Source organism: Bidens hawaiensis, unplaced genomic scaffold (assembly GCF_021521415.1).
Source record: "Bidens hawaiensis isolate Kalapana, Puna unplaced genomic scaffold, B.hawaiensis_p1.1 tig00033228_1, whole genome shotgun sequence".
Taxonomy (NCBI): domain Eukaryota; kingdom Viridiplantae; phylum Streptophyta; class Magnoliopsida; order Asterales; family Asteraceae; genus Bidens; species Bidens hawaiensis.
Genome location: NW_027495699.1, coordinates 15,343 through 87,431, shown reverse-complemented (window position 1 = coordinate 87,431; position 72,089 = coordinate 15,343). Strand labels below are relative to the sequence as shown.

The 72,089-nt window shown below is 36.4% G+C and overlaps 1 pseudogene; it reads right to left on the bottom strand.

Annotated features, from left to right (window-relative positions):
* Window positions 1-29,016: 29,016 nt before the first annotated feature.
* LOC143584685 (sodium/calcium exchanger NCL2-like) lies at window positions 29,017-61,865 on the bottom strand (annotated as a pseudogene).
* Window positions 61,866-72,089: the final 10,224 nt, after the last annotated feature.

Here is a 72,089-nt window from a genome sequence, read left to right as displayed (position 1 = left end):
AATCTTAGTTACAAACCTTGACTAAGTTCTATAACTAATCACACAATCATCTTCAAGACATCTTATCTTCTCTTCATATACTATATCACTTTCTTGATACCCATTAATTATGCTTTGTTTTCTAAAGCATTCACTCTCCAACTTGCCTACCTTCACATTCAATGCATCAATTGTTTCAAGTAAATCAGTTGTAGATAGTGAAGGTACCTGTGAAGAAGAAGATTCAGCCTCATTCTCAATCTTTGCCATCAATGCAACATTAGCCTTTGTGATGTCATATGTATGATCACTCCAATCAAAATTCCATTCTTGTTGTGCAGCAAGTGCTACATTCCCTTGGTTTCCGGGTTGATTTTGATTGTTTCTATTGGGGTTATTTGGAGAATTTTGAGGGTGTTGGTTCTTTGGTAGTTTTGGTTCTGAGGCACAACTTGTTGATTATTCATTTGTGGCTGTTGATAGTTGTTAAAATTGTTGGGGTTGTTGTTGTAGTTGTTGTTTCTTGGCTGGTTCTGCTGATATTGCAACTGATTTCTTGGCTGTTGGTTCTGGTACTAATTCACTAGGAAGTTTCTAGGCTGGTTGCATTCTCTAGCAAAGTGTCTTGGTTGTTGGCAATTGTAACAGATTGCCTTGGACTTATCAAAACCAATCTTTTCATTTGGACCAGACACTAGAGATCTTCCAGTCCTGTTAAACAGTCTCTTGGTTCTGAGTGCAAGCATTGCAGCCTCTCACTTCAAGTCCATGTCTTCAAGATCATCAGCATCTATTTGTTCCAAATCATCTTGAATGACACTTGTGTGGATCATATTTTTGGCTACAAATGCATTGTATGATTCTGTGAACATAGAGAATAATGCTTGATTTTCACTTCCATGACCACTTTTCCACCGGAATAAGGTAAATGTCCACTTGCCATGGAGGCAGAGTCATTGTCATCTATGATTTGAACATTGATCCTTGACTGGTTTCCTGGGTTACTTGTACTACCACCAACAAATGCTTTAGGTGTATCAACACCATGTTCAGTTGGTTCATCTATGATGGGAATCTGTTGTTGGTTTTTGGTGGACAAGCTTCCCATAGGTGCAATAAGAGCATTGGATACCTGAAAACTTGGCTTCTCTTCCTTTATCATTTCGTTCTCAATCATTTCTATCTCCACAGCTTGTAGAAAGCAAATTACATCATCCAACTTGAGTTGTTCAAAATTTGGTTTCTGAAGGATGAATTTGCTAGCTGTATACCACTCCTTTGGCATTGAAGTCAAAAATTTGGTGTTCAAATCAAAGTCTGTCATTACATAATCAGTGGTTCATAGGTCATTCACAATTGCTAGAAATCTATTAATAAATGATTTCAATCTTTCTCCATCCTTGTACTTGAATCTCTCAAGCTGTTGCTTGAGTCTTTGTTTCTTGATATTTTTCAGCTCAGAATCCCTTCAAACATCTCAAGTATTGCATCATACACAACCTTAGTTGTTGTGTGATGTGTAACCTTGGTTAAAATTTCCCAAGACAGTCCCAGCTTGATCATAGCTAGAGCTCTGTCATCCACCTTTCTCATCCTCTCACCAACGCCTTGGTTAGGATTTGCACCTTCGGCTACATATGGTCCTCTTTTTATGGAGTTCCACATATCAACATCATTATAACACACAACTGCTTCAAACAATACCTTCCACTTGGTGAAATTTTTCTGTCCGTACAGTCTAGGAATTTTGTTCGTGGAAACCTCTTGCTCTTCAAAACCAGACATTTTAGGTAATTTTTGAAGATGATTTTAAACAGATATAGATAATAGGTGAAAACAGAGTAAGAATCGAATTTTGAAAACAATCAGATCTAAGAATCAAATCTTCAGATCTGATGTATTTGGTTCGATTGGAGCAAGATTAAGTAATAAAGATGCAAACTTTAATTAAAATAAGTAAAAGAAGACACAGGAAATTTGCAGATCTGAAAGAAAAATGAAGAACAGAGGTGCTGACGTCACTATTCAATGAAACAGTTCTCTGCTTACGTCATTCTTCATCTTAAATAAATCAGCAAATAGCAACAAATTTTTCACCCAAACAGCAACGAACAAGCTCTGATACCACTTGTCGGTCCCGTAATTGATCGCTCACACTCACAATAATGTCATAACCCACACAATAAATGTGTCGACAAGAAGGTTAATGATGGTTGCTATTTTGGGTAACAACAACTGTTTGTTAACGGCAGAATCATAAACAAACAGAATTGTTGCTTAAAGACTAATAAATGTAACAAACAAAAAAAATAACTCAAAAGATTTCCATTTATAAAAAGGTTTTTTACAAATGTAAATAGATTAGGGTTTCTTGTAAGGAATGTTTATCTATACTAATCCTAGGACAGCTGTCACACTCAATATCATAAATATTCGATTAGGTCTGAAAAGTGTAAAAGTGGCGAATCCGTCCGTGGTAGGCGTGCCCTAAATTATTCTATTTATAGGCCTACCACCACCTGACAGCAATCATTCCTTCTAGAAACCCTAATGATTGGTACATAATGATATTACATAATCAAAAACATTCAAGTGTAAAAACAGGTCTTCGGGCACACTTTGTGCCATTCGTCTTCTACGAGCAGACCTAGTAACCTTGAAGTATGCCGGTGAACAGTTCTCCAGGTAGACTTTACTTAGAGTATTTTCCTAAGAAAATACTCACCTAGCAGACTTCAATCTTCTTGACCATAGCGAACTTTTCTCGATATGGTCCTACGAGCAAACTGTTCTTCATGAATCCCTTCAACTCTTTGTTAGATAATAACTTATTAAGCAAACCAAAGTGTGCTGGTAACACTGTTTGAACTGTGCTGGTAGCACTGTAGCTTGCTCAGAGTTGAACCTTGCTGGAGAAAGTACTTAGAATATTTCTTGATCACTTTCAACAAGCATGTTTGGACTAATGTTTATTAATTAACCTTGCTAGATCTTCCAAATACTTGGCTTCAAAAGCTTGGTTTAGTCAAGGGTTTGCTAGTATGCAAACTGTGCTCGACTTGAAGAACACCTTTGCTAGACAAAGTGAACCCTGCTCGGATCATCACTTTACAAGACTTCAAGAAGATAAACTTGCCCGATAGGCAAAATACCTTGCTAGGACAAGTAAAATCCTGCTCAGATGTCCAAGTGTGCTCGGGTTCCATACTTAGCCGTTTCAAGGAGTGTTGAAAAGATTTCAATCTCCCTTAATCATCCTTAAGTCATTTCAAGTCAAATTCTTGACTCAACATAAATAATAATAACAATAGGCCACCCCCTTTTGGTGAAAGGGAAAATGGCCCTATAGGCCGCGTATAATGCTATGCACGACCTATATGGCCCCCTATAACCTCACCTTCACTGAAAGGGGTCTCATTTACACACAAACAAACACACACCCATCACCGTCCATTAATTCTTTTTTGTATTTTTAATTTTTATTATTTATATAATTATTAATTAATAATAATTATTATTTAACAATAATAATAATTATAAATATTTAATTATTATTATTATTAGTATTATTATTATTATAATTATTTCATTCTAATATTTATTATAATTTATTTATTAAATACGGAGGACAGGGTGGAGATGAAGATCGACATGCGCCCATTACGTCCATGTGTCTTTAGTCGAGCGTGCCCAGATAGCAGCGGTGCCCCTTACCACCGCCGCCTAATTTTGACAATGAGGCGAGGGGTCAGGTGTTAGATGTGGACGAGGAGACGACGTGGACGACGCCGGTCGGGATTGGCGGTCAGATGCAGGGCCGACGACCATGTCGATGTTCATGATGCGATGTTTACGTCCCCCGACATCGACGACACCCGTTTTTATAGTTTTTATATTTTGTACAAACTCGATGATTTGCATATAATAATTTTTTGGTTTGGTGTATATACGTGTTTATTGTTTTGGTGTATACGTGTTTATTGTTTTGTTTTGAAAAAAATGTTGTTATAATAATAATAATAATAATAATAATAATAAATAGAAATAATAATAATTAAATAATAATAATAATAATAATGATAATAAATAATAACAATTAATAATAATAATATTAATGAGATGTCAGATGCAGGGCCGACGACCACGTCGATGGTCATGATGCGATGTTTACGTCCCCCGACATCGACGACACCCGTTTTTATAGTTTTTATATTTTGTACAAACTCGATGATTTGCATATAATAATTTTTTGGTTGGTGTATATACGTGTTTATTGTTTTGTTTTGAAAAAAATGTTGTTATAAAAACACATAATAATAATAATAAATAGAAATAATAATAATAATTAAATAAGAATAATAATAATGATAATAAATAATAACAATTAATAATAATAATATTAATAAATAGGAAGGCTATACGTACCTTGTGCTTGTTTCCATACCCCCCCCCCCCCCCCTCCCTAGAAAACCGACTTTCATATTACCCCTCCAAATCATATGATTAACTTATTTAGCACAACATAAACTTTTCACTGTTAATATAAAACAATGTGATGTATTAATATACTTAGCACAAATTAAAATAACCAACTCTTCTACCTGTAATATTTTAATATATATAAACACTATAACTCTACATATACTAACAGAATGCTCCGACCTGCAATATTTTAATATATATAAGCACTATAACTCTACATAAACTAACAGAATGTAATATTGTATACATATATAGACACACTATAATTCTATCATATACTAACAGAATGCAATATTCTATATATATATATATATAGAGAGAGAGAGAGAGAAAAAAGTGTGTTATAAAAGAAATCAATGTGACAATCAACCTTTCATGGTCCAGTTATAACAACTCTAGACATCTGTAACCAAATTTGAAGAACGACTAACATGTTGAGTATACTCGTTCAGACGTGACATATGCATCGTTTGCCATCCAATTGCATAATTGTTTTTATAGTGAGTCCATAGTGGTGCAATATTCGGCATTGGATATTCTCCTTCTAATTTCACCATTACTAATGGTTACCGTGTATATGTGCAATATTAATTGTCTAATGGTTCGATAAGTCTTCAGGGCCAACCCAAAGCGGGAAGCATGTATACGAAACATTTTTGCTTAAGTAATTAACGCTTTCACCAAACATGTTTGCAATCAAGATACCTATATAAGCCATAACCATCTAGTTTATAAACGACGCCTCACCCCTTCCTACGAAATTCAAGGTCCTATAAATATCATCAAAGTCCTTGTCAAATACAATGCGATATGCAACTTCTAGATGACATAACTCGCCTAGCAATTGATTTCAAATGTAGGGCCACCGTTCCTCATCATGTTCAAGGGCAACAATTATAGCTCTAAATCCACAATGTCCATTACCTTTTACATCTTGTATGTGTGTGATGTAAGTATGAAAGATATCTGGTATTTCTTTCACTAAAGTTAGAATCGACCATGTACGAACTATGTATCGGTGGTGATGGTTTTAATCCCATAAAATTATATTAAAAAGCATTTGACGTGGTTGGTCGTTTATGAGAAACTTGCGTTATTAGATCAGCTTGATGTACCAACTCGGACTTTCCAAATTAATATTTTATATCCATTACCTGGCCCGTTTTATGTTCGAGAAATTTTATCAGTAAAATTACCGCGTTTATCGAGTAACTATTATTTTATTTTAATTATTTATTATGATTATTTATTATATACAAAATAACTTTGATTTATGTTCATTTATAACTCTAAATTAAGTTTTAATCTACTTTTTTTCCATATTAAAACTGCAGGGACTACAATGTAAAATCAAAAGTTTATTATATTATTATTATCGAACCCCTTAACCCAAATACCCAACCCATGACCCGTTTACATAGCTTGCATCACAATGTTTGTTATAATTTAGGAAATCGAATCTCGTATATTGTTTACCATGCCTTATTCGGCTTCACCGACTCTTTTGATTAGGAAATTAGATCACCTATGATACGTATTGCTAGTTTAAACAAACCATCTTTAACCCGTTTATTGATATACCTTAAAACGACAATAATAATCCAATTAAGCCTGCAGATACAACCCCTTACCCAGCGCCAACATTAACCCTATACTGAATTATATTAATCACGTCGTTTTGATGTTGTTTTTAATCATCCTTCGCCGGCCACTGTATCAACATGTTATTCATTGTATAATTGTTATGTAAGGTGATCAAATATATGGTTTGGTTCGTATTGAGGTCGGGATCATTAACCCTATACTTAATTAATCAATCAACAAGCAATTAAATAGATTGATGATTCTAGGGTTCTAAGGCTATAATAGATCTTGTTTGTCTAGTTATGTAATTTTTGTTCTAAGCTGTTACCAACTGATCAGCTAGATCGGTCTGTTGGTTGTGTTGTGTTAACAGTTGGGTGCTGGAGGTCGCGGGTTTGAACCCCCTCCAGACCCGTTTCACCCTTTTATTATTTTTTTTGGTAATTGTTTAAATATTATAATTAATTATTTAAGCCACTAATTAATGTAAAACTTATAATAAATTCATATTTTATTAAAAACCGATATTTAAACTAGCCTTTTTCCAAACTTTGGTTAAAATCATATATATGTGTCTATTTATATATGTACACACACACACACACAAACACACACACACACACACACATATATATATATATATATTCATGTATATATGTTTTAGTTATTAAAAATTGATACAAGTTTTAACTTAAAAAATGGGTTTTTAATATATATATATTTAGAATATCACGTTATTTAACATATAGTATAAATTCAAGTGTTTTATATAAAGATTATAATTTATATAAGTATTATTATTTATTTTTATTCTTTAATATTTATAATATTTATTTAAAAAAATCTTTATTAATAATAAAAATATATATAAATACATTTAACATATTTTTTTTATTGAAATCTCTTTATATAAATATTTATTTAAGTACTTTTAAGTATTTTGTACGATTAAATTATATTTATTACGATAAAACTTGGATAAGCAATTGATATTAAATTAATGAAATAAATAGTTTTGTAAGAGTTCAACCAATCATCACCGAATTCACGATCCTCTATCTAGTTTTAGATTCGTCGTTGAAACTTTAATTATTCTCGCAACTATTCTTTATTAGGCTTTTCTCGTCGGTATATTCCGAAGAGCGTGATTCTTGCTTGCTACCGTATTCATTATCTCTTGGTTATTTACTAAGGTGAGTAATCACTCCCCGTTTTTACTTATTTTAAATCCTTTTGGGAACATATGCGTATTACAGTATTTATCTATTATCTAGTATTCAAAACCGCAAATGTTTAATCCTCGTGTGTATATTAGTTTATGCTTAACTAACTATTTGCTTACTTGTATATCATCATAGTATGATCTTATGACTATTTTCGGCAACCGATGTCCATTTTTATAGCAACGGTTTAGTCCTTGCTTGGCAACCAATGCCCATTTATTTGGAATTGGTTGAGCCCTTTCTTTATGGTTTGATTGATTGTGCATGTGCAATGGCTTAACTGTTTATTCTCACGGGAACAATTTGCATCGTTCTTTATATATTATGTATTGTTATTGTAGTGTCTTAAACTGGTGTTTTACTCACTCAACATGTGTTGTTGACAAACCTTTATATTTTATACGCATATGCAGGTTATTGTTTGAACTAGCTGCAAGATTTGGTGAATACTTAGTGAAGAATTTAAGTTAGAAAACTTTTAATCAAAATCATTTGTGATATAAATTTTATTGTTGTATGATTATGAATTTTGTACTTTGTAGTTGAATTATATGAATCATTTAATCGACTTGAATAGATATTGTCACTTTTAAATATTGCATGATAGTACCTTGAGAGCTGTGAGCAATTAGCTCACGCCCCGATATTTACGCCTTAGGTTGGGGTATGGCACATGACTTTTTGGTTATCGTTTATTTAAGGTTGGACGCCCATGAGAGTTTTTTCTAAGCAACGGGTTCTTCAACTACAAGATTGGCTTGACTTTTTTTTGTCGTTTTGGTCGCCCTCAAGTTCTTTTCTGAACAACAGATTATTCAACTAAATGCTCTTTTTGAACATCGAGTTCTTCAACTAAAGGCTCGGCTTGACTTTTTTCTTGTTGTTTATACAAGGTTGGCCGCCCACGAGCATTTTTATGAATAGCGGGTTCCTCAACCAAAGGTATACTTGGATTGATCATGTCTTTTAGCTTTCCTTTCAAAATTTCTTTCCAGGCTGGGACTGATTGTAAAAGGGTTTTTCAAATTGTTTCATTTCAACGTCACAAGTGATATCGTCAGTTTTCTCATGTGTTAACGATGACGTATTATAACATCCTGCTTTTGATAACATTAAATAAAAGAAATTCCGTTTACTTACAGGCGTGTTTATATTTAGTCAAGATTAAATAAAATATTAGAGTGTGGGCTTGGACCTTAAAAGATGGAATAAGATATGGTGATGGGCCTTAGGTCTATGGGTTTAAGGGTATATAAACCCCTTAAACCTTCATAAAACCCTAAACTCTCATTATTATCATCTAGCCTCTATAACACACACAAACACCTCTTTTATCTCGGACCAAGATCCAGAGGAAAAGATCCGAGCATGTGGGTGTTAGAGCGTTGTTACGAGCAAGACATACACCGAGCTTAGATCGTGTTTGTGAAACCGATTCGTTTAAGGTACGTTCTATAACGAAAACTTGTTCGGCTCGTTTAATATTCCTAGATCTATATATAAATGGTAAAAAGCGAATCAAACGCAACAATTCTAGTTAAACATCGTTAACATTTGGTGGGTTAACTAATCACATGTTAAGCCGTGTGTATATATCGATCAAACGTACCATTTAAACACGATGTTTGGATGTTTGGATGATTAGGGTTTGTTGGCGCTGGGTATACGAGCCCAATGATACCAAATTGTGTTGTTTCATCGTGATTTGAAGGATACTTGCAGATCTGGTGTGTGGTTGACCATTTGTGTTCTTGAAGATTTTGACTTTGACAATTGAGTCAATGAATGGATAATTACTGATGTTCATTCGCTATCTGAAGCGAATCATTGGTCATACGTTAAACAGTCATAACGAATAAGATACATTCATGTGATTTTGTAACGAATGAACCTCTCATTCATCTCATTGAAGTCACGAATGGTCTATTCATTTGTTACTCATTCGTTCGTCATGATAAGACAACGAATCAAGTCATTCGTTATAAGATACACTTGTATGCTCCTATAACGAGTGAGTGATGTGGGCCTAAGTATTGAAGACCGGGCTATTATATATTTGGAGGCCCAAGATCGCGCTATAAAAGGTGGCCCACAAAAACGGGCATAACTTGGCCACGAAACTCCGTTTCAGGCCTATTACCAGTCAAATCGTAGCTTGTGACGAGTAGACCATTGTGCCAAATGCCTACGATGGTTTGGCCCCTGCCTGAAGCCCAAAAATGACTCCTAAATAAAGTTATGGGCCTTTTATTGTTTTTTCAGCACTTTTTATGTTTTTGTTTTTGGGTTTGTGTTTGGCCCATGGCCCGTTTTAGGCCCATTTCATATTTGAACTCTTATTTATATGTTGGCTATGTAATATGAAGAATTAGACTTCAATTTTAATAATTATCAATTTTCTCTTCATTTTCCTTGAAACCTTTTGGTGGGATTTTTAGGGTTTTGAAAGTTCATCATGGGTATTCGTTGAATCAACGTCATCGATCTTCATTCTCGTTTTACCGCTGTATCAGTTGGTATCAGAGCCGAATTCCTGGCTCGAAAATGCCTCCAAGGAGACAACAGAGACCGCTCGATGAGGTTTACGAATGAGAGTTGGAACAACGATTTATGGCGCGGGTGGAGCAATGATTGGATCAAGTGGTTGATCAACTCATTGATCGAATGGCTGACTTGATGAATCGTAAAAGGCCGGCCCCAGAAAACAGGGAGTTTGATAATCCGTTTTTTGGTAATGACGGTTCGTTTTCCGAAGAAGGTTACGAGAGAGCACCAAGACAAGAACGTGGAGATGGAAACCGACATTTGGATGCTAGGATCCGTACTGATATTCCAGAATTTGATGGGACTAGTTTGGATCCGGAAGGGTTCATCGATTGGTTGGTTATTATAGAAGAGGTGTTTTAGTTGCGAGAGGTCCCTGAAAATAAGCGGGTCTCTTTGATCGCTACCAGGCTACGTGGGAGGGCGGCGTCAGCATGGTGGCAACAGTTGAAGATGACATGAAATAGACTCGGGAAGTCACGGATCGTGACATAGGCCAAGATGAGAAAGTGTTTGCGGGATACTTTCTTACCTCACAACTTTCAAAGGTTGATGTATCAACGTTTGCAGAATCTGAAACATGGATCCAGATCGGTTGAGGAATATATGACCACGTTTTATCATTTGGTTGCTCGTAATGATATTCCAGAAACCAATGAACAACTCATTTCTTGGTATATTGGGGGTTTAAGGGTTCAGATTTTGGACTCTGTAAATCTTTTTGATCCGTTAACGGTCTCTGAGGTATTCCGAAGGGCGTTGGCTTTTGAAAAACAAAACCGTCGGGTTTGCGGTTCTTATTCACCGCCCCTGCTGGAGGAAATTCGGGGTCGGGTAGTGCAGGACCTCGTTTCGTGCCAAGTCAGCAGAGGTCGAGGGCCAAAAACACTAGGTCGACTTCTAAGGGGGCTAGTAGTAGCGGGGTGAAGTGTTTTAAATATGGTGAGACAGGTCATCCGCAAGTTGACTGTAAACAAGCGGGTAAGAGGCATTTGTTTATTGAATCTGATGATGAACAATATGAAGAATATGAAAAGGCCCCAGAGTATGATGAAGAACCCGAGTATAAGGAGGAGTATGTGACCGGTTATGTGGGGGTGAACTTGGTGGTTAGGCGTTCTTACTATACACTATAGGCTGATGGAGACGTATGGCTTAAGCATAACATATTCCACTCCACATGTACCATTCTGGGGATGGTTTGCACGTTTGTTATTGATTCTGGAAGTTGTGACAATCTGATTTCTGAGGAGACAGCCCAAAAGTTGGCCTTGAAGACAGAGGGTCACAACAAGCCTTATAAGCTTCAATGGCTTAAAAAGGGGGGAGAGATAACGGTCTCAAAAAGGCCCTTGTTTCTTTTTCTACCGGGACCACATATAAAGATGATGTTGTGTGTGATGTGGTTCCTATGGATGCGTGTCACTTGTTGTTAGGTAGACCTTGGGAGTATGATCGAAGTATAGAACATGACGGACGGTCAAATTCTTATAGCTTCATCTTTGGTGGGGGTAAAGATAACGCTTGTTCCTAGGAAGCCCAAGCAGCTAGCCACAAAGCAGTCGGGTAACCTGTTGACCATTAGTCAGTTTGAAAATGAGTTGGTAGAGGCAGACAATGTGTTTGTTTTGATAGGGAAAACGGTGTCCGAGGAAGTTTAGATTCCTGAGGCTATGATTCCTTTACTTGAGGAATTTTCTGATGTTTTCCATGATGACTTGCCGAATGGGCTGCCACCTTTCCGTGACATCCAACATCATATTGATTTGGAGCCTGGTTCACAATTTCTTAATAGGGCACATTACATGATGAGCCCGAGGGAGCACGGAGAGTAGCGTAGACAGGTTGAGGAGTTGATCTCTAAGGGTCATGTTCGTGAAAGTATGAGCCCTTGTGCGGTTCCTGCTTTGTTAACTCCAAAGAAGGATGGCACCTAGCAGATGTGTGTTGATAGTCGGGCCATCAACAAGATTACTGTGAGGTACAGGTTTCCTATTCATCGACTTGATGGTTTGCTTGACCAGATTAGTGGTGCCACTATTTTCAAAAAGTTGGATTTGAAGAGTGGTTATTACCAGATTCGTCTTAGACCTGGGGATGAGTGGAAAACAGCCTTCAAGACTTGTGAAGGATTGTATGAGTGGTTGGTGATGCCTTTTGGTTTATCAAACGTGCCTAGTACTTTTATGCGTGTGATGAATCAGTTGCTCAGGCCTTTTATTGGGAAGTTTGTTGTGGTATATTTTGATGATATTATTATTTATAGTGCTTCTTTCAGTGAGCATGTCGTGCTTGTCAAGAAGGTTTTCTATGCAGCAACAAAGAAATGTGTGTTCATGACCCCTAAAGTTTTGTTCTTAGGGTATGTTATTTCAGGTGATGGGATACAGTTGGATGAATCTAAAGTTGCAGCTGTTCAAAATTGGCCTACTTCTACCACCATTACTGAAGTCCGCAGTTTTCACGGGCTTGCTTCTTTTTATAGGCGATTCATTCCACACTTCAGTTCCATTATGGCCCCTATGACAGATTGCCTGAAGGGAAAGACGTTTGAATGGACGGAGGGAGCAGAGTTAGCTTTTCAGGTTATCAAGGAAAAGCTCACTACCGCACCAATTCTGGTATTGCCTAACTTTTCACAAGTTTTTGAACTTCATACTGATGCCTCGAAGGTTGGGATTGGCGGGGTCCTCAGTCAAGGGGGTCGACCAATTTCTTATTTTAGTGAGAAGTTAACAGGGGCCAAGTTGAGATATAGTACTTATGACCTGGAGTTTTATGCAGTGGTCCAAGCTATAAAGCATTGGCGTCAATATTTGTTTCATAAAAAGTTTGTTTTATTCACTGATCATGATTCTCTAAGGCGTATTCGCACGCAAGACAAGATATCTCATAAGCACGGGCGTTGGTTAGCTTTTCTTGAAAAGTTTACTTTTGTGGTCAAACACAAGACAGGTGTTTCAAACCGTGTTGATGATGCCTTGAGCAGGATGGGAAATCTGTTTGTTTCCGTGAGAATCAATGTGCTGGGGTTGGATGTTATTCGTGAGCAGTTAACCACTAACCCGTATTTTTCAGTTGTGTTGCAGGATGTTCAAGCGGGTCAGAAGTCAGATTTTCTTTTGTATGACGGGTTTTTGTTCAAAGGGAATCAGCTATATATTCCTAACTCCAGTCTTCTGTTGAAAATTATTCAGGAGTTACATGGGGAGGGTCATGTTGGTCGTGACCGTACATTACATTTGGTGCAGTCTTCCTACTTCTGGCCTACTATGAGGAAAAAGGTAGATCGTTATGTTAAAAGGTGTCGAATTTGCCAAGTCTCAATGGGCACGGCTACTAATGCGGGTCTTTATATGCTTTTGTCGGTCCCTTCACAGCCTTGGAATGATATTAGTATGGATTTTGTGTTGGGGTTGCCACGGACTCAGAGGGGACACGATTCGATCTTTGTTGTGGTTGATCAGTTTTCTAAGATGGTGCACTTTATTCATTGCAAGAAGACGACAGATGCAGTAAACGTGGCTCAGTTATTCTTTTGGGATGTCTATCATTTGCATGGTTTACCATCTTCTATTGTTTCTGATAGGGACACTCGTTTCTTGAGTCATTTTTGGTGCAGCCTGTGGAAGATGGTGAACACTCAGCTTAACTTCAGTACTGCCTACCACCCTCAAACGGATGGGCAAACGGAGGTTGTTAATCGGTCCCTTGGTAATCTTCTACGATGTCTTGTGGGTGATCATGTGAAGTCTTGGGATCAAAAGATATGTCAAGCTGAGTTTGCTCATAATCATGCTGTCAATCGAAGTACCGGGTTTAGTCCTTTTCAAGTGGTTTATTCTGCTCAACCACGGGGACCCCTTGATCTGATGTCACTTCCTGTTCCTGGTTCTGTACCCAAGAAGGTGAAAGATTTTGTTAAAGGGCTACACGAAATTCATAAAGATGTTCATGACAACCTGGTTCGAGCCAATTCAAAGTATAAGCAGGCTGCGGATCAAAAGAGAAAACATGTTGAATTTGAAGAAGGTGATTTTGTTTGGGCTGTTTTGACAAAAGATCATTTTTCTATAGGGGAATATAACAAATTATCAGCTAAGAAGATTGGACCCGTGGAAATTGTGGAAAAGATAATCTCAAATGCTTATCATCTAAAGTTGCCGAGTCACGTTCGTTGTTCTGATATGTTTAAGTGAAGCATTTATTACCTTATTACGGGGACACTTTTGATGATAAAGATACTACGGATTCGAGGTCGAATTTTTCTATCCAGGGGGGAATGATGTGGGCCCAAGCATTGAAGACCGGGCTATTATGTATTTGGAGGCCCAAGATCGCGCTATAAAAGGTGGCCCACGATAACGGGCATAACTTCGCCCATGGAGCTTCGTTTCAGGCCTATTACCAGTCAAATCGAAGCTTGAGACGAGGAGCCTAATGTGGCAAACGCTTATGGCGGTCTGGCCCATGTCTGAAGCCCAAAAACGACTCTTAAATAAAGTTATGGGACTTTTATTGTTTTTTCAGCACTTTTTATGTTTTTATTTTTGGGTTTGTGTTTGGCCCATGGCCCGTTTTAGGCCCATTTCATATTATAACTCTTATTTTTATGTTGGTGATGTAATATGAAGAATCAGACTTCAATTTTAATAATTATCAATTTTCTCTTCATTTTCCCTAAAACCATTGGGTGGGATTTTTAGGGTTTTGGAAGTTCATCACGGGTATTCGTTGAATCAACGTGATCTATCTTCATTCTCGTTTTACCGCTTCATCAATGAGCCTCTCATTCGTCTTATAGAAAGCACGAATGGCCTTAGTCATTCGTTACTCATTCATTCGTCTCAAATCAAACCATTCATTATAATGAATGGAACCATTCGTCGTAACGAATGGGATAGCGCATGAAACTTAACCAGAATGAAATTTTCATAACAAATCAAACCATTCGTTATAATGAATAAAGTTATTCTTCATAACAAATGAGATAGCGAATAGAATAATCATGTTAGTGCATGGTTTTGCATCTTGAATCTTTGTAATTATCGTTAACGTATTTGTTTTATGTTTAATGTAATAAACAATTAAGTTATTCTCTAGTTTGTTAGATGTAATGTCTAGTTTGCTAAGGTTGTTTAGCGAACTAAGACTTAAGTTTATTCCCTCCTGATTCGTTAGGGAATGTTAACGAATCAGGGGGTGATTCGTCAAGTTATTTAAGTTATTTATGTATGTAATGAAGTAGTGTCTTGTTCGCTAGGGAATGTTAGCGAACCAGACCTATCTTCTATATATAGTAAACTATGTTCACGTTTAATTTAAGTTTTGGGAGATAATTAACGAAACTCTGTCCAAACTCTCTCTCTCTCTCTCTCTCTCTCTCGATCTTCATCTTAATATTATACAACTACTAATATAAATATATTCTGATAATACACATACACATATAACACTTCATCAAACCTAATTATGAGCTAGATCCATATTAAGGTATTAATCGTATTAACACAGATCCGAGATCTGTTATAGTTATAGGATTGATTTTCGGGTTCCAACAAATCATTTAAGGATTCTAATGAAATTTGTATTAAGGACTGTGAATAAAAATAAAATTTTTCCAAGCTGGCCTACCAGCTCGACCCCAGCCAGGGGTTATGCCCCTTAAACCCTGCTGCCAGGGGCGCTGCCCCCGGACACTCGTTTGTTAAGGGTTATATTAAACTAGAAGTACGATATGGGTAGTGATAGTTAATTGATACGTGTAATTGTTATACAGTTAGCCGCGCCCAGTTAAATATATGAGTTACCATTAACTCGGAAAGGAACCGAGCTCAGGTGAGTTTCTAGCCCCATTTCCTTGATATGTTTTTGGGGCTGTATGCATACTCGATGTGATTAGTTTATACACTTACCTAAAGTGGTAAGTGTATACTATGTGAATGTTTATGAATGATGTATGTATGATATATGAATGATGTAGAAAAAATGAAGAGTATGTAAGAAAGTATATAAGTATAAAAGAAAAGGAAGGTATGTATGAATTGATGGTAAGAGGGTGGCAGACCCTAATAATATATGTGAAGGAGGGTGGCAGACCTTAATAATATCTATGAAGGAGGGTGGCAGACCCTAATAATATCTCTGAAGGAGGGTGGCAGACCCAAATAATATTTGTGAGGTTATAGGGCTAAAGGCTCTTAAAGGGTGGCAGACCCTTATAATATCTGTGAGGTTATAGGGAAAAAGACTCTTTAAAACGTATAAGTATAAATGTAAAGCAAGATAAATTATGAAAGTATGAAAGAAAGATATAATGTAAGTAAGAATGACGGTATATACTTATGTATATACGAAAGAAAGAATGAGCAGGTTAAGTAAGTAATATGTATCTTCGGATACGTATAAATAAGTATGTGAATGTATTCTATGTAACCTGTTTTAACTAGAACTCACTCAGTGTAGCTGACTTTTATTATGAACGCGGGTGAATAGATGGAAGCAATTGGCTTGAGAAGCAAACACATGGCATGAAATGAAGGGACTAGTATCCAGAGAAGATTTGTCATGATGTTTAAATAAACTATGTTATGTTTTTTTTAAAGACAAGTTCGAATGTTTTGTAACGAATGATTAAAGTTTTATTATTTCGCGGAATTTTTAATTAACTCTGATATTTATAACTGTGTTTATGAGTAAATCCAATGCCATAGTAGGGCACCGGGACCGGGGCCTTACAAGTCGGTATTAGAGCATAAGTTCGAGAGAAATAAGCATTTTACATGCTTAGACTCGAACAGAGAATGGGACCTAAGTAAGAAAAGGAAGAAGATGCCAGTTCAAGAAAGCAATGTGTAACTCAAGCAAGCTAAGTAAGGGTAAGGTACATGATTAATTTCATGTGTAATGTAAGAATGTGTAAGGAAGTTAGCTTAATGCTAGAGATAGGATTTATTGATTGTTTGTGAATTGTTTGAATGATTGATTAATTGTTTAAAAGTAGAACCTAGCACAAGTGGACTCACAAAGGGAAGTGTATAGGACACGGAAAGTAACGTGATCGGCTAATCATATCTGGCCACTTTTATTACATGTTAGCCTTACTATCCTTGTACTAGATAGTTCCTTGAGTGACGACGTTTGTGTTTCCTTATAGAATGTGAATGGCTGGGGTAAGAAAGGTTGTTGGTCAAGGAGGTCGTACGGGACATCGTGGTAGGCCACGTATTACTGGGGACCTTCTGTAGAACCAGTTACTAACACAAGAGAGGAGACGAGTGGCGAAACCAAGCAACAATGAAAGGTATCAACTGGATCTTGTTGTTCAAGACGCCATTGCTCAAGCTGTAGGTGCTGCAGTAAAGGAATTACATCCTGGAAAGTCTGCTGAAAGCCATGCAAGAACCGGTGAGAGGGCAGGGGAATATGGTAAGAAAGTTGATGATGAGGAAGGTGACTCGAGTGAAGATCTATATGTGAAAGTCGATGAAAGGAAGAGAGGTTGAGGTGGGTGTAACTACAAGTCGTTCAAAGGTTGCGACCCGCCAGAGCTGACTGGTTTAGGAGTGCCGTCTCGACCAGACACTAGGTTATGCTACTCATTCGTTTGGTGATGAGGATATGTACTGGTAGGAAATGGTGGAACAAAGAAAAACCCGAGAAGAGATTAAAGCTATGAGGTGGGATGACATGAAGAAATTGGTGATGAAGCGATTTTGTGCTGATGTTGAGGTTGAGAGGGCTGAGATGAAGTTTTTGAATTTGAAGGCGGGTAAGATGACATACCGCGAGTACACTACCGAATTCAACCGCATGTCAAGGTAGGTGCCCGAAATGTTGAAAACAGAGGTCAAGCGAATCAAGTGTTACATAAGAGGACCACCACAGAATGTCCGCACCTTAGTCAAGACTAGTAAACCTGCTACCTTTGACTCTACTGTTGAACTCCCATAGTTGGTTTATGACGATCTAGCTGTGGATGATGCGGTGGTAGAAGAGAAGAAAGATAATAAATGGGTTCCTTCAATTAAAAGACCCGGTACTCAGTTGTGGAATCCTAAGGATAAGAAGCAGAGAGTGTGGGAAAAGAAGTCATGTAAGACTTGTGGTAAGATGCATGCGGGTGAGTGCAAGTGGGGTACTGGTTTTGATGTGTGCCATAAGTGTGGGAAATACATGGTAGAGAGTGCAGGCTAGGGTCAAATGCTTGTTACAAATGTGGGAAGGTGGGGCATTACGCTCATGAATGCAATGCCGAGCCCACGTGTTACAAGTGTGGTAAGAAAAAGGATTATATGGCAAGGGAATGTACCGAAGTGGGAGGAAGTGCGAAGAAGGATGCTGACCAGCCTAGGCCAAGGACTAGGGCTATATGCTGACTCAGGAGCTAGCCAAGAAGATTACAGATGTTGTGACATGTATGTTTCTAATTAACGGTATTTTCGCTTCGGTATTGTTCGATTCAGGTGCAAATAGAAGTTTTGTTGCTACGGCATCTAGTAAGTTAGCAAAAATGAAATGTTTTCATATGCCTGAAACATTTACAGTAGAAACTGCAAGTGAGACCTCGATTAGAATAATGAGATTGATTAAGGATTGTAAGATAGAGTTAGAGGGACGTGAGTTCCCTGTTACCCTATATGTTATAACCTTAGGAGGGTTCGATGTGGTTTTGGGAATGGATTGGCTATCAAAGTTTGAGGCTCAGATATTGTGTAAGAGTAGGTTGTTAAGGTTAAAGTCCTTGTATGGTGGTACAGTGATGGTTTATGGTGATAAAGAAAGTTCAGGGATTAATGTCATTTCAATGATAAAATCCGAAGGTTTGTTAAGGTGAGGGTGCGGGGCCTACCTGGCGTATGTTGTCAAAGCTACGGCCAAGACGATAGAAGTAAAAGATGTTCCTGTTAACGCGACTACCCATAAGTGTTCCCTGAGGACCTTTCTGGGGTTGCTACTGGAGCGAGAAGTAGAATTCCAGATAGACTTAATACCAGGAGCACAGCCTGTCGCGAAAGCACCTTACCGCCTGGCGCCATCTGAGATAAAAGAATTGATGTCCCAACTACAAGAACTCCTCGATAATGGTTTTATAAGAATGAGTGTTCCCCGTAGGGTGCACTGGTTTTGTTTGTTAAGAAGAAGGATGAAAGTATGAGAATGTGTATAGACTATCGTGAGTTGAACAAGCTTACGATGAAGAACAGATATCCGTTGCCACAAATTGATGATTTGTTTGATCAACTACAAGGTTCGAGTTGGTTCTCACAAATAGACCTCAGATCAGGTTATCATCAGCTGAAGGTGAAAGAGATAGACATCCCTAAGATAGGGTTTCAGACGCGGTATGGACACTACGAATTCCTCATGATGTCTTTCGGTCTAACGAATGCTCCCGTAACATTTATGGATATTATGAATAGGGTATGTCGGCCGATGTTAGATAAGTCAGTCATCGTTTTCATTGACAATATATTGATTTATTCTAAGAGCAAGTCTAACCATGTTGAGCATCTAATAAAAGTATTGGAGATTTTGAAGGAAGAGAAACTGTGTGCTAAGTTTTCTAAGTGCGCGTTGTGATTGCATGAGGTAAAGTTTCTAGGTCACCTAATCAACCCTGAAGGGATTACCGTTGATCGATCCAAGATTGAGGCAATAATGTATTGGAAGACTCCGCAGAACCCGACTGATATACGCAACTTCTTAGGGTTGTCTGGCTATTATAGGAGATTCATTGAAGGCTTCTCTAAGATAGCCATAACGTTGACCGGAATGACCTGGAAGTCTGTATAATTCAATTGGGGTAAGTTTCAGGAGGAAGCTTTTGAGGAATTGAAGAAAAGACTTACAGAAGCTCCAATCCTTTCTCTACATGATGGTGACGAGGATTTGGTTGTTTTAACTGACACCTTGCATCCTGAGTTAGGTTGCGTGTTAATGCAATGAGGAAAAGAGATATCTTATGCGTCCAGACAGTAGAAGGTTCATGAGAGTACCTACGCGACGCATGACTTAGAGCTAGCAGCAGTAGTGGATGCTCTTAAGATATGGAGACATTACCTATATGGTACTAAGTGTACTATTTAAACTGATCATAAGAGTTTGAAGTACTTCTTCGAGCAGAAGGAGTTGAACATGAGACATAGGAGATGGTTGGATTTGATAAAGGATTATGACTGTGCTATCAAATATTATCCTGGTAAGGCTAATGTGGTTGCCGACGCACTAAGCCATAAGAATGAAGAAGTCATTGCAACAGTGAAGTCGTATAAGTTGATCAATAACTCATATCTCTTTGAAGATATCATCAAAGTACAGTATGAGGTGCTTATAAATGAAGGGCTAGTGAAGAAGAAAAGAACCTTCGAACAGCAAGACTAGCTGATGGAAAACAGTCATGGTATGAAGACTAGGTTTGACCGCATGTGGATTCCGCGCCATGGGGATCTTAGAGGACGAATCCTAGATGAAGCTCATAAGTTAAGATACTAGATTCATCCAGGATCCAACAAGATGTATCAAGTCCTAAAGAGAGACTATCAGTGGCCAGGTATGAAGAATAATGTAGTAGATTATGTTAGTAAATGCTTAATTTGTTTGCAAGTCAAAGCTGAACACCAGAAACCTTATTGGAAGATGCAACCTTTGGAGATACCTAAATGGAAATGGGAACAGATTACCATGGATTTCATAACTAAACTACCGCGTATAGCTAAACATCATGATACCATTTGGGTGATAGTGGACCGCTTGACTCAAAGTGCTCACTTTCTGCCTATACAAGAGACTATCTCGTCCGAAACGTTAGAAAATGTGTTCATAAAAGATGTTGTGGCTAAACATGGAGTGTCGATATCGATTATGTCTGATAGAGATACTCGCTTTACTTCAAGATTCTGGAAGAAGTTCCATGAAGCTATGGGAACAAGATTGAACATCAGTACAACGTATCGTCCTCAAACAAATGGCCAGTCTAAAAGGACTATTCAAACCCTTGAGAATATTCTACATGCTTGTGTTTTAGACTTTGAGGGAAGTTGGGATGACCATCTTCATCTTGCATAATTCTCTTATAAGAACAGCTACCATTCAAGTATTGGTATGCTGCCGTTCGAGATGTTGTATGGTAGATGTTTTAGAACTCCTGTATGTTGGGGAGAGATTGGTCAGAAAGAAATTGGAAGCTTGAAAGTTGTGCAAGAAACCTATTTGAAGTTCGATCAGATCAAGGCAAGAATTAAAGCTGCCCAAGATCATTAGAAGTCCTATGCTGATAAGCGGCGACGACTGATTGAGTTTGACGTTGGTGACAATGTGATGCTCAAGGTCTAGCCTTGGAAGGGAATTATTCATTTCATAAAGAGAGGAAAGTTAAGTCAGAGGCATATTGGACTGTTAAGAATCATAAATCGCGTGGGCGAAGTAGCTTACAAGCTAGATTTACCCGAGAATTTAGAATGAATCCAATCTACCTTTCATGTTTCTCATTTGATAAAATGTCTAGCTGATAACACATCACATATGCCATTAGTATACATTGAGGTGGATGAACAGTTAAACTATATCGAGAAGCCTTTCGAGATCATTGACCGCGAGGAAAAACAACTCCGTCATAAAGCTATCGCTTTGGTGAAGGTGATATGGAAGCATCGTAAAGGATCAGCCTGTCGAGATCATTACTTGGGAAGTTGAAGAAGAGATGCGAAAGTTTTACCCAAATTTGTTTAAGTAATACTTAGGTTTCGTCCCCGAAACCTCTTTAAGGAGGGAAGACTTGTAACATCTTGCTTTTGATAATATTAAATAAACGAAATTCTGTTTACTTACAGGTGTGTTTATATTTAGTCAAGATTAACTAAAATATTAGAGTGTTGGCTTGGACCTTAAAAGATGGAATAAGAGATGGTGATGGGCCTTAGGTCCGTGGGCATAAGTGTATATAAACCCCTTAAAGATTCATAAAACCCTAAACTCTCTTTCTTATCATCTAGCCTCTATAACACACTCAAAAACACACACAAACACCTCCTTTATCTCGGACCAAGATCCGGAGGAAAAGACCCGAGCGTGTGGATGTTAGAGCGTCGTTACGAGAAAGACACACACCAAGCTTAGATCATGTTTGTGAAACCGATTCGTTTAAGATACGTTCTATAACGAAAACTTGTTCGGCTCGTTTAGTATTCCTAGATTTATATTTAAATGGTAAAAAACGAATCAAACGCAACGATTCTCGATAAAATTCGTTAACATCTGGTGGGTTAATTAATCACATGTTAAGCAGTATGTATATATCGATCAAACACACCATTTAAACACGATGTTTGGATGTTTGGATGTTAAGGTTTGTTGGTGCTGGGTATACGAGCCCAATGATACCAAATTCGTGTTGTTTCATCGTGATTTGAAGGATAATTGCAGATCTGGTGTGTGGTTGACCATTTATGTTCTTGAAGATTTTGACTTTGACAATTGAGTCAGAGAATGGATAATTACTGATGTTCATTCGCTATGTGAAGCAAATCATTGGTCATTCATTAAACAGTCATAATGAATAAGATACATCCACGTGATTTTGTAACGAATGAACCTCTTATTCGTCTCATTGAAGTCACGAATGGTCTATTCATTCGTTACTCATCCATTCGTCATGATAAGACAACGAATCAAGTCATTCATTATAAGATACACTTGTATGCTCTTCTAACGAATGGGCCTCTCATTCAACTTATAGAAATCATGAATGGCCTTAGTCATTCGTTACTCATTCATTCATCTCAGATCAAACCATTCGTATAATGAATGGAACCATTCTTCGTAACGAAAGGGATACCGCATGATACTTAACCAAAATGAAGTTTTTATAACGAATCAAACCATTCGTTATAACGAATGAAGTCATTCGGCATAACGAATGAGATAGCGAATAGAATAATCATTTAAGGATTCTAATGAAATTTGTGTTAAGGACTGTTAATAAAAATAAAATTTTTCCAAGCTGACCTGGCAGCTCGACCACAACCAGGGGCTCTGCCCCTTGGACCCTGCTGCCAGGGGCGCTGCCCTCGGACCCTCGTTTGTTGAGGGTTATATTAAGATTGAATTGCGATATGGGTAGTGATAGTTAATTGATACGTGTAATTGTTATATAGTTAGTCGCGCCTAGTTAAAGAGATGAGTTACCATTAACTCGAAAAGGAATGGAGCTTAGGTGAATTTCTCGCCCCATTTCCTTGTTATGTTTCGGGGATGTGTGCATACCTAATGTGATTAGTTAATACACTTACCTTAAGTGGTAAGTGTATGCTATGTAAATGTTTAAGAATGATGTATGTATGATACATGAATGTCTATGAATGATGTATGTATGATATATGAATGATGTAGAACAAATTAAGAGTATGTATGAAAGTATATAAATATAAAAGAAAATTTAGGCATGTATGAATTGACGGTAAGAGGGTGGCAGACCCTAATAATATCTGTGAAGGAGGGTTGCAGAATCTAATAATATATGTGAAGCAGGGTGGCAGACCCTAATAATATATGTGATGTTATAGGGCGAAAGGCTCTTTAAAACACATAAGTATGTATGTAATGTAATATAAATGAAGGTATATACTTATGAATGTACAAAAGAAAGTATGTAGTATATGAATGTATTGTATGTTGTCTAATTAACTAGAACTCACTCAGCGTTGCTGACTTTTAGTATGCACGTAGGTGAATTGGCTAAGATAGCTCGCTTGAATGAAGACACATGGCATTGGACTGAAGATACTAGCATCTTGAGAAGAATGTTGTGATGTTTTAAGATGACTTTTTAAATTATGTTTCAAGACAAGAGTTTAGTAGCTTAGACTATTTGAATGATTTGTAATATATGGTTGATGTTTTTATATTCCTCGAAAAGTTTTTATTCACTCTGATATTTAGAACTGTGTTTATTAGTAAATCCAATGCCAAAGTAGGGCACCGGGACTGGGGTTGTTTTTATTAATTCTGATATATTGGGATTTAGTTTTGATTAATCTTTTGATTGGCTGAATCTTTATGTTTATTTGAATTGGTTAAGTAGTTGTTTTTTATGGGATTTACATTAATTATCAATTGACTGGTTTGTGTTCATCAACATTTAGGATTAAGTTCTTATAGCCATTAAACTGTTTACCATTGATCATTGATTTATGTGGAGTTTTATACTAATGAAATGGTAATTAGGTAGACTAAGTCAGTTGTGTCAATTCGTCGGATTAGGTTTTGTGAATCACCACAATCAAACTGCCATGTCTAGTAATCATCTATCAATTTAAACAAACGAATTATGTCAATGTGATTATCCATTTGATAGGAGTTATGATTGTTTAGCTCATTGCAATACCTGAACATGAAGTGTGGTCACCCTTTCTCATATTGAGTTTGCAAATTACATTGAATCATTTTCTGAAAGTATTTTCATTAGTAAATCTTTTGAATTGCTTGACATCATCTTTCTACATTAGAATATTTAATTAGTAAAACATGCACGTGAATTGCACAATTTTACTGAGTTTTTTTTGTGCAGACGACCTTACTTAACCGTACCAGTTATAGGTTTTTAAGTTTTTTAAATACTTGTTTTTGATTAAAGCACAACATCTACACCAACACCCGATGTTTTGATCTAATAAACGTGTGCATTAGAAGTTAATCTCATGTTCATTATCTACATCTTCTTAAACTATTGTTCTTGAATCATCATGATGCTTGGATTCCGCACAAATATCGTGTTAGGGTTGATATCATATTGTTCAGATCCATAAATTTTGGGACTTACAATTGGCTTGTACTCACCCTATATATACATGTGCTATATGGTGATATAGGCTTCTTATTGTGTTTTCGGCTTGTGTATCTGACGAAAAAATAAATATATTGTATGCATTGAAGCCTATTGTATTCATTGATTATATTCTTGCTCATCTAATCTTTTGGTTCTTGAATCACCACAACGAATGGTCTCCGCCTACTTGTTGTGCTTCTGGATTTCGTATTGTCAGATCCAAAGTTGGGACTTACACAGACATTGCTCGAAGAAACCTCGATCTTATTACTGTCGTAGTCTCATCGACTTTCTCTGCAAGTAACCAAAAACTTGTTACTGTTGTATTAAACCTCATGGCGAATTTAATGATTCCTTATCTTTCATATGAATCACCTTGAAATCAGTTCTTAGGGCATTCACCTCCGCTTTTTTAACCAGTTCCATACCAACGCACATCGTTCATAGTATCTCCCATACATCCTTTGTTGGATCTTCTCCACTACTGTATGCAATATTCCTCTTGAACTGCTTGATAGATAATAACTAATGCCATATGATCTAACCTCTCTTCGACCTCAAAGTCTTGCACCACCGACACACTCCTTGCGCCTCTAATTTTACCCGCATATTCTATTTTCTCGACCTTCAAAACAAGCAATCCAGAAAACCAACAAGTGGTATCAAAGCGACTACGTTGACACCACGTTAATGCCCAAGTATAAGCCAAAACCAGTGATGATAGCTAGATTCGGCCTCTTTTGGGACCACACATGTATGGTGACTCTACCATTTTTACCGATTCCTTAACCTTTTCGATTTACATGTGTGGTCCCAGAAGAGGCCGATCTGCTAGGATTAAACACACACACGAACTGAACACAAACACGAAAGCAATAACAAACACGAGGATTTAACGTGGTTCGGTCTAAACTGACCTACGTCCACGGGTGGCAACTAGGTATTTCTTTTATTGAGTGACAAATTGTTACAAGTACATAGCGTATTTAAATTGAGACTAGTCTAGGGTTTGTAAATTATTGAACAAGAAATCCAAACCGTGCCCGGCTTCGGTCTGGCTACTCTACACCAGTCTGCCCTTTGGACTTCAAATAATAAACCGGGCCAACAAAGCCTACGAACCCAACAATCTCCCACTCGGAGGCCTTGAGTATTCTCTTCTGCAGTCCTGATCATACTTCTGTAATCTAAACATTTAACTTCTAGTTGCTACCGCCTTCTCATCAATTAACCTGAAGGCCTGTTGAAGCTCCCCGGAACTCCAACACGTCAGTCACTGCTAAAACTGCCCCTGACCCGTTCTCTGTCCCTACCGGCTCCCACTGAAACGAATTTCCGGATGCTGAGATACCCCAAGAACAAACACTCTCCATATTCAGCAAGTAATTCACTGGAGAGACTTTTACAGCTGGAATACTGGTTTTCTTAATCCACTGTCGACCTGGAACTGTAACTGGAACACAACCTGTGCTCCCAGTGTCACGATGTCCTTTGACTGATTTAACCTTCCTAGCTCGTTCATCCTGAATCTTCACTTTGGCTCTGGGTTTGTTACTTGTAAAACGAACCTTCTTCTGCCCACGAGATTCTGCGAACCGGACTTTGTTTTTCACCAAAACTGGATCTACTCATTTCGGTGATATATCGACCATATACAACGAACCCATTTTCTTGCCACGAGCAACCACGAGATTCCCTTTAACTACTTTCCACTGCCCATTCCCGAACTTAACATCGTGCCCCTGGTCATCCAACTGCCCAACTGAAATCAAACGTTTCTTCAAACTTGGAATAACCCTCACGTCTTTCAAAGTCCAAGAAGTACCGGCTGAAGTCATCAAATCAACATCTCCCATACCCGTAACCTCTAAAATATCATATTTCGCTAGTCGAACCTTTCCGAAATCCCCAAACTTTAGATTCTTCATCGTTTCACTACAGTGAGTGGCATGAAACGATGTACGAGAATCCATTACCCAAGAATCAACGTTACTCTCAACACTAAGAACTAAAAACTCATCACTGCTAACTCCGTCATCTATGTCGTGTTCTGTAACGTTCACCTCTTTCTTACCATTCAGACACTGATTCCTGAAGTGTCCCTTCTCTTTACAACCCCAACATTCAATATATTTACGAGTCCTACACTGACTCCTCTTCCTGCTCCCACTGCCTCGTTGTTTTCCCCTACCTATACCTTCTGTGACTAATATATCACTTGATGATTCACCTGAATTTCTGCGTCTTGAATCTTCTCCAAGAATTAAATCCCGAATCCCATCAAAAGTAATTTTTGTAGACGAACTACAAACTGCAGTCACTGTTTGCGACCAACTGTCGGGCAAAGAGGATAACAATAAAAGACCTTGAACTTCATCATCAAACTTAAAGCCGACTGACACTAAGCGGGGAATGTTCGAATTAAGATTATTGATATGCATTGTAACTGACCCACCCTCTTTCATTCTTGTTGTCACTAGCTCTCTGATAAGATAGACCTTATTTGTTGCCAAAGGCTTCTCATACATGTTGGATAGTGCATCCATCATACCACAGGCTGTGGTTTCTTTCATGATGTTAAATGCCACATCTTCCGACAACGACAATGTAATACAATCCCTTGCTTTCTTGTCTAATTTCTTCCACTCTGCTTCTAACAACTTTTCTGGTCATCTTCAAGCACTACATCCAAGTCTTTCTGACAAAGTAGCGCTTCAATCTGCATCTTCCACCAACCAAATTTATGTGCATCAAAATTTTGTATTGAAACATTTCCGTCTTCTGCCATACTAATGACTAAACGAAACCTGGATAAAAACATATACAAACACGACAATGGCACGGGCCCGAACTTAACAGCTGTTCTACTAAACTCTGTTAAACAATCAACCTATTTAAACGCAACGGAAATACACTGTAAATCATAAACTGAAACAATAAAACTTGACAAACGCGGTTGGCACTGGTTTTAGGTTTCTTTAACGCTTTTTCTAACTTGCCAACGGTTTTTTCAACTAAAATAGGATCTTGATTTCGGCCCACACAAATAACCAACCGAATAAAACTTGCATCCAAACTAACCCACACAAACTGGGTTGCTACCCTTTGTAATTCAGCCTAAAAAAAAATAACCCACACAAAAAAAAAATTGACTTGATCTGCCAAAATATGGGCTACTGCCCTATACTCCTTTTTGACAAAAAAGGATATTATTATGCCTAACTCTAAAGTCAAGCTCACGTGCTGCTCCTACTTTCTTGAAAATTTCCAACTATAGCAAAAAAAAGAGAAATGGCAATCGAATGGTGCTGACAAATAAGATTATTGGAGATGACGGTCAAACGGTGGTGATGCGGTGCTTGACTGAACCCTATTCGTGACCGGTCGGGCTGGGTTTATCGGCGGCGAAACAACTGCGGTGTATACCCTAACGAAAATCGGAAAACCGTAGCGGCGACGGAAACCTAGCGCAGTAGGGTGGCGGCGGCAGAAGGTTTGGCGGCGACTCGGTAGGATCCCGTGTTCTTCGTGTGTTTCCAAACCTAAGCTTTGATACCACTTGTTAGGATTAAACAAACACACGAACCGAACACAAACACGAAAGCAATAACGTACACGAGGATTTAACTTGGTTCGGTCTAAACTGACCTACGCCCACGGACGGCAACTAGGTATTTCTTTTATTGAGTGACAAATTATTACAAGTACATAGCGTGTTTAAATAGAGACTAGTCTAGGGTTTATAAATTATTGAACAAGAAATCCAAACCGGGCCGGGCTTCGGTCTGGCTACCTACACCAGTCTGCCCTTTGGACTTCAAATAATAAACCGGGCCAACAAGGCCTACGAACCCAACAGAATCTAGCTATCATCACTGGTCTTGGCATATACTTGGGCATAAACGCGGTGACAACGTAGTCGCTTTTATACCACTTGTTGGTTTTCTAGATTGCTTGTTTTGTACACTGAAGAAGCAACATTCTTCCCAAGAAGGAAGAAGGTCAAGTTGAAGCAAGAAGCTGAAGGAATAAGGACTAAGCAAGTAGGAAACACAATTACTTTGCTAAATTAAACTTCTAAAAACATAGAAACACATAACTGAAAAGGAGTAATTACTCGGCTACATTTTGTGAATTAAAACTAGTTATAAATAACATTACAAGTTGTGGCATTCTACATTTAATTAGAAATTGCAAAGTAAATTAATGATAATTTTACTCTTCTAACAAATTTCCAGTAGAAGCCTCCACAGAGCCATAACTACTTGAATTAAGTTCAACACACCTTGATCACATCAACTCTATTCCAGCTACTCTTTTTTTCAATGGGCACATAATAAACGTACTTTAATGATTTGAACTGCCAATTCAACTCCAAATTCATTGACAATAGTAAACAACAACAGCAGATAATGGATAGAGAGAGACAGCGATGAGCAAAGTCCTATAGGAAAACTCAGATTCAAAACTTGCGAGAAGTCCCATTATTATGCAACGATGCCCATTACAAGAATCTATATTGAAAAGTGCCATGTCAACCCATGGAAATATATCATTGCAATAAGAATAGAAAACCCCATAATGTTGTTCAGGAAAATCTTCTGGTATATCTGCATTTCAAGAAAATTAAGTGTGTAACGCAAGAACAGGTCTGGTAACGTATTAAAATGAATTACAATTGAGATAGCAAGAAAGACATTTTTCTCTCTTCTGTTTCGTTACATATAGTTATTGCCGTAATTGTGATCAAGGAAACAACATTAATGAAGTAATAAAATGAATATATGATATAATGTTTTAGGGTATCTAATGTATGCAGTTCATCCAAAGTTCTCATATTTGACATATTTTGTTGAAATTAAACTAAACTAATTATTTATATTTAGTACGTATGAGGGTATGTGCAAAGTATATTTAGTGTCAAGCTTGTAACATTTGATTAGGAAAGGTTTTTTTGTAGCTAATCAAAGTTTGATCGGTATTCTGACATCCCAACTTCGTGTTCTTTGGGAAGGCATCGGTTGGAAACCTATATACACAAATGTATGAATACGGATCAATGTAATAAAAATTTCTTGATCAAAATACTAGTGTTGCAAATCAGGTCCAAAAACATAAATACTGAACTTTGATTTCAACCAATATCAACTCTTTATGTTTATTTTAATTCTTGACACACTTATAATGACGCCTAACCATCTATTTATACTAAGACAAATCATACTAATCATGCTCAATCTAAACATAGACCTAACGTATTCAAACTCAAACTCCTAGTATCTAGTAATTCAAACAACTATATAATCATGCATTTAAATCAGACTATTAAACATATAAACATGCTAATAAATTAAACCTATCCCTCGACTCTTTTAAGGTTCACCCCTTTGACATTCATACATTGACTAAATAGCGTTAACTTCCTCATATTCCCCTTATTCCTAATTAGATCATGATCTTGCTCTCTTCCTTGATTTTTAATCATTCTTTCTTCTTGCTTTCTTGTTCTTTCTCTAACTCGAAAATGAGTTTCTTACTTTTGCTTATATTCTTGTGAATTCGTTCTTGCTCCAGCAGTAATGCTAATTGGATTTCTTGCTCTTGCTGCTACCAGAGAATCAGATTGCGTGCTTCCTAGGCGCTCTTGGCCAACTTGATATCCATTTTTTTCCGCTTAACTTGCTGAAAGTTCTCTTGAACAACTTGCTAATCAATTTATGGTCTACTTGCTAACTAGCTTTCTTGCTCCAGACATAGTTGCTAACCATCTTTTCTTGCTACAAATATACTTACTTATCAGACTTACCTACTTGCTCATCAAATTTTTCTTGCTACGGGTGGAATCAAACTTACTTTAAAAACATGGATTCCAAGAGAAGTCGTATTCTACTTGCTTTCTTGAATTTTTTGTGGTTCTCCACCCCCCCCCCCCCCCAAAAAAAAGCTAACATAGTTGCTCCCCTTTCTACCAAAACAACTCTCAAAACTTTGTTCTCAACCAAGATCGATTCTTTCTATTTACTATAAATCTTGACATTTACAATGAACCTAACAATCTATTTATAAATCATACTAATCATACTTAAAACTAAACACATTTCAAATTTAAACTCCTAATCTTTAGTAATTCAAACAATTAAATAAACATGCAATAAATCAAACTATTATATATAAAAAACATACTAATAAATTATACATATCTCTGGACTCTTTTACAGTTAATCCCCTTTGACTTTTACACATTGACTAATTAGGATTAACTTCCAATAACTTTGTGTGTTATCGCTCTTATTCTTTTCGATTCCAAAAATACTCTTTCATTAACAACAAATTTGAGTGGATTGAGATAAAATACAACCAAAATCAACACATTCACTGAGAAATGTGGGTTAAAAGTGCCACTTATAGATGAGATCATAATCAAGGATGGGACAAACCTCAGAGAAAATGAAAGATGTTATGTGATGTCTCTTCTGATTTGCCGCTTTGACGGCTTCAATTCCTGTTGTAGCATTCGTTGCCAGCGGTAGAAAGATGAACGACCCATAAATGGGCTTTATCTTCACAGATTCAGCAAATTGTTCAACATTATCCACCAATGGTTTACCTAAGGCAGCCAGCATAATGACTCCACTAATCAGTGGTATTGTTACCTTAAGCATTTCCATCATATTGCTTACATGTGACCGCTTTTGTAAGTTACGTATGGTGAGTAGTTTTCCCACTCCGTGTCTGAATTCGTCTTTATCTATATGTCCATTTCGATCAATGTCTAAATAAATCATTATGATTTCATATATCTCGTCATCTACCAATATCTTCTTACTAATGATTCAGTAATGAAGCTTTTCAGTTCGTATATTGTAATAACTTGATCATTGTTGGCATCTATGCCTTCAAAGACTCTGAAAAAATTAACACGGAGTTAGACCCTACATCATACTACCGATAGATATTCATAGCAAATATATGTGAGTTGGTTGAAACAAGACGTTTATTAGTACGGCCTGTTGGGTTGATCAATTACCTGTATTTGAGTTCGGTCAAGTTTTTTTATCTTAAATTTGAGTACATAACTGCTATATAAATTAGCAATTAAAATTAATACGAAATTGTATTATATTTCTATGATGTCTTACAGTTTTGTGATGGATATTTTATGATGGATTTTGCTGGATTTTGGTGCCAGATTTTTGTTTTGAATGTTTTGTGCTTAAGATTTTGTGTTAGATTTTGAGAACAGTTTGGGTTTTAAAACACTTTTTATTTGATCCTCTTTACACTTTTTGGTAGATTTTACAAACCTTTATTAACTAATTCATACGGTATAAACTTGACCCATTTTAGATAAAACCCAACCAAAATCGACCTAATCAAAAGTAGACGAGTCTCAATTTGTGATGTTCTTTGCATACAAAAACAGGTTTGCCTTACGTACCTATCTATGGCATATTCATTTGGCGTCCCATCTTCTTTAAGCAATTTCTGAGTTGAAACATCTTCCATGATTAGACACATTTGATCCATCAGTTTGTTCTTATCTTCTAGCAAGAGTTCCATGACCTGAAATATACAAGAAAAAAGTGTCATTACAGGTACTTCATGCCAGAAATCAAAATTCATGTACATTAATTTATTAAACAAACTGATACTAGTTTATTGTGTGACACTGACATGAATGTATTCCCCCTTGGTTTTATCTAACGAATTTGGATCATCCATCGACTTTCTCGTGTCTTCAAGCCATTTTTTGAACAATTTATAGAATTCTTTCTTGCTCATTGTTTCTTCGTTAATGCATTGATTATTCATACTATTCTTCATTTCTTTCTGTCTACTCATCAGATGTTTTTCCCTGTGCAGCATAAGTGCTTGCACCTCATAAAACGGTACACGCATTTCCAATTTCTCTACAACTTGTGCATACTCCAGTCTCCTTCTACATATCCGTGAATCAAAACTCTGCAAAAAAAAATAAAAAAATAAAGAATAATCCCAAAAAGGTTAAATGAAGAATCATGTAGTATATATTCACAATCGAAATGCTTTTAGCAACTCTTACTGTAAATGAAAAATAATATATACCTGATAGTAGAAGTATGAGATCAAGCAAATTAAGGAGACAAAAAGTGACACAAGTGGGAGGATCTTGTATGCTTGACTAGAATATGATAAACCAAACAAAGTTGGAAATTGGATGGTTACAAATGGTATAAGTGAAAAGAGCATAACTTTGGCATGAAAACTTGTTTCTGAATCTGTACGAACACCACAACCTGTAAAAATATACATATGTTTGAATTTTATTGTAGAGATAATAGCTCACATTTGTTGACTCTCTCCCCACATGCAAGACACATTTCAATTTTTCATCATTTTAATTCATCCATAAATTTTTCGTACTACAATTTTTTATTTTTCAACATAATTACAAATGTTTTTTTATCTTTAATATGAGTGTCCTATTGTCATAAAAATATTTAAAAAATTAGTTGTTTTATATATTGTGTTATTGGTTGGTGATTGTATTTTCTATACATTGTGTTATAAGTTCTAATCATTGTGTCTTTCGGTTGGTACTCGTATTAAACATAAAATTAAAAAAAAATACGTCAATGTGTCTTTTGTTCGTCATTGTGCTTTTATGCTCATCATTTTTTCTTTTGTTCGTCATTGCGTCTTTTACTCATCATTATGTTTTAAAAGTTGTGTATTACGTTCATATTCTTTTGTTATCGACGTGTAGATTCACTTAATTTGAGGAAAAGAGTATTACAGTCAAGTCATTGTCTAATATGTATTTACCATTATGTTTCACGTTTTAGGTTATTGTGTAAATTTTTTTGATCGTCATTGTGTATTATATATTAGATAAATTTTTTGTTATTTTATCATTAAATTTAAATATTATGATTAAATTACAGTGTTATTTCACTGTTACGATGTTCAATATTCATCATTTTTGAATAAAAAATAAAAAAGCGACGGTAACATAAAGAGACAATGATAAGAAGAAATAACGACAAACAAAACAAAAATGACAAGCAGAAAGACACAATGACGTAATGTTTGTTCAATATTTATAAAGAGTTAACTGTCATTTTTGTACATGTGGTTTGTCCAATTATGCAACTTTAGTATCATTTTTGAATTTATTGCAAATGGCTACTTCATTTTTCTATAACTTGCAATTTTAGTACTTTTTTCTAACTCAGTCTATTTTGTCCGTTAAGTCAGGGTAGTTCAGTATTTTCTTAAGTCTTTTCTTTACTTTATTTTTTTTTCTCTTCTTTGAAATAAAAGAGGGGAGGGGTATTTAAAAAAGGAAATTTATCCACCTCACTTTTTTTAAATCAAACATACATCCAAGCATCAATTATGCATACACTCTTTTACTCTCCAGTCTTCTCTACCAACAAGTTAGCCGCCACCACTATGAAATTCCGACAACAACACTTCCGGCGACCATTGTACAGGGTCGATTGAACCCTACCTGAAGGGGCAACAATGGTACTAATACTAATGAATTGAGGAAACAACCGTAGACCGCCGACACTGCCACCGCATCTCACACCGCTCGAGTACTCGACCACCATTTGACAACCAAACAGATCTAAATTGCTAGAAACCCAATAGATTTTCCAGCAACTCGTCAACTGATGCAGCATACGATGAGAATCCGAAGGCTAATCACATTGATTCTTGGAATATCCGTGAAGATCCTTCCCCAAACCCCCAAATTCGACCCAAAAGTCAAGAACTTGAAAAGCCAAGAGTTTTTTATTAAATCTAATCAATGATCAGTCATATTACATTCATAGCATATTAATAGAGAAGACAAATTAGGTTTGGGCCGAAACAAACAACCAAAGGCCCAACAACAGCCCAAAACAAAACACAAAAAGTGGATGAAAAACACAAAAGTGGCCCAAAAAGTGTATTCTAGAAGCCTTATTTTGGAAAATAAACGGGATAACCCGCCTATGGCTGGTTACCACAACGTGGCCCATGTTCCAACGGTCGTTTTGATTGGTAGCACGCCTGAAACGGAGGCTTGTAGCCCAAGTTAAGCCCATTTTCGTGCAGCCTCTTTTGAAGCGCGATCTTGGGCCTCCAGAAACATAATGGCCCGTTCTTCTACACTTGGGCCCACATCAGATCTAAATTGCTAGAAACCCATTTAATAACCACACAGATCTAAATTGCTAGAAACCCAATCGATTTTCTGGCAACTCGTCAACCTTCACGATGGTGGCTATTATATATGAGGAACTAGCGATAGGGCAGCGTCCGATGGTTTTTCGTGTTGGCGGTGGTGGTTTTCTATAGTGTTTGGGTGGTTTCAAACATAGCGGTGGCGGTCTTTGGTGGTGGGGGTGGTTTTTGATAGGCTGAGGTCTTTAATGGTGGCAACGTGGTCTTCAATTATTGCAATATTGGTTTTCAAACCTCAATGGTTAGATGTAGGATTTGAATAAAAAAAATATTTATTCCTTTATTTTTGTTTGGTGCCACGTAGGGGAAGGCCTATAAAATAAAATAAAATAATTAAGAAAATAACAAAGTTAGTAGTGATTTGCAATAATTTAAAAGCGATACAAAAGTTGTGTAATTAGACAAACCATAGTTACTAAAATGACACGGGCCTCTTTTATAAAATAAAGTCAGACTCATATTAAACATAAAAAAATGTTTGTCATGATGGTAAACTTTTTTTAATGTCATATGAAAAAGTTATTGACTTTTTAAAATGACAGGGGATAATTGACATGTGCATTGCATGTGAAACGAGAAAATATGAGTTATTCCATTCCCACTTTGGTCCCCACTTGACTCATGACAATCAATTATAGTTTCTCACACTGCTCTTTTTATGAGCATCTGTAAGATAAGTCGTATCGTTATTTAAATATTGTTAAATTGTACTGTACTAAGTAATGAAATATTAGTGATATAGTTTATGATGAATATAGAAATGTAAAGGAAAGGATAATTGTTTGTTATTTATCTTGAAGTTTTACATGCATATGTATATATACTACTACGTGAGGATATGAAAGACTAGAGAACAAATTACAATTAAAATTACAATTAATAGCTCATAATAATTACAATTAAAGTGGTGAGGTGAAGAGCATTTGATGGTAAATTCAAGTATTAACATGTCCTCGCAAGGTGAACAGTCGGAGAAACATGAAGCTTGGAACGGATGACCTCCAATTGGGGGCAAGCAACCCCTTTGTGAGGACATCATTTAGTTGTCTTGATGTGTGAACATAGCGCACTTGGAAGGTTTGTGCAAGGTTCATGTCACGAATAAAATGTAAATCTACCTCAATATGTTTTGTTCTATGATGAAGCACGGGATTAGCAGCTAGGAATGTAGCACGAAGATTATCACACCATATCACAGGTAAGATATCGAAGAATATTGAGGACCGTGTAATGGTTAAACTGTGAGTGATTGTTACTTTAAGATATCGAAAAATACTTTTGACGACAGTCCAATGGCGATTATAGGTTGTTGAAGAAATTGAGAGACTTTGCTAACAGAGTAAGAAATTTGCGGGCGAGTCATACCGAGATACTGGAGTGTTCCTACAGTACTACAATATAGCCAAGGATCAGACAAGGGAACACATGTGTTACGAGAGAGTATATAAACCAACACTTACTAGTGTGGGTAATGGTTTGCAGTGACTTAGACCAGTTCATATGAGAATGTTCTGAAGATACCAGCTTTAGGATACGTGAAGAGTATTTTCGGTAAAGGTGGCTTGTATACCTAGGAAACTGTTAACTTTTCTAGATCTTTTAGTGCAAAGCGAGAGTGTAGACGGCTGATTAGAGTATTAATAAAACCGTTTTGATTTCCAGTAAAGATAACATCATCAACATACACTAGAACATAGCAGAAAATAGAGTTGAGATTGTAAACAAATAAGGCGGAGTTAGACAAGTATTATCTGAAGTCAAATTCCCGAAGAGTTGATGACAGTTTGGAAAACCATGAATGCGGTGCCTGCTTAAGACTATAAATTGCATTTTTGTGAAGACACACATTATGAGGACGAATGGCATCAGTGAAACTAGGGGGTTGAGACATGTAGACGGTCTCAGACAGATCCCATTAAGGAAGGCATTATTAACATCAACTTGTCGAATATCCCATTCACGAGAGAACGCAACAGACAAAATTAATCTAATGGTAGTGGGTTTTACCACAAGACTAAATGTTTCATTATAATATATTCCTTCAGTATGATGAAATCCCTTAGCAACTAAGCACGCCTTGTAGCGATTAACATAACTATCAGAGTTATATATAAGACGGTAAACCCATTTAAAACCAACAACATTGCTCCCAGGGGGAGCCGAGAACTAAATCCCATGTGTGATTGTAATGGAAAGCTTGAATTTTTGAATACATAGCATCGCGCCAAGGTTGATTTTCATTTTCTTGTGTAAAGGTGGATGGTTCACTGATTGTAGACGAGGAGGCGGGAAAAAGCACATGATCAGGGAAGGTCCTGGTCCAACGAGTGTTAAATGTGTGTGTGATCATAATATGTTTATTTGTTGAAGACGGTGGTGGCGAAGGGGATGGTGGGTGCGGTAGTTGACGGTGTAGAGGATGTGGAAGATAATGGTTGTGACAAGGTGAACGTGGAAGGATGAAAGTACAGAAGTGTTTATAGGTGAGGTATAGTGGTGGTGGCAGAAGGGGGGGTATGTGGGGTGGGTATAGTGAAGGTTGTTTCATGGAAAACAACATGCCGGGAATTATATGTGCGACCAGATGTGGGATCATGACATAAATAACCAAAATGGTCAGAAGCATATCCGAGAAAGATGCAAGGAATGACTTGGGTGAAAGTTTGTCTTGATAAATATCACCAAGAAAGGGATAATAAAGACAACCAAATGTTGGTAGATGCGTGTAATTGGGATTGGTTTGAAACAAAAGTTCATAAGGAGAAAGATACTCAAAAGTTGGGGACGGTAGGTGATTGATTAGAAATGTTGATGTGGCAAAGGTATCATAGCATTAAGTCTTGGGTAGATTAAATGAATAAGAAGAACCCGAGCAGTTTCAGAAAGATGTCGGTTCTTTCGTTCGATAACTTCATTTTGTTGGGGTGTGTAAGGGCATGAACCAAGGTATTAAATTCCACAACTAGAGAGAAAGGTTGCCATGGAACCATGCATAAATTCAGGAGCATCATCACACTGAAATGCTGATTAGTTTTTGAAAACAGATTTTTGACTAAATTTTGAAGTGTCGAAAGGTGTCAATGGCTTGGGAGCGGTAGGTTAGGAGCATCATCACACTGAAGATGCTGACTAGTTTTTGAAAACAGATTTTTGACTAAATTTTGAAGTGTCGAAAGGTGTCAATGGCTTGGGAGCGGTAGGTTAGGGGATACATCCATGTAAATAGACTATAGTCATCGATAAAGATAATGAAGTAACGATAATTAGATCGTGATGTAATTGGGGAGGTCCCCAAATATCACAATGAATAATATTTAATGGTTGAGTACTTTCATTTTAGTGATAGTTTAAAAGGTAATCTGGTTGATTTAGACATATTGCAAGTCACACAGCTTTTATTACATTCTAAGAACAAGTAACAAAAGGAAAAGAAATACGACTAAAAACATTATTAGAAGGATGCCCTAATCAATTGTGCCAAAACATGTGACTCTTGGAAATCTGAGCAACGAAAGAGTAGAGCTAGAATGGTTGGAGGTGGTGGATGAGCGTCCCCTGCAAAGTATGTAAGATAAAACAAAATGTGAGAAATTAACGGAAATCGGGTTATCACGAACTAATTGTGTGATAGATAATAAATTTTTATAGAGATTAGGAAGGATTAAAACATTTTTTAAGAAAAGTTTATGATTGGAAAGGGTAAGTGTGGTATGTCCAATATGAGTTATTTTTAATGCCATACCATTAACCACTATTACTTCTTCGGAACCAAGATACGGAGTAACATGATCAACCATGTTAACATTAGTTTCCACATGGGTGGTAACCCCCGAATAGGAAATCCAACTATCCACTTCATCACATATTTCAGAAAAGGTTGGCATGATAGTAGTAACCAAAAAGGAGGTAGGAACAGTGGATAGCGACAACCGTTGGTTACCATCGGTTGGAGGTAGGAAGTTAGTTATTATCATGGGTGGAATTGGATGTTTTGTGTTCAAATAGATCAAAATGTGATAGGTCTTGAAAAAAGTAGGAAAAGGTTCGGATGAGATAGTATATTGGCATGATAATTATTTGTGAGTGAGTTGGTGGGCTGAAGGTTGGTGTTACTCAGGCCAGGGGAGCCCCATATGTTGATGTGTATAGAAGTTAGAAAAGGAGTTAGCACGAGGATCCATATGCATACGGTCAACATGGGGGCTAGGCTTTGGGTTGGAGTTGGAGGTAGGTGAATGGTGACCATAGGATGAATCAACCCGAATTTCATGCCGAAATTGGGTGGGGGAAACGATTGTATGGTGTCATGAAGATTGGTGTGATATGCTGGAAACAGTGGTGGAGACCGGCGAGAACTAGAGGGGCAAGCGCGAACCCTATAGGTGGTCAGTCCACCACGTCGATTGTCTGTATAACGGCTGAAAGTATGGTTGTTGTTGCGGGAACCAGTGGAGGAATCAGATTGGGTGTAACAATAGTGACAAGTAGGTGCTTCATGACTTGTCTTCTTGAACATTTGACATAGATTTCGGAGTTGAAGATTTGAGGGTGAGTGATTGTTATTGGTGGGTGAATTGTTATTATTATTGGAAGCCGCCATGGCGACAAGAGGTATGCGATTTTATTGTTGTTGATGGAGATGTTCCTCGTACACAAATAATTTGGATCGTAACTAGTCAAATGAGGGTGGAGTTTCAGACTTCTCAATATTAAGGACAAAGACATCAAAGGAAGGTGAATTGAGACCAAGGAGAACTTGTGACACGAGATCTTCATTGGTGACTGGGTCACCAACGGATTACAACTAGTCAGCCAATTTTTTGGCTGCATCAGAGTAGGTTGTGATGTTTTGATTATTCTGTTTAAGAAGTTGAAACTGAGTTTTGTATTGAGATTTCTTGGCAAACACCTGATCGAAAAAAAAGGCTTCTATAACGGACCAAAGTTCAGAGGTAGTGGCGGTACCCACGGTGAGATGTTCAATGGAGGGATAAGAGTGGTATTAATACAACCACAAACATATCCATCGTTGCTATCCCACTCGGTGTGGTCATCGGTGGAGACCGAGGGTCCGGGTGAGATGTGCTCGAGGAGACCCAGTTCTTAGAATAGTATTTGATGCTTCCATGAAAGAAAGTTATCGTGGTTCAATCGCACACTAGCGGAGTTGAAGATGTTAGTAAGGGGAAAACGATGTGGACTGGATGGATGATTTGGATGGGGGGGTGTTATTACCATAGGTTGTCATGGCATATGGAAAAAAAGATGTTTTCAACAGTGATTGATTTGATGTCTTGATACTATGCATATATATATATATATATATATATATATACTACATGAGAAGATGAAAGAATATAGAATAAATTACAATTAAGATTACAATTAAGAGCTCATAATAACTAAAATTAAGGTAATGAGATATTAGTGACATAGTTTATGAGAATGTTAATAGGATGTATATATAAAAAGTACGATTCATAGATTAGGTTAAACTTGTAATATATCTTATATGCAACGATAATAAATCAAGTATAATAAACGTTCCTAGAGGAGGCTGAGTGGGCTTGGGGAAACCGTTCAAACAAGCAATATTTTAGCAAATACTCTAGCAACTCTATGCTCTTAAATTTTTTTAAAAAAATCTATATTTTTCCCGAGAATTAAGAGAACTCCAAGACCTATAGCTATGAAGAAGTGGTGTTAGCAAACACTTGGTTTTATGTTTTCGATAACTTGGACCCCATGAAACAACCTACGTTGGGTTTTTGGCAAAGAGTTTTCAACTATTTTATGCAAGAGAGAGGATCAAGAGATCGAAACTTGGGCCAAATGTATTCGTAATAGCAAAATATGGAGAATACTTTGGCAAAGAGTTTTCAACTATTTTATGCAAGAGAGAGGATCAAGAGATCGAAACTTGGGCCAAATGTATTCGTAATAGCAAAATATGGAGAATACCAGCCTACGCAAGCAATCTAAAGACACTTAGATGGGGATTCTAGTGTTTGAAAGAACCCGTGTGACATCCGTCAAATTTCCATATTTGTAACTCGATCCATTTTGTTATTCAATATAATTTAATCTGTTATCCAATCAATAAATCAATGGAAATTCTATGTTACCATTTATGTTGTCATTACATGTTGTATTCAAGTTTTATACAAGTTACATATGTTATTTTGGTTATATTTTAATATATAAGCGTGGTTAAGCAAGGCCAGGGGCTAGAATTGTCAAAAATCTAAACTTTCTAGTCTCGTTGTGGCTAGCGACGAGCGACAGTTTGTACTCCGGCATTTCGTGACACGATAAGGGTAAACCCCTTACGCGCGCGACAAGCAACTCAACGCATACGCAGTGACGCGACTCTGATTTCGGTTATGAGCTAGTCATCTGACTTGACTCATAATGATAACTCCCTATAATCACTAGTTTTAACCTCTAGAATGGTTTTGAGTTGTTTCCTATGCATCTAGGCACTCCTTTGACTCAAAACATGTTTTGCAATCATCTATAACCCCCTATTTTGACTCTAACATTCAATACCAAACCAGTTGAGGAGAAAATGAGGTTATACTCGTCTTTCCATAACCTTTTTGGGCGTCCTTTTTATCTGTTTTCACTCTCAACTGCTGCAAAACTCTCTGAAATCCAATTATCATTATACTAGGGCTTGAAACTTCAACATCCGAATTTCCATTTTTGCACAATCTAAATAGGTCTTAGACATCCATATAATGCAATTAGTGATTAAATTCTTGTTTTGGCCTTTTTTACGATATTTTTGTTATTGTTTAATCGTTACATACAATATACTAATAGCGTTTGAACTAGTAAAAATTTTTATTATACAAATTAATTTGTGGTCATAAGAATCATCATATGGATGCTTGGGCATCATACACATTCATATACATAAATTCCATATTGTTACACAAAATGTACAATATGTCAGTTAGGGGTGAGCAATTCGTGATTCCGAACCTCCACAACCGGGAACCGGAACCGAATCGTATTTTTGTATTTCGGGTTCAGTTCTGGTTCTTAAATTTGGACGAAAATGGTTCCCGGTTCGGTTCCGGTTAGAACCGGCGGTTCCAGTAATAGAACCGCTAGAACCGGGTTAGATTTAAACTTTGAAGATTATATTTAAAATCTTATATCTTTAGTAGGCTTTCAACTTCCATGTACTAGCGACCATCCACGTTCTCACTTTCCCGGTTATATAGAATCCCTTAATGATAAACATCTTCCACTGCCCTAAATATGTTTTAAGATATAATTGTTTTCTGTAATATTTTGAGTCATTCTAATCTATTCTGAATCCCATCTATTAAAATATAATATGTTGATATGATAATGTTTTATTTTCTAGATTGTAGCTTGTTTCTTGCACCTTTTAATAGTTTATATTTAGATGTTTAATTGAAAATCGGTTCCAACAAGAACCGTTTACACAAGAACTGTTTAACTTGATTCTGAACCGGACCAAAACCATTAAAAATACGGTCTAGGTCCGGTTCTTACATTTATCATTTAATGGTTTCGGTTCGGTTCAATTTTGAACCGTTGCACAACCCTAATATATATAGTTCACATTTTTTTTGTCACGAAATGTGAATACATCGTGCTATGCAAACGATTCGCCCAAGTCCTTTGGGCGCAATGCATGACGGGCACTTAAAGCAACTGTTACGAGCTGAACCCGCGGTTGGTCATCCTTTCCACCGATTTTCGCCTTTTTTTTTGCTATTGGCCTCGTTTTGATGATATTTCGTGAATTTAGACAAGTCTCCATCATCATTATATTCTTAGATCTCTTCAATTAGACTAATTCCTTGATTTGGCCCATAAGACTCGCTCTTTGACTAACCTTTTTAACTAATTCATCTAACCTTGTTGTTAACGAATTAGTGGCTATATAAAAAGGTCTCTACCTCTGCTAAACACTTTCCATAACAAAATTCATGAAAATTCATCATTTTGCTCTCAAATTTTGGTGTTTTGCATACTTTGACTTATCAAAGTCAAACTTGTTCAATTGTTCAAGTTCTTCAAGCCTCTCAATTTAGTTTCACTTTTCAGGCAATAACAATTTTGTTTTATGTATAATACATCGTTTAAAACATCATACTTGTATCAACAATCTGTTGGGTCAATTGTTGTTTGGCCCAAGTGTAAGGCCCAACCCAAGAGTTAGGTTTATTATATTTGATAATGTATTGGCTAGCAAGTTAGGTTAGTCTATATAAACAGAGTTATGGTTAGACATTAGAGAGGGTGAGTTTGGTGTAACCGAGTTAGAGTTCATCAAGTGTCAAACCAAGTAAGGGTTTGAGGTTTGTAATCAGTTTTTTGAGTGAGATTTTCTGATTAATATAAACGAGAGTTATTCGTTTAATTCGTGTGTTGACTATCGATACGGGACTTGAATTGGTATCAGAGTCAAGTTCAAAAAATCGATAATCGGAGATTGGTGGCAGGCAACGGGTAGATTGTTTGTACGGCGACAACTAGGAAACAAGTTGGTTTTGGATCAGGGTGTTGGCTGGCTAAGAGTGTTCGGCGTGAAAAGGTTTTGATCGAAAATTGTTTGTGTGAGTTAATTGGCTTTACGGTTAAATAAATAAAAGGAAAAGTGGTTTTCTTTTCATCGAAGTTACAAGTCAAAGCTCCTATTTGGGTTTTAATTGATTGCTGTGGTTGTCTAGCATATACGAGAAGAAAAAGTTATTTTTGACTTTTGTGGACAAGTTTCACAGTATTCTTTTGTGTACAAGGAAACGCAAAAGTCAAAGGAGTCTTTTTTATTTTTTTTTGCGGTGACGTGAATTCAAACAAGAAAAATAAAACCAAAGGTTGGTTTGTTATTTTGTTTCTTGGTTAAGTTCTATTCAGTTAAACAAGATGGTTTAATCATTATTGTTGGTTTTATTTGAGTTGAACAAGACGGTTCAATTCAGAGTTTGTATTTTATTGGGTTAAACGAGATAGGTTTTAACCAAAGTTTGATTTAGTTTTCGAGCAAATGGGTTCGGTTCTGAAAAGTTGTTCAGACTGAGTTGTATGTATTTGTTCCAACGTAGTGGAACAAGGATGTTCGAAAACGTCAATGGCAGGTGATAAAGAAGAGCCGGTAATCCAACCCAAAGCGAGTGGAAAATATCGCTGCATGTTTCAAAACTTAACGGAACTAATTACATCACATGGGCGATTGTGGTGGAAGCGATCTTAGATGATCAAGAGTTATGGGAAGTTGTTCAACTGAATGAGGGTTCGGCTATTGATGCGAAAAAGAATAAAACGGCAAGGTCGTTTTTGTTCCAAGTTATGGAAGGTAATATTCTTCTTCAGGTTTCTCAATACAAGAATGCTCGAGAAATATGGGCGGATTTGAAGGCACAGTTTGATGGGGCTGAGCGAGTTCAAAAGGCTCGACTGCTAACGTTGAAAAGTGAATTTGAGAAACTCAAGATGGCGGAAGACGAGACTGTTGATCAGTTTGTGGGAAATATAACCGGTATGGTTTCAAAGGCAACAGATCTTGGTCACGTATTCAAGAAAGATGTATTGGTGAAAAAGTTACTTGACGCGGTTCCAGACAAATACTTCAACTTGGTAGCCTCAATCGAGCAAACGGTTGATCTCGATAGTATGAGGTTTGAAGATGTTGTTGGAAGACTTAAGGCGTTTGAGGAACGTCTACGAGGGAGAGAACGCGCTTCAAATTCACAAGGTTAATTACTTTTTAATCGGACAGAAAGTAATTACAAAGGGAAGTCATATGATCAGTCCAGTAGCCGAGGTAAGGGTTGGCCGAGTTCACGGGGACGTGGAAAAGGCCCTGAAAACGGAGGTCTATATCGAGATGATGAAGATCAAGATGGTTTTGACAACCGAGATAGTCAACATCGTGGGTCAAGGTATACGGGTCAAAGAAAGGATCGTCAATGAAGAAGGAAGGATATTTCACAGGTTCAGTGTTACCGTTGTGATGAGTTCGGTCATTTTGCATCTTCGTGTCCGGAACGTATGAAGAAAAAGGAAGAATCTAATTTGAACAAAATTGATGATTTTGATCCAAGTTTATTTATGATAAAAGGAGATCAGAAAACGGTTTTTCTGAATGAAGATGGTGTGATTCTAAAGTGTTTCGAAACCGAGCCGATGGAAAAAGATGTTTGATATCTCGACAACGGAGCATCGAATCACATGAAGGGTAATAAAGCGTATTTTAATGAATTGAATGAACAAGTCACGGGAAAGGTGAAGTTCGGAGATGAATCTTGTATTGATATTCGGGAAAAAGGGTAGGTCTTAATTGAAGGAAAAACGGGGGAGCAACGTTTGTTGACCGATGTCTACTACATTCCGAGCCTACAGTGCAATATCATAAGTCTTGGTCAAGCAACGGAAGGTGGATGCGAGATTCACATGAAACACGATTTGCTAACCATTAAAGATGATATAGGTAAGCTTTTGATGAAGGTGACAAGGACCAAGAATCGATTGTACAAGATCAATCTCAAGATAAAAAGTCCCGGTAAACGAACTATTATTGGAATGAAGAATTTTGCAGGTAGGGATCTTCAAATAATTGGACTAAAAGAAGACGAGCCGGTAACGAGTCAGATTCCAATCAAAGATCTAAGTTCCAAAATTCAAAGTCCAAAGAAGAGAGTTCAAGAAACTAAACGCGTGGTCAAGGAAGTGATTCAAGTCCAAGGGAAGGCGTCTAATGATCAAACGAAGCAAGTGTGTCTTCTAGCCAAGTTGAGCCGAAAGAACATTGCAAGAGATCATGAAAATCCTCGGGAGAATCATGAGAATGATGACAAGCGTGAAGTTGAAGACACGTCTATTTCGAGTAGGAAATTAAGGGGTGAGTTGGGTGACTCGGGTACAACAATTGCGGGGGTGATTGTTGGGTCAAGTGTAAGGCCCAAACCAAGAGTTAAGGTTTATTATATTTGGTAATGTCTTGGCTAACAAGTTAGGTTAGTCTATATAAACCGAGTTATGGTTAGACATTAGAGAGGGTGAGTTTGGTGTAACCGAGTTAGGGTTCATCAAGTGTCAAACCAAGTTAGGGTTTGAGGTTTGTAATTGTAACACCCCGCAACCGCAGCGGAAACGTAAACGGGATGCGACAGACACATCTGATATCAACCACATTGTTTATAAAGAAAACTGAATGCATTAATATACTTCAAAATTACATTATCTCATCTTTCCGCCTTATCTACCACTAAATACAGAGCCTACAAACAACATACCACAATACCAAGCAAGTTACACTCACGATCAAGCCATTTCTTTCATGGTTACGGTTATGATACTAAAACAAAGATTTAACCGTAAAAATTCGTTTTCGGTTCGTTTAACTCCTTTCTTGGACCAAGATCCCTTGTATAACCCGTATACATCACTTGATCATGCAAGAATCGGTTTTCATCTTTGAAACCTCATTTTCTTACAAACAAACTCAAGAAACGAAGATGGAAACGTATATAATTCGATCATTACCTTGTTTTTCTTGCTCCAAATCTCGGTTTTTAGTTCATGAAATTGAGAGGAATTGATGAAGCTTGTGGATTGTTGATTGAAAAAAGAAAAAAAAAAGAAAATGAAGGCCAAGGGGGCCGATCGGAAGTCATAAAGGGTGGGGTGGGACCCACATATTCATTCTTGGCCACTCATTTGGATTTACGTAATCTGGATAATGTTTTGGATAATCTGGTTCAGTTCGTTTTTCGGTTAAACGTTTAATTCGGCTTAAAATGAGGCTAAAACGGTCGTTTTTCGGCTTAAAAATGAAATTTATATAAAACCGATTTAAAAACTTCAAAAACTTAAACCATGACTTTCATTAACTTAAAACATCATATTATTAGTTATTACGCATCTTTTTCGGCTTGATCGATCGTCTCTTGCTCGGTTTGGTATTAAAGGTTTCGTTTAACGTACCGACGTACTATTAAATCGAAATCCTTTTTCTGTGCTTTAATCCACTTATCCCGAAGCTTTAATACTTCGTAACATCACTAAATATCATATATCTCGTCTATAATTGAACCATCGATTCATTCGGGTTTCAATAACTATCGATCGTTTGATCGCATATTCAATACGGTGAATTATATATTCACATACAATCAATACAATGAACCATGTATTCTCGTATAATTACCATGGTAACTCATGTACCCGACATTACATATGACGTAACTAACGTCTACCGGTTAGGGTATACCTGGTTTCGTCGGAATCGTTACATTCTCCCCCCGTTAAGAAATTTCGTCCTCAAAATTTTACACGCCCTCTATCTCCCTTCGAGAGAAAGGTGGGGGTTTTTCCTTCAGAATTCAACCTCGCGTTACCAAGTATAATCTGGTCCTCGCTGTTAATTCCACTTAATCTTAATTAATAAAGCTTGGTATGTCCAAACTGTTTAGTTTTCCCGTCTACTATCTCTACGGAATTAGTTATGATATCAAGCATGTCTTCTATGAGTACCTCTATTACTAGTACTTTCGTTGCCTCATCGCTTAGGCACTTTTCAATTCGTATACATGGCAAAATATCCTGTATAGTACTTAGCCCCTAGAGTACTTTAATCGATAAACTAAATGACCAACCATGGAGATAGTTCTCATGGGGTCCAATTTATTAAGAAGCTATTTTCGGTTTTGCCAAACCTCATATCACCTTTCTCTAAGGTGATGCCTTAAAATGCCTTGTCACCTCTATTCTGGGACAATGGTTTCCTTTGAACGTTGGCATAAACCCTTTGCCAATCACGCGCTGCTTTCAACTTGTCTTAAATATTATAAATCCGATTGGTTGTTTCTCGAATCAATTCAAATTTTATGTCCTGACTGACGCCCATTTTTAATTTAACAAATTGGTGATAATTACTTCACCCATATAAAGCTTCAAGCTCTCGATGCTTCCTTCCCCGCCTTCCAATAATGGAAGTAGGATGACTATTTTGATCTGAGATAATTGAAAATGGCACTCCACGACGAGATACCATTTCACCATCAGGAATTTGGGCAAGAATTCATTGTAATTTATTCCCACTATCATTGGCGAATTTTCTGTCGTTGTGGCGTTCCCTAGGGTTTTCGGTGTACAGCCTTATCTCTTGTATAACTCAATATTCACCAACACACGTAACCATATCTTTCTCCAAACTCGACCATTAATAAAAATCCTTTCAGATATCCGTATCATCGATAGTCAAATCCGATCCCGGATGTATGGATTATTTCGATCTATGCGCTTCGTCAATGATTAATTCACGAAGGTCATGGAGAGTCGGGATCCAAACCCGATTTTTTTGAAGTAGAGAATTTAGTCCACGCGATGTTCGAAATTCTCCTCATTGCCATAAGATTCCTTCTTTTCCAATTGTTCCTCTTTCAACGTCTCACGTTGAGCGACTCGAATCAGGTCCGAAAGATTCGACTGGACTATCATCCCCAGTGCTCGCACTCGCAATGGCTTAATCCGATCTTTCCTACTCAAGACATCGGCTACGACGTTAGCCTTGCTGGGGTGATAACGGATGTCACAGTCATAATCGTTTAACGACTCGACCCTTCTTTCGTTGAATATGAGACTGCGGTCTCTTATCATCTATAAAATTTGTACATTTGCGTTGTAAAAAGGATTATGAGTTGGGTAATGCTAGAAATTCTTCAATAAACCGCTGATAATCTCCGGCTAGTCCTAAAAATTGGCGCATTCCCTATGGCGCCTTGGGTGACTGCCAATTTTAATGGTTTCTATCTTATTTGGATCTATGTGAAATCCTTGTTGCTTTACAACATGACCAAGGAATTATGCCTTCTTTATTCAAAATCACATTTCGAAAACTTCGCGTATAGCTCATCTTGCTTTAACACTTCCACAATTTTCCTTAACCGTCGTTCGTGCTCTTCCTTACGTTGCAAATATATCAAAATATCATCAATTAATGCTATGACAAATTTGTCAAAATAAAGTTTACCGACTCGGTTCATGAGTTTCATGAACGCTGCCGGCGCATTTGTTATCCCGAAAGGCATAACTAAAAATTCATAATGGCCGTAGCGAGTCCGAAACGCTGTTGTTGCAACGTCCTCTTCTTGGATTTTTCATTTGGCGATAACTATATCTAAGATCAATTTTCTAAAAATAAATCACCCTTTGTAGTTGGTTAAACAGATCGTTTACATCGAAGAAGTGAATACCTATTCTTGATCGTCACTTTATTCAATTTTCCGTAATCAATACATATCCTAACACTTTCGTCCTTCATTTCTCAATAACACTGGTGCACCCCATGGTGACTAACTAGGTCGTATAAAACCTTATCCAAAAATTCTTGCATTTCAGACGGTGCAAGTCGGTAGGGTGCTTTAGCAACAGGGCCAGCTTGAGGCATTAAATCGATTCTGAATTCGACCTGTCGGGTTGGCGGTAATCCAGGAAGTTTTTCTGGGAAAACTTGTGGAATTCGCGTACCATCGGGATATCTTCTATATGTTTTCTTTTAAATACTTTGGCAATCGCGTTTGTTAAGTATACCACGTCTTCTTGTCGTAAATATTATAACACCTCAAGATGAGATTAGAGTGGTAACATAATACCGTACACTTTTCTCTGTATCTAATCGCTTCATCGTCCGAAGGAGAGCTTCTAGTCATCTTCTTTTCATATTTGATTTCAGCTTCATGTTGAGTTAGCCAATCCATGTTAGCTGTTACGTCAAACTTCTTAACTTTACTGGTCGTAGGTCGATAAGGAAGGATTAATCGTTCAGAATAATAGGGCAATTCCGAACAATTTAGTTAACCATTAGGGATTTACCGTTAGCGATTCTACAGTATAGGGTTCTATGGTTTCACTAATCGGTATCTTTCCAAAGGGTAGGAGATTAACAGGAATTAACTACTATCGACGACCGTAAAAATATCACTGGTGCCTATTGATTTGAAATTACAACATACTTAATACCACCTTTGGATCATGACGTGCTTCATTCGAATTACTCCCATAAGTACGGCTCCTTGCTTGATCAGAGGTTGATGCTTGTCATGAGGTTCGTCTTCCAACGACACCTTGGTTCAACCTTGGGCAATTTCTCTTGAAACGTTCTGTATTGCCACATTCATAGCAAGTACCACTGTTTGGCATCCTTTGATTTCTTTGGATGGATTGTTATTGAAGCTGTTGGGTTCAGAGTGGTTGTACACGAATGGGTTGGGGTCGCCGGTTCACATGGCTTCAATTGGTTCTACAATTGGGGCATTACGTCCATCTTTACCACACCTGTGGCCTACTATCACTCGACATTCTTCTTCCTGCCGATAACCATATTTTCCACATTTAGGGAAGGACCTTTCATGCGGTTCATGTTTTCACACCAGAACTAGTCTTAGTATAATTCTGGGTTGTAGGACATACTTACTTATTCAAAAGCCCATCTTGCACTATACCTTTATCATTTCTCTTCTTCAACACTCGACGTCTCACCTAACGTCCTTCCAGTCCGCTTCCCATAGAGTCAAATATATCAATGCTGGCTTGTGACACAACCCTTCCGAAGGTTGTATGTTTTACAGGATTGACTATACTCGTTATCGATGGAGTTAGTCCCCGATATAGCGCTCACTTCGCTTAGTTTCAGGAGTAATTAGCCATGTTATCAGACATGACAATTCCTTCAAACGATTAGCGTGTTCTAAGTGATCAGCACACAACATTTCTATCTTCCATAGCTCAGTTTCCAACTCTGAACTCAATTACTCAAATAAAAGTGCTCTAGCACAAGAATTTTAAATTCTGACCATATCATCTGAGTAAAAATTTTCTAACTATAATTTTGTACCATCGTGTTCCATCACGACACAACATAATCTACCAACATATCTGTAGCATATTTCACTACACAATGTTTTAGACTCTTACCAATATCCTTAACCATTTCGATCTTTTCTATCCACTCGCTAATCTATTCCTCCCTTTACCATCAGTAACTATTAATGATTTCCTTACCACAAACAACAACATATCCTTCATACCGGATCTAATTCATTACGACTACTATCCATGTTTAGTTTATAACTAATACTTGTAGTCACAATAGTATCCGGTGGGACATTATCACTCTTAGTAATAACACTAAGAATTGGAAATATTCATAATCATGTGATTGCTCGATCTATAAGTCTGCGATCACATTTGCATCAACACTAGCAGTGATCTGTGATACAACATTCGGTATCATCATCTGCTATCTTTGAGCAATCAACTGAATCATATCAATCTCCATCATTGGAGTTACTCTTTTTATGTCATTCTGCCGTACTCATCCCGTACACAGTAATCAATACTAATCTCACCATATAACTCGTTACCAGCTCAATCATAACAACAGGTACACATACACACCAAATATTATCATATATATTACACATACCGGCATCTAGTATATATGTCCCACAAATATAATAACATATAGACTTAACCTGACGTCGGTTAACGTCTAAATATAGTTCATAACCCTTGTCACCATCTGACATATAGATCTTTCTCAACAAAAATCAATGTTTAATATTCATGATTTCAATATCCTTCTGCATGTCAGCATAACCGATACATGCTCACCGTGAGCACCAAATGATTACGTACCACGGAGTTATAATATCTGTGTCTATTTGTATATCCGGCATACACGGTATACCATCTACGAACGAACAGTCAACTATGCTATAATGACTCCAACACCTCTTTGTGTATGGGTAATCATTCTATTCGAGCATACATGGGCGTAGGCATCTAACGGATATAAGGATAACATAGGGAGTTGCAAGGTTCAAGGTAATCGCGCAACATGGGTTGCCTTCAAATATTATTAATTACTATTATGGGAAATTCTATCACTTGCTCAGTCAATGTCCTCAGGCGTTCTAGGTTCGTTGAAATCGGTAATTCTCGATTTGGAGATGGTATGACTCATATGTTTGAGAGTGAGAAATACATATATATATTTCTATACATTATTTTTTTATCTGCTGATTTATTATCAAATTTATTATTATTATTATTTTATTTATTTATTTACCTTAATGGAATAAGAATGGGTTCAGGTACGGATCCGTCCGTACGTGAGGGTCGACGGTTCGGGTGAACATCTGGGGTTATTAGGATATACGGTACCGGTGTTGGTAGGGTAAGGGATTCATCAATTTTGGTTGGGAGTGACGGTTACTAGATATTTCTGGTTAATGTCAAACGGAAGATCTAACTTGGTACTATCATAACTATAGCCCAATAAGTCAGACTCATTATCAACCGATGCTCTAGAAATCTCAGCATCCTCGGTACTTTTTATTATTTCCTTCCCCGGTTCCTTATCCGGGTCCTATTTCTCAATACTTGTACCCACAAGATACGCACATATGTATATACACCTTAGCACGTATAAATAATATTATATACTTTACACATATGTTGTCATTTTTACCTATTAATGTACCCCGTGACTTCCCCTGAATTCCCTCGTGCGGACAAGTCTGTTATTATGTTCCGGACCATAACAACTCACTTGTCCATCCAAGTTCATCCAGACCTCGTCACTATAAATTATTAGTTGATATTCAGATCCTATAATACTTGAGCTACTGGTTATATTTTAGGTATCTTTTAAAGACATCCTAATTCTTTTATAACCAATGGCTCTGATACCAAGTTCTGTAACACCCCGCAACCGCAGCGAAAACGTAAACGGGATGCGACAGACACCTCTGATATCAACCACATTGTTTATAAAGAAAACTGAATGCATTAATATACTTCAAAATTACATTATCTCATCTTTCCGCCTTATCTACAACTAAATAAAGAGCCTACAAACAACATACCACAATACCAAGCAAGTTACACTCACGATCAAGCCATTTCTTTCATGGTTACGGTTATGATACTAAAACAAAGATTTAACCGTAAAAATTCGTTTTCGGTTCGTTTAACTCCTTTCTTGGACCAAGATCCCTTGTATAACCCGTATACATCACTTGATCATGCAAGAATCGGTTTTCATCTTTGAAACCTCATTTTCTTGCAAACAAACTCAAGAAACGAAGATGGAAACGTATATAATTCGATCATTACCTTGTTTTCTTGCTCCAAATCTCGGTTTTTAGTTCATGAAATTGAGAGGAATTGATGAAGCTTGTGGATTGTTGATTGAAAAAAGAAAAAAAAAAGAAAATGAAGGCCAAGGGGGGCCGATCGGAAGTCATAAAGGGTGGGGTGGGACCCACATATTCATTCATGGCCACTCATTTGGATTTACGTAATCTGGATAATGTTTTGGATAATCTGGTTCAGTTCGTTTTTCGGTTAAACGTTTAATTCGGCTTAAAATGAGGCTAAAATGGTCGTTTTCGGCTTAAAAATGAAATTTATATAAAACCGATTTAAAAACTTCAAAAACTTAAACCATGACATTCATTAACTTAAAACGTCATATTATTAGTTATTACGCATCTTTTTCGGCTTGATCGATCGTCTCTTGCTCGGTTTGGTATTAAAGGTTTCGTTTAACGTACCGACGTACTATTAAATCGAAATCCTTTTTCTGTGCTTTAATCCACTTATCCCGAAGCTTTAATACTTCGTAACATCACTAAATATCATATATCTCGTCTATAATTGAACCATCGATTCATTCGGGTTTCAATAACTATCGATCGTTTGATCGCATATTCAATACGGTGAATTATATATTCACGTACAATCAATACAATGAACCATGTATTCTCGTATAATTACCATGGTAACTCATGTACCCGACATTACATATGACGTAACTAACGTCTACCGGTTAGGGTATACCTGGTTTCGTCGGAATCGTTACAGTAATCAGTTTTTTGAGTAAGATTTTCTGATTAATATAAACGAGAGTTATTCATTTAATTCGTGTGTTGATTATCGATACGGGACTTGACAATCCATTTGGTAGAGGTGTATGTTCAAAAAAATCAAACTCGGTTCGCTTATACAACCGTTCAGTTAAGTTTGAGACTTTTACATATTCAAGTTTTATAAATTAGTTATTTCATCTTAGTAAAATCTTTTCAATATTTTTCTCATGGTTGAAGCAAACCTGACTTAATGTCGAGTTTGTGTCCGATCAAAACCGAGCTACTCGCTTAATTTATTTTTCTTACATTTTAGGCACGTTTCACCCTCTTTGAATTGAGTCATGTACATTGACTTGACTAATCACTATTATAAAAACTTTTATAAAATTAAAACTTAACAGATTATACTTTACAACCAAAAATCTAGAACAATTATAAAGTAAATATTTATTTTCTTTGCAAAATGTTTAAAATCCCAAACGATGAGTTGAATACTCCATTCTTTTTCAGTTCCTTTTGTTTCATCTTGAACTTTCATTGAACCTAGAATGTTTTATATTTTCTAGATCACTCGTTGAACCAAATTTGTCTGCTTCACTCATCTAAGCGCATCCTTCATCTTTAACTCGCTTAGCATATCAAGTGAGTTTTCATAACTCCCTTTTTCCATATTTTTACATTGTTTTGGGTGTAGTGAGTTACAAACTTTCATTGTTATTTCATGATACATGTTTGCAAACCAATTCACACTATTGTCTAGCATGTTACTTTTTCTTCATATTGTTTATGATTTCTGTGAATTTCATGCTAAATGTTTATCGCTTTATGGTGGAAAAGACTCATGCACTCATACTTAAAGTGGGAGGGTCCGACGGGTGGTAACCGCACTTCTTAGTAATTCGATTACATGTCGAATAAAACAGAGGTTTTCATCTATCCCTAGTAATTTGACATTGTGTCAAATAGAACATGAATTTTTTTTTTCATTTAGTTTATGTTGAAACGCTACATCATGACAAGTGAATTGTTATTTTTTTTTTCATGTTACGTATAGTATGGCAAACTTATGAATTATCATCAACTTAAATGTTGACAAAAATATATTATTTTAAACGTGCTATAGGTTGATTAAATGCAATGACAAAGAAAACGTAGTTGGTCTGTTAAGGTTATTATTAACGAATATTGCTTGTTTCTTTATTGATATAATGCTATTTACTTTTCAAGACAAATTGTGTACTCTAGTTTAATTTTGATAAATTAAATATTATTGTCACTTTAATAGTGTTGTGAGCGATAAAGAATCTAAGTACGCCTGATGGATAATCCGTCGTCGACTGAGGTGTTATAGACTACACAAAAGCTTAAGTGAAACTATTTACATTCAGTAACTCGTAATAACACACAAGTACCAAGACAATGCTTGTTAACTTAAAAACCCTGTTTATGGTTTAAAATATGTGTTAAGGGATTTACTAAGCAGATTAAATCCAGCATAAAAATGATAATGATCATAATTATAAGAAGAGATGAAGAATGCAAACCGGTTAATACTTGTATTCCTTACTTTGCGTGGTTCATCGAACTCCCTTTTGGCACAGATGAAGCATACTCCCCATATAAGTGTGAGAAGTAACATTGACGATCCAGCTAGCAAGCTAACACCGATTACAACGTAGTCTTGAGCATTTTCTTTACTAATCGATAGGCCATTTACTATATATCAAACAATCAAGGGTACAAATGTTAGAAAATTGTTCTTTAGCTTGAAACTTGAAGCAATCACATTTTTGCAAAATATCAAAGGAGGGAAAGAGGAGGATGAGATTTTTAAAATTTTGTCCATCCAATGAAAAACGTTAGTTTTAATTAGACTGAATTACAATTTTTGTTCTTTAAACATAGCCGATTTATGAATTGAGTCTTTTAAAAATTTATTTTTACTATATGTCCTTTAAATGGAAAATTGTCTCGTTTTTATTCCTTTCCACTAAGGCTAGTTGTTATGCCTTCATGCCAAGGCGTTAATATGCCATGTCACCTTTTTTTTGGCCGCCAAATCATGCAACCAATTTTAATTTCGGCGCCATCAAAGCGCTTATATATTCACAGCGCTATTAATGGTTTTTCAAGGGGTTGAGGCGGTGATCACTGCGAGGTGTGAGCCCAATTTCTACTAATATACGAAAGATTATACTAGAGGACAAAAATAGAAAGTTTATGTAAAACTATGTATATCTAGTCAAGGGTAAAGTTAAAATACAAAGTACAAGAAAAATAAAAAAAAAGTGAGAAGAATTTTAATCCATTGATCTTATATTGTATGGTGAAAATTAATTTAAAAACAAAGAAGGGCATTAATTAAATAACCCATTTATGATTACTTTATCTCTCCACATGCAAGGCATGTCAATTCCTCCATCATTTTAAAACGTCTATAACTTTTTCATACGACATTTTTTTAGAATTTTTTTCACCATAATAACAATCGTTTTTTATCTTTAATATGAATATCATATTGTTATCTAAAATTATAAAAAAAAAGTTAGCGGGTTTTTATATATTGTGTTATTTGGTTGTCCGTTGTGTTTTTTAATAAAACTTTTCTATGCACTGTGTTATATATTTTGGTCATTGTATTTTTCAATTGGTACACATATTAAAGATAAAAATTAAAAATAAAGATTACGTCATTGTGTTTTTTTGTTCGTCATTGTGTCTTTGTGCTCAACATTCACTTAATTTAAGAAAAATAGTATTATGTTCAATGTGTATTACGTTCAAGTCATTGTGTAATATATAGATTTCATTATGTTTTACGTTTAAGGTCATTGTGTTATATATATTTACCATTGTGTTTTACGTTTCAGGCCATTGTGTTATATGTATTATTGTGTTTTACGTTTTAGGTTATTGTGTAATATGTATTACATAATTTGTAGGTATTTTTCATTATATTTACATATTATTACAGAATGGTGTTATTAGTATTTAAAAAAACACAATGATCAGTTGAAAGATATAATGGCTAACAAACATAATAACAAACAGAAAGACACAATCAGTAAGTAAAAAAGAGACAATGTTATAAAATTAATGTTTTTATATATAACAAAATTATACTCATATTAAAGATAAAAAAATGTGGAGATAGAAAATGTGTACTATTACTTTTATACAATTTTTTTTCATATGGTCCCTATTTGACACATGTCAACTAATTATGGTTTCTCACAGTTATTATTTTTGTTGACCCTTGTAGAATAACTCAACTCATCTAGACAAAAGTTTTCAATGTTCTATTTTCTATTTATTATTATTAAATTTTTTGCATTATTATTTTTAGTTTTTTAATGTTATATTATTGTTACTTTCACTGTTTTTCCTTAAGTAAATTCAGTTTATTTAGATTAATATTTTTGTTTGCATTTTAATAAAAAGGATAAACAAGAATAAAACTAAACAATGATTAGGAACTAATTGTCTGCTAGTTAAACCATAAACGCTAGTTAAGATATTGACTAGTTAAAATTCACTATATACGTGTCAATGATGTGGCGTTGACGTATCGTTTTAACTAGCAAAACTTGTTAAACCATAACAAATAGCCTAATGGTCACCCAAATGGTTCGTTAAGTGAAAGCATGTGAAGGGCATGGGATAGGCAAAATGATCATTTCAACTTTTAACTAAAATACCTCTTAATTTTAAAAATAAAACAAATTAAAAAACCAACTATAATAGGTAATGAGTTTAAACCCGTTCAAAAAATAAAATAGATGGACCCATTTATTTTTTATTATCATAAAAAACCTATATCTAAATTCTTCTTCATCAAATCATCACAACAACCTTCTAAACTTCTTCATCTCTTGCGGCACAACAACAAATCATCTTCATCTATGGAGCATTATATAAACCATGAACACCATATTTTACAGCACAACAACTTCGCTTCCTTTAGTCTCGGTCCAATACCGCCACCATCCCCAGACCCTTCTCCGGCGAGCCACCACCAGTTTCTTCTCCGACGAGCCACCACCAAAAACACTAATCTTTATCCGAGTTGTCAATGATGGAACCTCCAACCCCTAAGCATAGCTTTTATTTTCCAACTTCATATATCTGAATCAACAACAGATGGGCTCACATATCTACAGCTAACCAAATGCATATTCAACTCATAACGTCCCGTCATTGTTCTTTCTAGGGTTTCAATTTCAAATGTAAGATATTACGAGCATAATGCTCATCATTCCTTACAGTCCAGGGCTTGAAACATGCGTCTTGCTTCCAGATCCGATACACTTGTCTCTGTAAACTCATCTTCTTCTCCTGCGGTTGACGAGGAGGAAGATATGAAATCTTGGAAGTATAACTTTGTGATGAAGTTGCAGGATATGGTAAGTGGTGATGTTGTAGTTTCTCTATGTCTTTGGTTAATTTTGTTTGTTTTTCTTTATTAACTGTGCTGGTTGGCTGTGAGGTGGTGGTGGTCTTGTGTTCAAGTGGTGTGTAGTTGATTTGTAGAGAGAAAAAAAAGAAAGGAGACCGAGTATAGATAGAAAGAAGAGAGAGAGAATTTTCTTATTCTAATATAGTAAAACAACTATAGATACTTGTCATTTTTTGGTTATATCTCACAATTCTTTTCACTCCATAACTAAGATCTTAATTATGTAATAAATCAATAATTATTCACTTTTCTTTTATATTTTATTTAAATATTATATATATATATATATGTAAAAATAAATATTAACATATTATTTTACTATATATTTCAAAATATTTGGTGAAATCTAAAAATCAACAACAAACCATGTTTGTCAAAGATTGAAAAGAATATAATTTCAAATGTTATCATTACTATTACTATGTATATTGCAGAAGAGTGTAAAGAAAAACAAAACTCGAATATGTTCTCATTTTACAAAGTAATTTTTTTAATCATTAAGTTATAAATATATGCTTAAAAGTCGATCCATTTTTTAAAAATTAATCCGTTTATCTATTGTTATTATTATTATTGTAGATTGTCGTATAAATTTATAATTATAAGTATATGCTTTAAATCTATCCATTTATTTTTTCGGTTAATTTAGTAAACAATATATATGTTAAACTATATATATATATATATATATGTATATATATTTTAAAATGTAATGATAGTATATACCAATCAGTTTCAGACATAACAAAGTTTATCATATTTAATTTCTTAGGATTCTTTATCAATGATTGTTTCGGGTTTTTTTGTGGAACTTAAATTCGATTTTTATGGGTCAAAAGTTCATAAATAGAGATTGTTTGGTTCAAGTTAACTACATTTAGGTCAAAATTCGTTACGGGTCAAAAATTGAAAATCTGAGTATTTTTAAAGTTTGAGAATGAAAATAGGTTTATCGTCAAATTTGTTATGGGTTCAAAGTTTTGACTTGAAAATGTCAAACGAATGAAAGCTAGAATTTTAAACATGATTCGGGTTTCAAATTTATTTATAAGGGAATTTTTGAAAATAATTAAAATGTTCAGGATTTAATAAATTGACTTTTTTTCCATCGACTATTTAAATTTAAGAAAAGATTGTGAACACTTCGACATGCCACCCTCATGCCTATCAATGCTTCTAATTGTGATCAAATTTGAAATATTTGTGTCAACATTAACTTTTCCTTCAGTTGTGATCAGAACATTGTATGTGAAGTATGTCATGCAAAACTATGATCAAATGAAGCATAGCATTCACAAAATTGAATGGTTTAACATGTTATTTTTTATATTATCATTATGACAAAGTCGAGAAGCCCCCCAAAACTTATCAAAATCATTTTCATTATATAGCTTAGAAAAACATAGTTCTTGAAGAACATCCGTCGTTACTATTTAATGTTCGCATTTCCTTCGATGAGTGATAAGTTGATAAATATATCAAAAAAGGTAACATTGTTTTCGTATTTAAGTTGAGTGGTTAAAATTACTATCGTATGGGAAGTCTTATTTACAAAATTGGTTCATAACAAAAGTTATTTAAATTATACATGTATGACACCGAGAATAAAATTTTCAATAGAAAGAGCATTCTTGGGTACGTTTTTGCGCGTGCATTTTTTTAAGTTTATTTAAAACAAATCATTTTATGATAAAAATAAAATCAATTTATGTATACATAGTATAAATACAAACATAGATGTAATACATTTATATCATAAACGATATGCAATTATTTGTTTTAGTTGTAATTTTATATTTGGATTATCCTGTGTGTAACACATGCTCTAAAGCTCGTATATTAATAAATAAATATCTTTTAGTTTTTTAATATTAATGTATATTTTAGTTGTTTTAGTATATACAATTAATAAAGGATTGAAATTATTATTATTATACCCATCACACTTAAATTTGGCTTTTTAATGGTTAAAAGAATAAAAAACAATCATCATAATCAATCAATCATACTCAGTGGAATCCCACAAATAACAAAGCTATAAGTAGGGTCCGGGGAATGTGGGATATAGGCACACTGTACCTCTATCCAATGCGATAGAGATGTGGCTTCTAGGAAGACCCTCTGCTCTAAGAAACATATGTATGAGAGAATATAAGAGGGAACCAAAGTTCAACAGTAATATAATTGATAATAGCATGCAGTAAAAATAATAATACTAATACATGTATAGATAGAAGTATATAAATATAAAAAAAGAAAATAACATAATGGTGTGTGACCAAATAATAAGTAAAGGGAATCCCCTAAGTTATTTATTTTTCCCTAAAAATCCTTAACCTTAATTCTACATCTCCAAGAATCTCTATCCTAAACAATGTCCTCGGAGAGGTTTAGGTCTAGCAAATCATGTCTAATCCTTTCATCCCAAATCAATTTAGGTCGGCCTATACCACTCCTCTCATCTATAGTAATGTTTTCTACAGATCTAACATGATTCGCCGTATGTCTTCTCTTTACATGTCCAAACCATCTCAATCTCCACTCTCTTATCTTTTCGGATATGTTAGCTATCCCTAATCTCTCCCGACATACATAAATTGGATAGTTTAAAGGACAAAGTTTATAATTATGTCTTTAAATTAGAGAATCAAACAAGATTGAAAAATCCTTTTTAGAATAGATCGGAAAACAAAACATATTATTTAGATTTCCTCTTACAATTAAGATTGATGGATGTGTGAATCAATTGAATGGAAAAAAATAATTAATAATATTAAGATAATGGTTTCTTATTAAGCTAATAAGTGTAAGAAATATTACTATATCATATTCCACTCAAAAGGAAAGAAAGAAACGAGGTTGAATATATTGAATAGACGCTTAATCTTACATATATCTAAAATGAATCATTTCGAATCTAATATAAAGGATTTATCATTTGTAATGAACAATTGTACGTACGTATGTATGTGGTATGTAATTTGTATTATCTATGGTAAGTTGGGAGTATTCTATTAACAACACAATCTTTATTGTTAACTTATTTATATTAAATTAGTTATACTCCGTAATTATTAAATAGTAACTGTTGAAACAAATAAGTAAGTCGGAGTTATAGAATCAAACAATAATTTTATTTATAATCACAAGAAATATATTTCTGAACACTTTACTTTATAAAACAATATTTGTAACTACAGAAAAAAAGAAACAAAATAACACTATAAATAAAGAGATGGAAAAAGGAGAATTTAGGAGAGCTTACCAAAAAGTATCAATGAATCTGGAAGGACATCAATAACCTGGGATAAACTTAGAGTAAAAAAGTTTCTGCCAAACACACGAAATATTCGTACATGACTGCCGGCATAACACTGACTATGATACAAAAGGTACTTGTAAGTCACAACGAGGCATATATGACTTGCAAAATTGGTTGAACATGGCAAGAAACCGTATAGCCTACAATCTTCTTCAGAAGAATCCGTTCCTTTAAGGCGTAGAACAGATTCATCCTCTCGACCATCCGACACAAACTCTGCAGCATTATTCTGGAAGTGACGACTTTCCACTTTCCCCAACAATAGCAATGTAATGAAAACATAATAAAACACAGTATTTGCAAATATGTTTTTCATTTTTGAAAGTTGGTAATTGGGTTGAATGAAATTGAAACGGTGTATGATATTGTGCAATATATAGAAGTAAACGTTTACTTTTTGGAAGTCTTTTTTTAATTCAAATATTATATAGATTCTTCAAAGAATTGCTTCCACCATATTCTTCTGATTATTCTTTCTTTCGATGCTCCTATCCTCGCCACTTCATGATGTTGCGGTCTCAACTTGATGACTTACATAGGCAATTAAGGTGTTCGACGAAATTACGACTTACGTTCGGATAAGTTAAAAGTTGTTTAGTTGCATTTGGGTGCTTAAGTGGGTATTTTGAGTTGGAGTTCTACCCAATTTGCTTTATTTTGGAGTTATACCTTCCTCCTCTTATGCCTTAGCGGTTGTTGTGGGGTGCTAGATGGGGGTGAGCAACCCGTAGTTGCTCCCCTCCTTTGAGTGTGAGGGGTTTGGTCTTTGATTCTTGCTCTAACTCATCTCGAGTCGGGGTCTTTAGGGGTCCGTTGTCTTTTGTGATTTGTTTATTTTCTTTTCTCGTGTGTACATGGCTACCATAAAAAGAATTCGGAACATAAATACAGGAGGGCTTGGTCCTAGCTCCACTAACGGTTTAAGGCCATGCCCCTTTAAGCATTTCCGCGAGTGTAAGGATGGTAGACCTGGGTCCTCGGGGTTTTTCCGCCTACTTGAGCACATGCAAAGTACCCATTTCAAAACGGATACTCGGAAGAATATTTTAAAAGATGCTATCTCCAAGGATTTGGCCCTTTTTATAGATGTTGGGGAAGCCCTTCGGGCGGGGGATAAATGGTTTTGTGGGAGGTGCATGACATTGCATGCCCTTAGCAGGGGGTGCAAGCATGCTGATGTGTCTATTCTTTTTCTGTAGATTCTGGAGATGCTGGAGAATTCATCGTTGGGATCCAGAAACCTAATCGTGTGTCTGTGGATAGGGACCCAGGTCCATCTGTAGGAGTGGTTGGGGATGTATCCCTTTTGGAACGGGTTTTCTCCCTTCCCATTCAAACGGTTAAGAGCATCCCCCAAGTTGTCGTTTGGCGTTTGCTCAGACTTTGGCATGCGCTTTACCGCGCAAGGTAGTGGATTCACCAGGCTCGATTGAGAATTGGGTAAAATTACTATTGTTGCCGCGCTGTACTTTAAGGGTGGTGAAACCTTCCACTAGGCAGGAACACAGGTCAGGGAATCAAAAGTCTTTGCAATGTAGTAGCATTCAGCAAGCACTTGCGGTGTGAAAATATGGATCTGGTTTTGCTGACTTGGTTCTTTCTCTCTTTGATAACGTGGAGGGAAGCACTTTTTCTAAAAGAGAGGTGGGAGGGGAGGAGGGTTCTGAAAACAGCCTCAATATTAAACAATGTCTCAGGAAAGTCAGGGATGGTCATTTCACAGCTGCAGTCAAGGTATTATGCTCAAGTGGGGTTGCCCCTCTCGGAGATTCAACCATGAAAGCCCTCATTGATAAACACCCAGTGGTGTTGCCTCCGTCCTTGCCTTCTAGCTCTGTCGCCCTGCTTACTCTCTCTGTGGATGGGGACTGTGTGCTTAGATGTATCCGATCATTTCCTAAAGGGACCTCGTGCGGGAGAGACGGGATGCAGGCGTAACACTTGTTGGACGCTCTTAGTGGTGAGGGATCAGTGACTTCCACGGGTTTGCTCTCAGCCATCACTGATGTCGTCAACTTATGGCTAGGGGGTCTGTGCCCCAAGGTGCTCACTGAGTTTATTGCTTCGGCCCCCCTTACCCCTTTATTAAAGCCGGATAATGGAATTCGGCCCATTGCTGTGGGGGCTATCTGGCGTAGGTTGGTTTCTAAAGTGGCTATGAAGATGGTTGGGAAGGAAATGACTCAGTATTTAGGGGACTTCCAGTTTGGGGTAGGGACCCCTAATGGGGCAGAGGCGGTGCTTCACAACGCGAACCGGTTTCTTAACTCCTTTCACGCGAACGGTTCTTTAGCTATGCTTACCGTGGACTTCTCCAACGCCTTCAATATGGTCGACCGCACAACCCTTCTCCGGGAGGTTCATCATCATTGCCCGTCTATCTATCTATGGGTCCAGTTCCTTTATGCCCAGCCGGCTAGGTTGTACGTTGGTGATGACTGTATAGGGGCTACTACTAGGGTTCAGCAGGGAGACCCCCTTGGGCCCCTCCTCTTTGCCTTAACATTACACCCTCTTGTTCTCCGGGTACAAAATGACTGTAACCTCCCATTTCATGTTTGGTACTTGGATGATGGGACTATTATTGGTGGTGCCAACGAAGTCGCTAAAGCCCTAGACATTATCAGCTCGGAAGGGCCATCATTTGGGCTTCAACTTAATATTAAGAAAACCGAGGTTTTTTGGCCAGCGTGTAATGGAGTGAAAGTTAAAGACAGGCTTTTCCCTAGTGGGATTGGTAGACCAGAGAGAGGGGTAAAGCTCCTTGGAGGGGCTCTTAGTCGAGATCCCTACTTTATTAAGGAGTTGGCGAGGCGGAGAGCATCTCGTGCGGTTGATCTTATGAAACTCTTACCTTGCCTTAGGGATCCCCAGATCGAACTCCTCCTGCTTAGGTCTTGTATGGGGGTTGCTAAGTTGCTTTTTGGGTTACGAACATGCCACCCCCATATGATGGATGATGCGGTATCCTGTTTTGATAAGGGGCTTCGAGAAGCCATCGAAGACATAGTTGTATGTGGAGGCCCGTTCTTTGGTGATCTTCAGTCGCGACTTGCATCTTTACCAATGCGATTGGGGGGTTTAGGCCTTCTTTCGGCTCATGATGTTGGGGTTTACGCTTTTGTAGCATCCAGGGCTCAGTCTTGGAAGCTACAGAATCACATCTTAAGGAATAGCGGAGTTGTCGACCTGGACTCAGACTACGTGCAGGCCCTGGAACGCCTAAATGGCGCTCTCCCAGACTTTGACATTGGCGGTTTCTCTAATAAGGACACTGCCCCACCAAATCCATAAAAAACTTTGGCGAATGCCCATTTTGACAAAATCGCTCAGAGCCTGGGAGAAGTTTTTGGATTATCCCTTTCGACAGAAGGCGGTTATTGAATGCTTACAAGGTCCTCATGCCCAAGATTTTCTGAACGTTATCCCGATTGATGGCTTGGGCCAAAGCATGTCTGCGGTCGAGTATAGAGCCATTCTTTAGTACCGTTTGATGGTCCCAATGTACCCAGAAGACGAAACATGTCCGATCTGCCGTAAGGCTTGCCTTGATAAATTCGGAGAGCATGCGGTTCATTGCAAGGAGATGCCTGGGTTCAAATACCGACATGATTGGGTGCGGGACGTTTTTTGGGACATCTTAAGGCGAGCTGGGATATCAGCTAAAAAGGAAGCCCCCGTAAACTTCCATACAGACCTCATGGAAGGGAGATCCACTCTACGACCGGCAGATTTGCTCGTCTTTGGTTGGGCCAGGGGAAAACACGCTTGTGTTGACCTCACAGGGGTATCTCCTTTAGCTGGTTTGATGGATAATGAGTTTGTAGCTGGGCAAGCAATGAAAAGGGCTGAAACGAAGAAGGTGGAGAAACATGCTAAAGCCTGCGAAGAGAACCAACATGTTTTTGTCCCTCTGGCTTTTGATACCTTTGGCTCCTTGGCACCGGAAGTTGTCCGTTTCCTAACCAGGGTCCAACGGGTTGTGCATAGCAATGTGTCGAATCCAAAGGGGCAGGGGTATGTCTTTAGCAGGTTAGGGTTTGCAATTCAGAAAGGAGTGACAGCGTAGCTTGTTGCCCGCCTACCTACTATGTTGATGTAATATCTATGTTTCTTAATAAAATTCACTGAAGTTCTTAAATATTATATTGAAGTCATACTAGCAAGCTTGGACACAACTCATAACTTCTTTCTTCTTCGAAGTCAAGATCTAAGTGCACCTTCCGTCATTAAAGTGTCTAGATACAAACAAAATAAAATACATTAGTTCACATGCAGAAATAATTTTCTTAACTCTTTCTTTCTTTAAAAGGTTATAAGCAATTGTGAGTGAAAAAAAAAAGAAAATTTTTATAAGATATTAAGATGAGTAGGAATACTGTTTATCATTTATTTAAGGGGAGAAAAAAATGTAATGATAAAGATGTAAAAAATATTTTTTTAATTGTATATGGGAGAGCAAATGTAGTGATTTTTAGTATAATTATAAACATAGAGATAGAGAAGCTGTTGAGAATGCTCTAAGATTTAGTGGTGTTTATTTACATGGAAAATTAATATATTTAATATACTATAGTATAGTTTTTTTTAAATTTATATAAAGGCTTACTTTGGTAAAACCCAGTTTAGATCGGATTCAAACTTCAAACCTTATGATGTACAGCCCAAATCTTCACTTCCTTCCAATGTCAGTTAAACTAAATTAAGCTCGTTGGAATCTAAGCAGCCTTAATTTGATCATTTGATATGAGTTTATATATCATTTTTTAGGTGGCGGAATTCTTTTTGACAGCAATCTAAAAAAATGGATTCAAAGCTTAATCGAAATGAAGGAGTACTTTTCTTCTACGATTGATCGATATACACATCAACAACTTTGAATTGGATTGGGAAGGCTTTCTCCTAGGAATGTATTCTTGAATTTTTGATGAATCCTAAATATTATCATCCTCCATTCCATAATAGAGAAGTATGTGTATAAGACACAATATATTGATAAAAGAATTTCTAAATCAAAAGAACGACTGAGGTTTTATCTAGGAGCTTGTTCAGAAATACCTGAATCAAATTTCTCCCATTCTTTTCATAGCCGCCATAGTGTTATGTTGTTACTAGCAAATATCATTATTTTTGGTTTTATCTCTTCTAAATCATTCTCAAACTATACAAGCTTCTTTCAAAGCATACAACTTTCTGGATCAGATGGTGATATCTATACAAATGAATCTTATGTATGTGGTATGTTGCGACTCAACGCATTTTGGGGAGAACCAGCTAGCTCCTGAGTTCGAGTAGCATTTCACCCCTAACTACAAATCCGCTGTTTCTTCATCATAAGTCGGTTCAAAAAAATATAATAAATGTATAGAAAAACGGATCCATCATAGTAATTTTTTTGAATTCCTCTGAAAGAATGGTGGTGTGAATACTAATAGTTCAAATATTTCTTATTTCATATATGGGTTAGGCTAAACGTACCCCATTGTGTACTTGTCATACCCCATCTCCTAGACTTTCAGTTCCTTTAACAATTTTGTTTGACATATTACTACCCTATAACATTTTTAGTTATTTCAAGTCTCCTTTAAAATATCAAATCAAATACTATAAAGTTTATATTTTTATTTTTTTTCATTTTCTATTTTTTTGTGTTTATTGTTCTTTATCAAAATACTATTATTTATTATCATTATAAAATGTATTTAAAAAATAATGATATAAAACCTTTATAAAAACGACAAAACGTTTTGTTTATATTTATCTTATCATATGCTTCACACCCGGCAAAAAGATCATTTAAATATTTTTTTGATTGGTTTGAATGCATGAAATTAATGTTGCATGAGAAAATAACCAACTTGTTGATCAAGTCTTATGTTGTTTAATCTATTTTATTGATGAAAAAAAGAACGTGTTTCTTTTTTAAAGTAAGCTATCTCTAAAAACAATTAAAAAAACTAACCCTAAAAGTATTAAAACACTTATAGAAAAAAGTGTTTTTTTCTTTTTAATTTAAAAAATGTTTTTACATAAAAAAATTTTTTTATTTAAAAAAACAAAAAAAATATAATAATATGCAAAAAAAAATCTATTTAATTATAAAAAAACTTTCTTTAAATTAATAATTGTAACGATTCCGACGAAACCAGGTATACCCTAACCGGTAGACGTTAGTTACGTCATATGTAATGTCGGGTACATGAGTTACCATGGTAATTATACAAGAAAACATGGTTCATTGTATTGATTTTACGTGAATATATAATTCACCGTATTGAATATGCGATCAAACGATCGATAGTTATTGAAACCCGAATGAATCGAGGGTTCAATTATAGACGAGATATATGATATTTAGTGATGTTACGAAGTATTAAAGCTTCGGGATAAGTGGATTAAAGCACAGAAAAAGGATTTCGATTTAATAGTACGTCGGTACGTTAAACGAAACCTTTAATACCAAACCGAGCAAGAGACGATCGATCAAGCCGAAAAAGATGCGTAATAACTAATAATATGACGTTTTAAGTTAATAAATGTCATGGATTAAGTTTTTAAATCGGTTTTATATAAATTTCAATTTTTAGACCAAAAACGACCGTTTTAGCCTCGTTTTAAGCCGAATTAAACATTTAACCGAGAAACGAACTGAACCAGATTATCCAAAATATTATCCAGATTTCGGAAATCCAAGTTTGTGGCCAAGAATGAACTTGTGGGTCCCACCCCACCCCATTAACAATTCCGATCGGTCTAGGGGTGTTACCCCATTGATTCATTTTCTTTTTTCACAACACAATTCAACCATATTCACATTCTCACAAGATCAAGAACCAAAAACCGAGATTTTTAGCAAGAACATCGAGGTAAAGATCGAGTTATATTCGTGTTCATCATCCTTTTTTGAGTTTGTTTGCAAGAAAATAAGGTTTCAATGATGAAAACCGATTCTTGCATGATCAAGTGATGTATACGGGTTATACATGGGATCTTGGTCCAAGAAAGGGGTTAAACGAACCAAGAACGACTTTTTACGGTTTAAATCTTTGTTTTTGTATCATAACCGTAACCATGAAAGAAATGGCTTGATCGTGAGTGTGACTTGCTTGGTATTGTGGTATGTTGTTTGTAGGATCTGTGTTTAGTGGTAGATAAGGAGGAAAGACGAGTTTGTAGCTTGTAGTGGCGGAAAACGAAAGGTATATTCGGTTTATGTCGGTGTATGTGTTTTTGGACAGATTGTTGGCCGTTTAGAGTTAGGTCATGAAATTTTACAGAGGTGTTAAACACATGAAAATATGAATTCTGTGAATTTTTGGTAATTTTTGGATAAAGGATGAATATTTGGTGAATTTAATTCTCGGTTTTGGCCAAAAATGGTGAAAAATAGTTAAATATCATGAAAAATTCTGGAAAATTGTAGATAAGCTTTTCATATCATGTATAATTCACACACAAAATTTGAGGTCCGTTGGAGAAGTCTAAGTAGGCTTTTCGGTTAAACGAATTCTAGAGATTTCTAGCTCGGTTTTGGGAAAAAGGGGATGTAAAAGAAGATTTTGGTTCTGGAAAAATTATAGGGGACTATGTGGATGGCAGGGGACATCCAGGAAAAATTTGGGATTTTTCTAAGGTCGTTTGGTATTTACGACATATTTAGTGTTTAAATGATGTTTAAAAAATAGATAAATAAATTTTAAATATAAGAATTAATTCTGGAAATATTTTTATAAAATTCCCCACTATTAAAAAGTGATTTGTGCAAAATTTCAAGATCCGAGAGTAAACGGATAATTAATCGTGCTGATTATCAAACTTTTAAAGTTAAAACGCGTAAACCGGTGAAGTTCGTTTAAGCGAGCTGACTGGTGTATAAAAACCTTAAAAAATGGACTATTTTCATATAATTGAGTTAAACAAGTAAAAATGAATCATCCGAAAATAAGTCGGATGATTTGGGTATTTTTAACCGATTTAACAGTTTCCGGTGCGCCAAAGACGGAAACGGGTCCCGCGGCCAATCGGGACGTCTAAGCCGAGCTATAATTTCACATTTTAAATTAAATTATCAAACAACCACTATTTTCGAGTCGTGGGTGACCAAACTCATTTTTGAAACATAAAACGGATATTCGTGCTAGGCACGCAAAACGAGAAAACGACTAATAGAAATTGTGACCATGGAACTCTAAACGACATCACAATCTGAGTCCGGAGAAGTATTTCTGGGTTAACATTGCCCCCGGAACAGGTACAGTCCTGGGTTAACAGTGTCCCCAGATGTACCAATTGATAAGGTTAAAGATTATATAAACAGTAATTGTATAATAACGATCGTAGGGATCATATTTTGGACGTGTTAATTGATAATGATTGTTGTTACCTGCTTGCATGTGCTAAGGTGAGTTTTCACGAGCCCCTTTTTAATGAATTGTTTTAAATATTTTCCCGGGGCGGAAAGCATGTTTTTATCAAAGTGTTTAAGTACATGCCGATCGCATGGAAATGAATGTATTTATATAATGTTTATTGTACGTGAATCGTACGGTAATGTATTAAGATGGTAATTGTCTGAGTTGCTAACATTGTAAGGCCCGAAACAGTGTTCTGGGTTAACAGTGTCCCCAGAGGTTATTAAATGTATTTCTGGGTTAACAGTGTCCCCAGAGGTTATTAAATGGGTTTCTGGGTTAACACTGTCCCCAGAGGTTATTGGAAGTGTTCTGGGTTAACAGTGTCCCCAGAGGTTATTGGAAGTGTTCTGGGTTAACAGTGTCCCCATATAATAATACATTATGATATGGATTTATCATGGTTTTCTCAAATTGTGAAACTCACCAACTATTCGTAGTTGACCCGTTTTCTCACATGTTTTTCAGGTACAATTAAGATAAAGTGATTGATTACGTGCTAAGTGCTTGATGTGTGTAAGGTTTGCGTGCTGGACGTTAGGATACATTATAACAGATAGAATTATGAATCGTATTGTATGATGTGTGTATCACCTAGACGGTAATGAAAGATGAGATAATGTAATTTTGAAGTATATTAATGCATTCAGTTTTCTTTATAAACAATGTGGTTGATATCAGAGGTGTCTGTCGCATCCCGTTTACGTTTCCGCTGCGGTCACGGGGTGTTACAGAACTTGGTATCAGAGCAATTGGTTATAAAAGAATTAGGATGTCTCTAAAAGATACCTAAAAATATAACCAGTAGCTCCAGTATTATAGGATCTGAATATCAACTAATAATATATAGTGACGGGATCTGGATGAACTTGAATGGACAAGTGAGTTATTATGGTCCGGAACATAATAACAGACTTGTCCGCACGAGGGAATTCAGGGGAAGTCACTGGGGACATTAATAGGTAAAAATGGCAACATATGTGTAAAGTATATGATATTATTTATACGTGCTAATGTGTATATATATATATATGTGCGTATCTTGTGGGTACAAGTATTGAGAAATAGGACCCGGATAAGGAACCGGGGGATGAAATAATAAATGTACCGAGGATGCTGAAATTTCAAGAGCATCGGTTGATGATAAGTCCGACTTATCGGGCCATAGTTATGATAGTACCAAGTTAGATCTCCAGTTTGACATTAATCAGAAATATTGAGTAACCGTCACTCCCAACCAAAAATTAGTAGATCCCTTACCCTACCAACACCGGTACCGTATATTCTAACAACCCCCTGTGTTCACCCACACCGCCGACCCTCACGTACGGATGGACCTGTACCTGACCCCATTCTTATTTCATTAAAGTAAAGGAGTAAATAAATAAAATAAAATAAAATAATATATTGAAATATATATATATATGTATTACTCACTCACAAACATATGAGACGGACCAACTTCAGATCGAGAATTACCGATTTTAGCAAACCTAGAACGCCTGAGGACATTGACTGAGCGAATGTAGAGTTTCCCATAATAGTAATTAATAATATTTGAAGGCAACCCATGTTGCGCAATTACCTTGAACCTTGCAACTCCCTATGTTATCCTTACACCCGTTAGATGTTTACACCCGTGTATGCTCGAATAGAATGATTACCTATACACAAGGAAGTGTTGGAATCATTATAGTATAGTTGGTTGTTCGTTCGTAGGAGGTATACTGTGTATGCCGGATATACGAATAAACAAGGATATTATAACTCCGTGGTATGTAATCGTTTGGTGCTCACGGTGAGCATGCATCGGTTATGCTGATATGCAGAAGGATATCGAAATCAAGTATATTAAACGATAATCTTTGTTGAGAAAAATCTATATGTCAGTTGGTGACAAGGGTTATGAAGCATATTTAAACATTAACCGACGTCAGGTTAAGTCCGTATGTTATTATATTTATGGGACATATATATGCTAGATGCCGGTATGTGTAATATATATGATAATATTTGGTGTGTATGTGTACCTGTTGTTATGATTGAGCTGGCAACGAGCTATACGGTGAGATTAGTATTGATTACTGCGTACGGGATGAGTACGGCAGAATGACATAAAAAGAGTAACT